General features: G+C 36.2%; 6 protein-coding genes across 6 annotated transcripts in view; 3 read left to right on the forward strand and 3 right to left on the reverse strand.

Moving 5' to 3' along the window:
- The first annotated feature begins 13,231 nt into the window (after positions 1–13,231).
- On the forward strand, positions 13,232–15,665 carry LOC147558795 (uncharacterized). The gene has a single exon (XM_086660467.1). The coding sequence runs from the start codon at positions 13,333–13,335 to the stop codon at positions 15,589–15,591; it is 2,259 nt and encodes a 752-aa protein (XP_086516593.1). The 5' UTR covers positions 13,232–13,332; the 3' UTR covers positions 15,592–15,665.
- A 19,141-nt stretch (positions 15,666–34,806) lies between these two features.
- On the forward strand, positions 34,807–37,546 carry LOC147558796 (uncharacterized). Its single transcript, XM_086660468.1, has 3 exons — positions 34,807–36,871; positions 36,990–37,155; positions 37,247–37,546. The coding sequence occupies exon 1, from the start codon at positions 35,007–35,009 to the stop codon at positions 36,708–36,710; it is 1,704 nt and encodes a 567-aa protein (XP_086516594.1). The 5' UTR covers positions 34,807–35,006; the 3' UTR covers positions 36,711–36,871; positions 36,990–37,155; positions 37,247–37,546.
- A 4,189-nt stretch (positions 37,547–41,735) lies between these two features.
- Positions 41,736–44,220, reverse strand: LOC147558797 (uncharacterized). Its single transcript, XM_086660469.1, has 2 exons — positions 43,029–44,220; positions 41,736–42,880 (listed from the first exon to the last, which is right to left on the reverse strand). Exons 1-2 carry the CDS (start codon positions 44,018–44,020, stop codon positions 42,865–42,867), a joined length of 1,008 nt encoding a protein of 335 aa, XP_086516595.1. The 5' UTR covers positions 44,021–44,220; the 3' UTR covers positions 41,736–42,864.
- A 4,812-nt stretch (positions 44,221–49,032) lies between these two features.
- Positions 49,033–52,292, forward strand: RLP46 (receptor like protein 46). Its single transcript, XM_086660478.1, has one exon. It carries the CDS (start codon positions 49,428–49,430, stop codon positions 51,912–51,914), a length of 2,487 nt encoding a protein of 828 aa, XP_086516604.1. The 5' UTR covers positions 49,033–49,427; the 3' UTR covers positions 51,915–52,292.
- A 1,910-nt stretch (positions 52,293–54,202) lies between these two features.
- LOC147558799 (phosphatidylinositol 4-phosphate 5-kinase 6-like) lies at positions 54,203–60,040 on the reverse strand. The gene is made up of 8 exons (XM_086660479.1): positions 57,617–60,040; positions 56,324–56,491; positions 56,062–56,227; positions 55,846–55,962; positions 55,560–55,753; positions 55,256–55,401; positions 55,066–55,132; positions 54,203–54,816 (listed from the first exon to the last, which is right to left on the reverse strand). The coding sequence occupies exons 1-8, from the start codon at positions 58,828–58,830 to the stop codon at positions 54,531–54,533; spliced, it is 2,358 nt and encodes a 785-aa protein (XP_086516605.1). The 5' UTR covers positions 58,831–60,040; the 3' UTR covers positions 54,203–54,530.
- A 4,382-nt stretch (positions 60,041–64,422) lies between these two features.
- The window catches only part of LOC147558800 (protein LATERAL ROOT PRIMORDIUM 1-like), a 4,475-nt gene continuing 2,165 nt past the window's right edge, over positions 64,423–66,732 (reverse strand). Inside the window, exons 3-4 of the mRNA XM_086660472.1 lie at positions 66,120–66,437; positions 64,423–65,090 (exon numbers count right to left, since the gene is read on the reverse strand). Coding sequence (XP_086516598.1) covers positions 65,050–65,090; positions 66,120–66,437 — 359 coding nt within the window. The 3' untranslated portion in view covers positions 64,423–65,049. The remainder of the gene's footprint in view (positions 65,091–66,119; positions 66,438–66,732) is intronic.

Genomic DNA, 66,732 nt, shown 5'->3' on the forward strand with positions numbered 1-66,732 from the left:
CTTTATCTTATGTTTTGATTGTTTGTCTATTTTTGTATGTCAAATTCATCTTATTTGTTGTTGATTTGTCAATTTTGACTAGGGTTTTACCTTAATCTTATGCATTGGTTACTTTGTTTAACAATGTTCACCGTGTGTTTGTTAATAGGCCTCAATTAGTTGAAGTATTGTTGAGGTTTGTTGAGGTTTTTCCTTACTATGGGATCACAAAATCACCTTACTATGAGAACACACAATGTTCGGGCAATTACTATGGATAATAAGGTTACCTTACGATGGAAGTCTTAACAACTTCAAGGTATAAGTTTAGAGATAATTAGTTGCATTGGTTGGTGATCATCGTTATTCTAGGACGTACTATTAGTGATATGTGGACCATCCATATGTCTTATTCACAAGTAAAAAAATCGGTTGAGAACATGAGCCCAGACTGTTGTTGCATGAGTCTAGATTGTTGTTGCACTATGTTATGTCTATTTTATTTTACTTAAGTTGTAATTGTTCAATTTGTATTGATTTTGTTTTATATACATTCTAGTAGTATTGTATCCTAACCAGAGAGTTATAGCTAGTGCTCGGCGAAGCAATCGTAGATCAGTACTTGAAATTCGATAGTTTTTACTTCCTAATGATATTGTCACCGTGGGTTTTCCTGGTTCACCTTCCTCAAATGATTTCATCTAAATTTTCACTTGATATTTTTTTTTTATGATTCTTTTGCAGAATAAAGATCTCCAAAGAATATATAATCACACGTTACCGATTGAGGTTGGGTTTGCATCCAAAACATAATAGATGTAACATCACCATCGAAATTGAGTACGTTCGAAGGTTGTTGAGTTGAGTCAAGTCTTGGGTGCAAAACAAGATATTTACACAAGAGGCTAAACCATGTGAATGATGTATTTGGAGACAAAACAATGAAGATGATTAATAGTTCCACAATTGTTGTACCTTACTATGGTGATTCATACTTATAACTAATGTAATAGTTTCAAAAACAATAATAAAGATAAGGGTTAATTCCATTTTGGCCCCCTAAAGATGACCAATTTATCAAAATATCCCCCTAAAGATGACCAGCTTCTAATTTGGCCCCCTTTTTCATTTTTGCGTCAGTCAACTGTTAGTCAACATTAATATCAGACTCTAATTTTCCTCTTTAACCCTTATATTTAAAATTAATAACCTCTTTGTCCTTAATCACTTTTTTCGTCGGGAATAGTTACCAGTGGATGGTCGGCCGACCACCTGCCTGCAATCCATCAACTCAAAGAAAAAAAAATTAACTGTTATATTCTTTTCCTTCCTTCTCACCACCACATCTTTCTCTCTTTTTTTTCTCAAAACAAGAGGATAACTCATGTTTTAATGAATGGAAAATTAATCTTTCACTTTCTTTCTCTCAAAGCTGAATGCTTAAGAACTTAATTGCAAAGGTAAATAAACCTCTCATTTTTCTCTCTCACAAATCCATAACCAAATCCCAGATCTGGGATTTCGCCCCATATCTTTTGAGGATTTGGTCGAATCCAATTTCAGTTGGGGATCCGGTTCAACAAAATCCTTCGTCTGGGATAGGGTTGAATCCAGACAACATAAACGAATCTCAGATCTGGTATAGAAAGAGACAGAATACCAGATTTGGGATAGAGAGAGAGAGAGAGAGATTTGGTTATTTCATTAGAGCCCAGATTTGGAGTACCTAGTTGTTCCTGATAGCTCAAATGGTAAACCATAAAAAAATATTGTTGCATTATCCATGAAAAGATGAGAACTTGGATTTAGGTGGTTGTTAAGCTGTAACGGGGGGGAGAAATTCTGAGTTATAATCCAAATGGGAATTGTTTTGGAAAGTGTTGTTACCCCACATGGCATGAAGGAGGGAAGAAAAGGTAATTTACTTGATGTTGTTTTGGTGGATAGTTTAGAATTAATTTTGAAATATGTAGGAGAGATTATTGTACCAGTCATCCATGAAGTTAGAGAGGGAATCTAATTCTTCAGTTTTTTCCATCCACCAAAAGAGTTCTTCTTTTACTTAATTGTTGTTTAAGAGATTCACATGCTACTATGAAGATATCTTTGAATGTTTTAATTCCCTGTTTTAAGTTATCTTCTCTCACTTTCTCTCCACCCTCTTCCTTTCTTTTTTTATCTCTAAAATTGAAGTTTTGCTTCTAGAGAAACCTAAAGCAAGTTTTATGTTGTTAATGTTGTGAGATTAATGGGGAAGGACAAGAGATCCAGAGAGTTAAAAGAGAGGGGGGAGATAACAGACGAGAAGGGGGTAAAGTAGTACAGGAAAAATGTGAAACCAACTAAAAAGAAGAGAGGGATGGGAAAATAAGAAGAGGAAGAAAAAAATTTGTTCTTCAGATGATGTGGTCGCTGGCGAGCTGCTCTGTGGCGCCGGCGACACCATTTCTAGCAAATAAATAAATAATGGGACAGAAAAGAATGTTTTATAAAATTAAGGGCAAAGAAGTAAAAGTTATATTGACTGTTAAAGTTGACTGACAGAAAAATGAAAAAGGAGGTCAAAATAGAAGTTAGTCATCTTTAGAGGGCCATTTTGGCGAGTTGGTCATCTTTAGGGGGCCAAAATGGAATTCACCCTAAAGATAAATAGTTGGTGTACTTGACTATATTATAGTATGTTGGAACAACATTACAACAATTTAACGTGAAACTCAATCACATATAGATACTTCTCGACAGAGTCCAGACAGAGTCTAGACATACCTGCTATCATTGTAAAATCAGTACTTAGGCAGAGATTTATTAAACTCGTAGAAAACCCCCAAAATTTTAGTGAGATAAAACCTAACAACCCCCAAAAATAAATGAAGAAATACCCTAATTGATTGCAAGAGAAAAACCTTATTCAAAGAGATTTGAAACTTTGTATTTAAAATGTAGAAAATCGAGGAAACCCTAATCAATCGGCGAAGAAAATCGATGAAACCCTAACTAAATGGTGAAGAAGAACTCCTAAATCTTTATATTTTCGATGTAGATCGAGAGGGAGGGAGCAACTCTGTTTTAGACTTGGGAGAGAAAAATTCTCAATCTAGATTTTCTAGACTCCGTTTTTATAAAGGGGCAATTATGGTATAAGATATAAAATAAGGTTATTTTTGCAATTATCTCAAAACTTAGGTCATTTGACCAAAGTAAGACTTGGGATGGGTCATTTTGTCAAATTTCCCTCCCAAGTGTGTTTATCTCTCTATCTCTGTAACAGTTGAGGAAGAGATATGGTGTTTATCTCCCCCCTCTCTCTATCCATTTGGGGAAGAGAACTCAATTTTCTAAACTCTCTCTCCCTCTTGGTCCATTTGGGAAGAGAACCTGGCTTTCTAGAGGCACCTAGAAAAGCCCCCTAAGTATAGAGATTTTAAAGGCATGTAAGATTTTTTTTTGTTGAACTTTCCTTTCATTAATTAGCATAAATGTTATTACAATATTTATCTACTAAAATACAAGGAATATTATTCCACTTCTTGCTTCTATTCTTTTTTCTTGCCTATTTTGCCCACTTGTCTGCATGCGAGTTGAGTTCTTTTCTAGTGTACTTGAATTGAATTATTTCGAATTCTCTTCTGGTTTCTCGGATTCTTCGAATATGGATCAGCGATTGCCAGTGCACCGTATGTCTCTTATTGTGGATATGCTTGATGAGATTTATGTTTTCGCTTTCTATAATTATTGATTTGTAATTCTGTTCTTTCGCCCATTCCATGCCATAAAAGATTGCCATAGCTTCACTTTCTTCACTATTTCTAGCCCTCGAAGTTTTCACTTGAGCTTCTATAAATTTGGATTCTGCGTTGTGTGAGATTAAGCTAATTCCAGTATTGGATGTTACATTAATAAAGGATGCATCAACATTAATTTTAATGAAGGGGTTTGTTGGCGGTTGCCATTTTTCATGGGATTTTTGTTTATTTTCCTCGATTTTTTTGTTAGATTATGGAAATTTTTTGATCATTCTAATGATTTTATTGAGATCATTAATCTCATGCTGGAAACAGTGGTCGCATCTTACTTTCCATATAATCCAAAGAATGCTCACAAAGTCGATATTATCACTAGTGTAATATTGATGTGCATTTCTTGCCACGAGAAGATCCAATCTGAAATAGATGTGATGTTCTCAGAAATAATATTAAAGTTGAACGAAACAGTTTTTTGCCATTGCACAGTGTAACAGAGCATGTTCAATGGATTCAATATTCATACAATTTGGACAAGTGATATTATTGTCAATGTATATTCCTATTCTTTCCCTCACCGGGAGAGCTTTAGTACAGATTTTTTAAATGAAAAATTTGATTCGCGGAATAGTTGGAAGAGACCAGATGAAATTCCAATTCGGATAATTAGGAGTCTGGGTGATGTTGGTAGTACTCAAGTTCTGGTACATAGATTTCACCGTGAAGTTGCCCGATTTGGTAAGCTTCCATTTGAGTTGATCTTTACCTTCGCTATTCACTGGGATGGCCTTGATCAGATTTTGAGTTGGAAGATCAAAATTGGCGTGGAGAATCTCATTGTTCCAGTTGTTATCCGTTATAAGCTGGGCCACCTTAATAAGAGTGGAATGATTATTGTTCGACACAACTCCATTAACTTCAGGGATCCAATTATCATCCCAAATGTTAATATTCTGACCCGAGTGCACTTCCCAAATGACGAGATCATCAATGAGATTGTAGTGCTTTCTGATCGTTTTCCAACTCCAAGAATGATGAGGCTTCGCTGGGCCAGATTTATCGGTGTGAGGGAAGTATTTAACTTTGAGGAGTTTAGCCCACAGAGCATCTAGATCGGTTTTGAGCCTCCAGGCAAGTTTAGTGAGGAAGGCGGTGTTGTCCAGTTCAGGAAGATGAATCCCTAGGCCTCCGAGATTCTTCGGCAGGCATGTAAGAGTTTCCTATAACAAAACCAAACAGTTTAATTAATTTGACTTTTTGATGTGAAAACAATTGTTATCTTTCCCATCAGAAAAATGTTGATTTTCTTATTCAGACATATCAATGTTTCAAACGGACCCTTAATAACAACTTTTATTGCAACTTCAAACATCTAATATTAAATTTGTTGTATCTATATTCGATCATGTGACTCATATTAAATAAGTTCTAACAAGCTCAAAAAAAAAAAAGTTCTAACGAAAATAATTATAATCTCGAATGAAGTATAATCTCCTAATCAGTAGATAGATATCGGCATTTTTTTATAAGTTCTGGTTTTCATCCTTCGCTAGGAATCGAAACTGTACTTTACGACATTCTCTGGACAGTGAGATACCTGTTGGGTTTTACACCCTTCTACTAGTGTTTATAGCGGAAATAAGACATCTAAGGTCTACACTAGTATTCCCAGGATCACATGCATAAGCCTATGATAATCATTAATTAATACTAGAAAGATAAATACCTTATTCGCTCGTTTTCCCTCGAACCTTTCCAATTGCTTATGAGAAGACCAAGAGCTTCAAGCGTAGCTCCTCTACTTGGGACACGCGCCATCAATTTGATCTCCCACCTTGTTGTATAGCTAGCACACTAATGGTGGTTGGAAGAAGAACTCCTTTCTTCTTGACTAGATAGATAGTTAATGGGAATTAGCTCACTTTCTCCTCTCTACTTGATGTGGTAGAGTAAGAAAGCTTAGAGAGAAATTTCACACCTTATTCTCTCCCCTAAGAGTGTTTATATAGAACCCTAATAAGAATCCACCTCCTTTTAGGTTTCCTAAAACATCCTTTAGAGTAAGATTTAGGGAAATTATCAAAAATAGCAACTAGTTGATATTTTCTCAATTCCCTAAGGAGATGACGTCCAAACCCAACCAAAATTGGCAGATTTAATGTTCATAACATAAAGAAACGTCCCTCCAAAAATCAGCCCAATCCGAGCCCTAAAAGTGTCCAAACCGGCCTAGGCCCAAAACCCCGTTTTTGGGCCTTTTGTACTATCTTTGCCTAATTCCTTTTTAGGCCTATAAGATATGTTTATGGGACACTCCCATGATTATATCTCACTCCCACTAGTCATATCCTAGATCAATTTGTCACTCTTATGTGTAACCCGTTGTAGGATCCGATCGAAGTTAGTCGCGAATTACTTCGTAATTTGACGATCGTAGTTGGTCTCTAGCTACAACTCTACGATCCCTAAATCAATCGGACTTGATGATCTTCCACATCAATTGTCCTATCCGACAAATTGTTCGCATTGTCACCTTGGTCGAAGGACATCTCTTTCAACTCCTTCAGACTCCCACTTGGACTTAGAACAAGTACAATGCTCGATTCTCATGTCACTTAGTATCCCATCTGATACGTCACGTCATTCAGACTTTCTTGATCTTGAGTACAACTGTCAAAACAAATGATTAACTTTTAATCCATTTGAGCACGGTCATGCATTTTCAGTTGTTGCTCGTCAAGTGGCCCGAGGACACTGCATCCTAACATGGTTAGGAGGACATAATCCATTCTTGCGCTCCCACTCAACTTCATGTCTATCCTGTCCTTCCCAGTATCCGTTTTTATAACCTCCTTTTACGGCGCGGCGTTTAACGGAATCAAAGTCAGACATTCCTTACATAAGATGAGCTGAGCACTCATGTTTTGAGGAATCTCTTCAATCTTGTCTTTATGAGAAGTTTGACGATTTCATCATTCTTTGGATGAACTTCTCATGTTGAGGGTTATTCCAGCATATAATCCTTATTATGCACTCACGTAGTCGAATCGAATACACTATTCCTATAGCCCATGAAACTGCGCTATCCCATCGACTCCCGTACTAGTCTTCGTGAGTCATTGTTGTCCATGCAATGACCTGGACTAGGGAATTGATAATGAATCACTCCAAGTTCACTTAGTAGGGTTTCATTCATCAGATCACGTATCTGACAAGCCTACTCGGAGCGTTTTCTTTATCGTGTGGACTGTCTCTTAAAATACCAAACCAAATTTTAAGGACAAAATAAAACTCCTTTTATTCTATTTATCGAATGTAAGTAATTAGGCACATAAACTCTTTTATGAATCCAAATTACATTTGTTGCCATTCCCCAATGCGCTTTATACCAATGTCCCTCATGTGTGAATCATGTTTGGGCTGAGGTAACGGTTTGGTCAACGGATCTGCAACGTTGTCATCCGTATGAACCTTGCAAATTACCACATCTTTTCTTTCTATGATTTCTCTAATCAAGTGGTACTTCCTTTGGATATGTTTGGATTTTTGGTGCGCTCTTGGTTCCTTGGCTTGGGCTATTGCTCCGTTGTTGTCACAATAGAGAGTTACGCCCTCTTCTATGCCAGGTACGACACCAAGTTCTATCATGAACTTCTTGATCCAAACTCCTTCCTTTGCAGCTTCCGAGGCCGCTAGGTATTCTGCTTCAGTGGTAGAGTCTGCAACTCTGCTCTGCTTGGAACTTTTCCAACATACCGCTCCTCCATTCAGACAGTAGACGAACCCAGATTGTGATTTGAAGTCGTCTCTATCCGTTTGAAAGCTTGCATCCACATGGCCTACAACCTTTAGTGTATCTTCCCCGCCATATACCAGGAAATGATCCTTAGTCCTTTTCAGGTACTTTAGGATATTCTTGGCGGCGTGCCAGTGCGCTTGGCCTGGATTTGATTGGTAACGGCTGCACATGCTCACAGCATATGAGACGTCTGGGCGAGTGCTGATCATGGCGTACATGATTGATCCTATTGCCGAAGCATAGGGTACCTTCATCATGTGTGCTAGCTCATCAGGGCTCTTAGGACATTGATTTTTGCTAAGCACCATACCATGTGACATGGGAAGGAATCCTCTTTTGGATCATCTTGAACCGTTGAAGAATCTTATCTATATAAGTTTCTTGACTAAGTCCGATCATCCTCCTTGATCTATCTCAATAGATCTTGATTCCTAATATGTATTCTGCCTCCCCTAGGTTTCATCATAGTCTATACCATGAATCTGTTTGTATCCTTTTGCCACGAGTCTAGCTTTGAAAACGCTAACGTTTCCATCCTTGTCAGTTTTTACTTTAAAAACCCATTTGCATCCGATTGGTGTTGCTCCATCGGGCAAATCGATCAAGTTCCATACTTGATTTTCTGACATGGAATCCATTCCCGATCTCATGGCCTTTAGCCATTTTTCGGAGTCGGGGCTCATCATAGCTTGGTTGTAGGTACTCGGCTCATTATCTTCTAACAGTAGGATATCTGTTTTCTGAGATAATTCCTGGAGCCTTTGAGATCTACGAGGGGCCTGAGCAACTTTTGGAGTGTTCTCAACTATTTGAGATGTCTCCTGCGAATTAAATTCGACTTGAGCGGGAGGTACTATCTCGACCTCATTCTCCTCTTCCATATTTGTGTATAGATAGGAGCTGCTAAACCTCTTGATATCTCTATATCTGTGTTTATTTGTTGCTCATATCGAATTTCATCGATATCTACATTTCTCCCACTTGTCTGCTTGGAAAGGAATTCCTTTTCAAGGAAGACACCATCTCGAGCAGCAAACACTTTGTTCTCAGATTCGTGGTAGAAGTAGTAACCCCTTGTCTCTTTTGGATAGCCCACAAAGAGATATTTGTCTGATTTAGGTGCGAGTTTATCTCCTTGTAAACGTTTTACATAAACTTCGCATCCCCAGACTTTGAGAAAAGACAGCTTTGGAACCTTTCCAAACCATAACTCATATGGCGTCTTTTCTACAGCTTTTGACGGAGCTCGGTTAAGTGTGAAAGCAGCCGTTTCTAGAGCATACCCCAAGAACGTGTTTGGAAGATTTGCTAAACTCATCATAGATCGAACCATGTCTAACAAGGTGCGATTTCTCCTTTAAGAAACACCATTCATCTGGGGTGTTCCTGGCGGAGTGAGTTGAGATACTATACCACAACTCCTAAGATGATCGTCAAATTCTTGACTCAAATATTCACCACCTCGATCGGATCGAATGACTTTTATTTTCTTGTCAAGTTGATTTTCTACTTCGTTCTGAAATTGTTTGAACATGTCAAACGATTCGGACTTATGCCTCATCAAGTATATGTAACCATAACGAGTGAAGTCATCCGTGAACGTGATGAAGTAGCCATAGTTACCTCTCGCCGGAGTACTCATTGGTCCGCATACATCCGTATGTATGAGTTCCAAGGGTTCTTTGGATCGGTCTCCTTTTCCTTTAAAAGAAGACCTCGTCATTTTACCCATTAAATATGATTCGCATGTGTCATATGATTCTAAATTACACGAACCTAGAAGTCCATGCTTATGGAGCTTCTTCATGCGTGTCATGTTAATGTGACCCAAACGACAATGCCAAAGGTAACTTGGATTTGAATAATCTGACCGTAGCCTTTTGGTTTCTATGTTAAAGACTTCGTTCTCAATATTCGTAATATAGAGACCGTTGTATAGCTTAGCACTGGTATAAAACATTTCACCTTTGTATAAAGAACAACGCTGGTTTTTTATTAATAGGTGATATCCCTCTTTGTCTAATTCTGAGACAGAGATAATGTTTCTAGAAATAGAGGGTACATAATAGCAATTATGAAGTTCTAAAACTAGACTAGTTTCTAAAGGTAGACTGAATGTTCCTACAGCTTTCGCAACAACCTTTGCTCTATTTACTACTCGTAGGACAAGCTCCCTTGCAGATAAATACTTGATTCCTTAAGGCCCTTCACATCAATAATGATATGAGCACCACATCCGGTATCGAATACCCAGGATTGAGAATCAAATGTATTTGCTAAGTTAACTTCGATAACATAGATACCTTGGTCGGAACCGTGAGTTCCTTCCTTCTTCCCTTTGTTTTTCTGAATCAGTTGAAGTTCTTTCTTTGATTCAGACATTCCAATGCCACTCCGGATTGCCTTGGAAGTCCCGTACTTCCTCAACCGTGATTTGTTTCGGGACATGTCCCTTAATCGACAGATGATTGTGTGCGCATCCATTTTCCTGAATCTCTTTTGAAGATTAGGCTCCATGGTGGCCAACATAAGGCAAGTTACTGAAATTGACTTCATCCGGATACTTTTGGCCTGCTTTTGTTCCTCAACCTTTGAGTTCGCAGTTATCCTTGGAATAGGGGTATCCAGTACGCTTTCTTTGTAGACTTGAGAACACTTCTCAATCTCTTTTCCCAATCAAGGAAGTTATCCATGTTCAATTTGTCCTCATCGAGGATTGAACATAGGTTAAAAAGATTGATTTTTGCCATAGTAAAACTACATGAAATAGAAAAAGGATTTTGCTAAGTATTACATTCGATAATTTTGCAAAAAGTCCTAAGTTTTTGCCACATTATTCAAGATAAAACGTGTCCCTAGATGAATAATGCGATTCCGAGATCCCATCTCTCAAGGATTAAGCGGACTAGGGCCCTGCCCTTAATTCCCATTGATTTAGGTGAGTGAACACTTTCACTGATCATACCATATGATTCTCGGTTGACGGATTACATGTTTAGTGTAAAATCCATCCTTTTGCCTCGAGTATCCAAGACTCTCTTGCTGATCTCGTTGAGTATAACCATTTAGACATGTAGGCCTCTTCTATAGGCCTACCCGCAATGTCCCAAGCTAGAGGAGGTACTCTGCGAAGGCCGACCCACCTTCCTCGAACAAGGGCACAAGGAGTGTCTTAATTTGGATAGGCACTATACTCAAAATTACTTTTAGGGACTTTTACGCTAGTCTGGCGTTCGTTTTAGTGAACTAATTAGCCTAACCAACATCCACGACATAAAGCGTAAAAAAAAAGTAAGTAAATGCGTGCGAGAAAGTAAATCAATCACATATAGATCCTAGTATGGCCCCTAACCTAGAAGATCTAATCTCCTTTGGTTTGCTTCTTGTTTTAGTTCGTCTAGATCTCCATCTTCGAACCTCCACTGATTTCTCCCACTCGCCTTTGGATTTCCTCCTTGAGTTTCTTCAATGGACTCATAAACCCTAAACTCTAATTACAAGACTCAAACGATTCGTAGATTGTGTAAACTTGAAATTAAAATTATTACAAAACATGCACCCATCTGTGCTTAAAACAAGAATAAGAAATAAATTATATGGTCATACTAGTTTCCGCATTCACATCACATGCAATCATATAATATATTTCAAGGCTATCAATTATATATGCATGTATATCCGGGAGATATTTTTGTCGACATCCATATGTCATGTACAGACCTTAAGTCTACATCAAAGGATTAGACTAATGGTGTGTCTTGGTTTGATTTTAAAATCTGATTTTAAAGAGAAATTCCGTTTGGGCCTTGAATGGCTCGGGTTAATTTCGGAAATATTTGGATTGGAATCGGGAGAAAATTTGGATAAAACTCCCACTCGAATAATGGTCCCTTTTCGTGGTCCGAAAAGCCTTGAAAAAGCCAGGGACAAGTCCTAAACAAGTCCCGACCCAAGCCCACAAAAGAGCTCGGACAAGGTCTGGACATGGCACGGCCCATAGGGCCGACATGTCCGGGCCGAGGCCAATAGGCCTGATCTCGTCCTGGTCGGAGCCAGGACGCTAGTCCAAGCACCCAGGACCCCAGACGCGTCTCCAAGACGCGTCTTGTGGTAGCTACTGGACGCGTCTGGTCGCGTCTCATGGACGCGTCTCAGACGCGTCCTGGTTAAGCTACTGGTCGCGTCTTCCAGATGCGACCTAGAGTAGCTGGACGCGTCTCCAGACGCGTCCACCAGCAGTCTGGGATGCGTCTCCCAGACGCGTCCTTCAGGCTACTGGTCCGGCCAGGAAGCTTCCTGGCCGGACCTAGTGAGTTTCTAAAACTCAATAGTTTCCGTTTTTTTTTTGGCAATTCTAAATTGCTATTTCCAAAATTTGAAACACTTCTAAAATATCTCAAATTCTTTTTAGACAATTCTAAAATATCCAAATTTTGTCTTTCACAAGTTTCCAAAAACTTAAAAACAACTCTTTTAATCAAACCAATTTGGATCAAAATTTTAGGTTTTGAAACTCTTTTCAAGAACAAATTTTGAAATCTTTTGACAAATACTTAAATCTTATTCAAAATTAATCAAAATTTTGTGTTCAAAACACTTTTAAACACAATAATCTATCTAGAAAAGCATGGAATTGGTCCAAAACTTAGATAAGTTAGGCTAATTGCAAGAGGCATGACGCCACTGTTGGGTTTTACACCCTTCTACTAGTGTTTATAGCGGAAATAAGACATCTAATGTCTACACTAGTATTCCCAGGATCACATGCATAAGCCTATGATAATCATTAATTAATACTAGAAAGATAAATACCTTATTCGCTAGTTTTCCCTCGAACCTTTCCAATTGCTTATGAGAAGACCAAGAGCTTCAAGCGTAGCTCCTCTACTTGGGACACGAGCAATCAATTTGATCTCCCACCTTGTTGTATAGCTAGCACACCAATGGTGGTTGGAAGAAGAACTCTTTTCTTCTTGACTAGATAGATAGTTAATGGGAATTAGCTCACTTTCTCCTCTCTACTTGATGTGGTAGAGTAAGAAGCTTAGAGAGAAATTTCACACCTTATTCTCTGCCCTAAGAGTATTTATATAGAACCCTAATAAGAATCCACCTCCTTTTAGGTTTCCTAAAACACCCTTTAGAATAAGATTTAGGGAAATTATCGAAAATAGCAACTAGTTGATATTTTCTCAATTCCCTAAGGAGATGACGTCTAAACCCAACCAAAATTGGCAGATTTAATGTTCATAACATAAGGAAACGTCCCTCCAAAAATCAACCCAATCCGAGCCCTAAAAGTGCCCGAATCGGCCTAGGCCCAAAACCCCGTTTTTGGGCCTTTTGTACTATCTTTGCCTCATTCCTTTTTAGGCCTATGAGATATGTTTATGGGACACTCCCATGATTATATCTTACTCCCACTAGTCATATCCTATATCAATTTGTCACTCTTATGTGTAACCCGTTGTAGGATCCGATCGAAGTTAGCCGCGAATTACTTCGTAATTCGACGATCGTAGTTGGTCTCTAGCTACAACTCTACGATCCCTAAATCAATCGGACTTGATGATCTTCCACATCAATTGTCCTATCTGACAAATTGTTCGCATTGTCACCTTGGTCGAAGGACAAATTATTCGCATTGTAAGTGACTTGGCAGAGAGAGGAAAGGAGGTGGAAAAGTGAGAGTAATGGACATTTAAAGACAACTTAAAAAAAAAAAAGCAACTTGTGTTTTTCTCACCACAAGGCAACTTCGTTCAATCATAGATTTAAGATGAAACTAAACAAATTTTCGTAAAAAGGGTCAAAATGAAAATCCTCTTTAAAAGACTAGTTGTAGTTTCTTCCTTCAATCATTCTCCAAAACCAGAAAAGATTTTGTCCAGTTATTCCCATTCTTCTTCTTCTTCAGCTAAAGCGAGTTCTACCAAATTTGCAAGTTATGTAATAAATCAATGCAAGTCTGGAAATATCAAGAATCTTCATAATGCCCTAGATTACTTTGATAAATTGGTTTCCATTAAACCAATTCCTTCTATCTCTACCTTTAATCAACTATTGAGTTCACTTGCCAAAATTAGATCCTACTCAGATGTGTTTACCCTCTATAAAAAGATGATCTTGGTTGGAATCCAAATTGATTTGTTCACAATTAGTATTTTGATCAACTGTTGCTGTCAATTAGGGCAGGTTAACTATGCATTCTCTGTTATGGGAAAATGTCTAAAGAGTGGTTATGAGCCTGATTTGATCACTTTCAATACACTTATTAAAGGGCTGTGTCTGCAGAAAAAGATCGACGCTGCCCTTCAAGTGTTTGATAAAATGACTGACTGTGGGATTCAACCCAGTATTGTTTCATGTGGAACTCTTATAACTGGCCTTTGTAGAATTGGTGAAGTGGGTCTTGCTATCGAATTCCAAATCAAGATGGTAAAGATATGGAGTTTGTCTCCTGATGTTGTTACATACAATGTGATAATAGATGCACTCTGCAAATTAAGCCAATTCAGTGAGGCAGTTAAACTTTTTGACGAGATGTCTGGTCAAGGAATTAAAGCTAATGTGGTCACTTTTAATTCACTAATCCGTGGTCTTTGCCAATGTGGACAGTTAAGTGAAGCAGTTAGTCTCTTTGACCAGATGCATAGTCGGGGAATTACAGCGAATGTGGTGACTTATAATACTCTAATCCATGGTTTTTGCCAATGTGGACAGTTAAGTGAAGCTGTTAGTCTCTTTGACCAGATGCATAGTCGGGGAATTACAGCGAATGTGGTGACTTATAATACTCTAATCCATGGTTTTTGCCAATGTGGACAGTTAAGTGAAGCTGTTAGTCTCTTTGACCAGATGCATAGTCGGGGAATTACAGCGAATGTGGTGACTTATAATACTCTAATCCATGGTTTTTGCCAATGTGGACAGTTAAGTGAAGCTGTTAGTCTCTTTGACCAGATGCATAGTCAAGGAATTACAGCGAATGTGGTGACTTATAATTCTCTAATTCATGGATTTTGCCAATGTGGACAGTGGAAGAAAGCAAGAACATTTTTCGATCAAATGGTGAAACATGGGATTTCACCCACCTTAGTGACGTTCAATATCATAGTAGATTCCATATGTAAAGAAGGGATGATGAAAGATGCTATGGAGTTATTTCAATTAATGGATAAATTGGGAGCACAACCTGATTTTCTTACATACAACACGATGATTAATGGGTTCTGTTTGACAGGTCAATTGGAGGAGGCAGTGAAAATGTTTGAGTCAATGGTAAATACAGGATTGGAACCCAATGTTGTCACGTACAGTACTTTGATAAATGGTTACTGTAAAAGTTGCAGGTTGGACGAAGCTATGCAACTTTTAGAAAAAATGAAACAGAAGGGATGTAAACCCACTGAATACACATACAATATACTAATATCTGGACATGGCAAGGGTGGAAGACTTGGAACTGCAAAGAAGTTGTTTATTGAGATGCAAACGTGCGGGCTAACTCCTGATCTAGTTACAATTGGCTCATTGTTTGATGGCCTTTGTAAGAACCAAGATATTGATACGGCAATGGAGGTACTTCAGTTAATGGAGGGTAGTGGCTTTAAAGTTGATATAGAAATTTATAGTACTCTAATTGATGGGTTGGTCAAGGCGGAAAAATATGAAAATGCAGAAAAATTATTTGATAAAATTTCAAACATAGGATTAGTGCCTGACATTGTAACATATACTACAATGGTTAAATGCCATTGCAAGAACGGGAGGTTGTCTGAGGCTTACAAATTGATCAGTGAAATGGAAGGGAAGGGTTGCTTACCCAATTGCATCACTTATGATACCATCATTCTGGGTTTGCTTAAAAAGCGTAAGATTGATGAGGCAATGCAAATGCTTCAGAAGATGCGTGAAAGAGAATTTTCCCCTGGCGATGGCGTTATTTCCTTGCTTGTAAATTTGCTTTCTGTGGAGGAGCTCAAAAATCTAAAACTGTCCGCTACTCCAGCAATTGATGGAGTCAAGCAAGATTATAAGTCGAGCTCCTCCATGGCTCCGTGTACTTTTTAAGTGAAACTTATTGTATTCCTCATATTTTAGTATTTGGTTTCATTATTCTTATAAAGTTGAAGTTGATATACTAATTAGTCTTAGACTATTTAGCTTTCATGGGAACTCTAACATCAAATATCTGAATGTAAACATTCTAGCACCAAACTAGCAGCATGAATTGAAGATGGTGAAGATCCACCAAAGTTCAATTATCAATGCTACCCGCATTGGTTGGCGGCAAAGACAATAGAGGCCAAATTGCTCGTCCCAAGCAATTAAAGGATGTCTTTGTATCATTTTCTAATACTTCCAACTTATGTTTGTGTTTACGGTTTTGCATCTATACGTTTATTAATCGAGAGACACAGGAGACTGCGAAAAGCTACGAGGCCTCATCTAAGTTCCCTCTCTTTTTCTTTCATCAAGTGCTTTCATCTTTTTCATTGATTTTTGTAGGTGGTGCAATTCGTTCGATGATTTGGATTCTGGTGCAGATCTAGCAACATCCAGGTTTCTTCTTTTCCTTTCCACTCTTCTCTGATCTTAATAGCTAATAGAACAAAATAATTCTCATACCAATACTGTTTTCATATAAACAGTTTTCAAAAGTCTCTTGTCCTATCCACCTAACTGGCTAGTTCTTTTCTTGATGAAGATCAATTTTGACTGTCATCTTTTATACCTATGGCTGAATTGCTTTGATCAACTTGGACTTCCCCTTCATCAAGTTTTCTTGCTGCTAGCATCTTTACGTCCAGAGTCTTGATTTTGTTGTTCTCAAAGGAAAAATTAAATCGAAAAACTCTAAGAGGTCCTTCGCTACTTTGCCCTATGTTCTTGATGAATTTGTGGCTTCATAACTACGGACCTTGTCACAATACTAAATTGCATTTAGTTTATTTTGTTTTGCTCCACAAATACATTGACTAATTAGTTTTTGAAATTTACAATAACGTTAGAGATATTGTGCGAAAAACTTTAAAAAGTCATTCACCATCTTTATCATGCTTCCCTATCAAAGTTTACATATTAGCAATTTTGGTAACTTTTCAACATTATCTTAGGGTACAAAGATATTAAGGGGAAAAGTTGTGAAAATGGTATGCAGTCGACAAATCGAATAAGATAACTGCATCAATGAAAATAGATGTTGATTGAACACTCTAGAGAAAACCTTTCACAAATACGTTGACTATAATTTTTGAAATTTACAATAACGTTAGAGATTGTGCCACGACTGTTGCTTTTATTTCTTATAGTTTATTTTGTTTGCCGAAATTTTATAAACTTCTTAAGAGTATTTCGGCTAATGGATGAGTATATTACAATGACAAATACAAATAAAGTTTGTCATTAGATTGTATCTCTTGCTTATTGTATGTGAAAAGAAAAGATTCTTCTTGATCTTCTTTGACATTCCACTACGAGTACCACCTAATAAATATACAACCAGATCTATAACTGGATTAAAGCCAGTGTTTGTATTCTAAATTCTGTCTGGTTGAAGTTTATCTTTTGATATTTTCCTCGGCTACCGTGCACCAGTTTTCGAATAGTGGGTCACTAATGTGAGATCAGCAATTGCTAATACCATGGATCTTCACCATCATCAAGTCCTGCTGCTGATAGCTTCTGCACTTCGAAAATGGTATACAGTCGACAATTCGAATAAGATAACAACATCAATGGAAAGAGATATTGATTTAACATTCCTAAACTCACCAATTTCAAAACCTAGCAAAGAGAAATCCTCCATTCATGAAGCTAATTAAAAGTGAAAAGGGATGGTGTTTAACTTGATGGGAGGAAGAGGAAGCAAGCCAACCCGTGACGAGTAATCATTGTAGCTGTTTTCATATCTTCTGTTTCTTCAAAGTAAGAAACCTTGGCTACAAAACATTATACACTTCGGTTGGAAGTAATAAATGTGATACAAGAATGTCTTCTGGTGAGTCCTTATTAACATTCTTATTGTTTCGGTTTTGTTATGAAGACTAGTAGCTTGTCCAAGTATGCCTGAGTAGGGTTCAGTTTCTGTTATTTTATCGTGTCTTCCTGTTTTTGAATGTTCGTAGTTTAACCTATGCTCGTACTATCCCGGTAATAGATGTGTACTCATGTAGCATCATTGTGTTCACCATCGTTACGAAAAAAAATTTCACTTGTCCTCTTCATAGTTCCTAATAAATCATGCCATGTCATTCTTTTGGTACAGTGTTCGTGACGAAATAACAAATATTTCACATCAGCATGAATTTGGATTTTTCCGCTAAACTTTTCTGTTCTGACTTGAAACAGATTCTTGAGGTTGACTACATTAATTGAGTCAAAGAATGATTGTAAGTCAACGCACTCTCCACTCAATCATATATTAGTCTCCCATTTTGTTGCTCTATATTATGAAAGTACTACTAGTCTAGTCTGTTTAGTTTCTAAAGTCAAGATTCTATTAAAATTTTACAATACGTGCACTAGTGTTAATTTCTTTAGTTACTTGAAGCAAGTTCTTGGGCTTGAAGTTGTGGTTGCGTAGGAGCTACCTTATTAGTTTCATTGTTGTTCCTTTTTTTCCGGTTGGCGCCTGACTCATATCACAAGACGAAAGCACCTGAGAGAGGTTTCTCTTCAGAGTGATTCTTGCAGCACTAGGCTCCAAGGTTATAAATTCTTCAATGAGAATCATCTCTAGTGATACTAGTTAAGATATAGGTTGAAATCAAATATAATTGTACCTGATTAGCTTATTTTGCAGTGAGGGAGATGAAAAGTTATAGATTTTAGTTTACCTTGGATGATCATGTTAAATTGGTCATTAGTTGTTTCGTAAATTTGGTTTGATTAACTTGAGACATTTTTACGGTTTTTTCGCTAAAATCTTGCATAGTAGAGTTGTTTGTTGGGTAGTCTTGGGCTTTCTCCCCAATGATGAACTTACCGCAGATTTATGACATGACCACTTGCCCTTTTACTAGGGATATTGGATTATCTCAACTATCATTCTTTTCACAAATTGGTTTTGACTTCAGTAGACTATTAGGTCGAAAATTTTTGCTTCTTCGTTAGTGTTGTGTCGTTTTGGGTTCTCTTACCCAAAAACTGGTTTAAAACGTGAGACATTCCGAACTGACTGCCTCTTCCACGACCCATGTGAGATTATCCCAACCGTTTGCTTAGTAATTGAATAAGAAATAAGATCATTGTTTAGAACTAATGTCACAAATTGTATATCAAAATAGTGAAAACAAAACCATAAAATGCAGAATGAATTGAATATACACCAAGTAGGAAAAAACAGTTTATATTGTTACTTTTGGTTGTTCTTCCTTTGCTGAAAACTATCAAGAAATTCATTTCTTCTCAATAGAACTTGTGAGAAGAGACTATTGACTTCTTCTTTAACATCTTCAACTAGCTTTCCTAATACCTTCAGTTTTCCTTTTAATTCATTTACTTCGTCATCAATCTGTTCTTCACTTCCCCTTCCTCCGGCACCAGCAACAGCCCAACGGATCCGGCCCACCGTTTCGTTTATGTCAGCCACCTCCTTTAACGCCCACATTTCCTCTCTCATCACTTTAGAAACACTACTTAGTTGTAGATTTACCAACGACGATGAAAAAGGTGGTAGTTCAATTTCCATACCCATTTGCACATTTCCACTAATACTAAACTCGACTACTCGAAAAACCCAATTGCAAACACTCTTCTTGATCATTAGAGCTTGATGAACAACAAATTCTTTTTCCGAGGAAAATCTCATTTCTACTTGTTTCTTCTCTGTTTGCTTTTCATAGTAGTGTTTCTTAGAACTAGTACAAGGCTGTCGTTTTATTGGTTTTAGACTTTCCGACAAAACCGAAGATGAAGAAGAAGATTCGACGAGGCTTAAGACATGAGAGAGTGTCATTAGAGCTTGATCAAGATTAGTAATGGAAGAAGTAATGGAATTCAAGAATTCCATAGACTTGAAGGTGTAATTTAGATACTCATCAATGAGAATCATCTCCCAATTAGTCATTGGGTAATCTATATCTGAAATAAGATTCATGAATGCTTTTTGTAAATTGGGTATTAAGATCTTCAAGCAATTGTGAATCCATGGAAATGTCAAGGTGGTGGTGGTGGTGGTTGGAGAAGAAGAGCTTTGATTAGAATTACCCAAAGAGAGAAGTAATTGAAATAGAGAATTGGATACCTCTGATTCAAAATTGAAGAGAGAAGTTGAAAGGGTAGTGGAAGAGAAGTGTTTTTGATGAAGATGATCTAGTTTGAGAGAACAGTTAATCAACAAACTTCCTAAGAAGAAAACCATGATTCAATAATTGAATAGATAGAGCTAAATGAAGAAGAAGATTGGTGAGGAGTTTGATGTGATTTGGGTAGTAGTCAAAAGGGTATATATATACCTAGAGAAAGAGATGAGAGAGATGTGGATGATTGGGCAGCAAAACAAGGAGCTATTCATGTTTCCTTGATACCCATTGGAAGGATAAAGAGAGGGTTGTTGTTTCATTAGGTATAGTGGTACAATGGTTGTGGTCAAATGTTGGTTATACTTTTCTCCTCTACACTCTTAGACCGTACGTCATAAAAACAAGTTCAAGTTGGGTACAACTTTTTCTCTTCTGGGCTAAGAAATCTCTTTTTTTTTTTCATTTAGGTTTGGCACACAATAATGATAAACCATAAACTAGTTCAAAAGTGATTGGATGTTCGAAACTATTCGTCCAAATTTGGCGGAATCCGGTGTGGACGACCTGATTTTGGTCCATGCTTTTCTTTCTAACATTGTTGGTGAAATCTAGTCGTATACTTCAAATTTCGGCTGGATTTCGCCCATGTTCTATCACCTGTGAAATTAGTTTTCGTTTCAATGCAGACAAAATAGAAGGGAGAAAGTCTGATGGTTTATATTTATAACTGAGAATTTGGGGTTGATATTTCTCCGTAAATCATTCTTTTTTCTCAAATAAGGACGGTTAGTAATCTTAGCTCCACATATTCAAGGTGGCCATTATTTCGTTGTCCGAGTCCGACTCATTTGAATCCGAATATCTGAATCAAACTTGTCTTAATTAGGGGCACAACAGTCACTTCAAGTTATTTCGGAATTTAGAATCTCATTCAAACGTATTGTACCTAATTTTAAGAGACAAAACTTCCAATAACTATTCAGACGCGTCAGACAGCAGGAGATAGCAAAGAAAAAACTCATATTATGATACTATACCATTTGGCAACTAAAAGATTCCATGTATCCCAACTTTTCAACCCATGAACTTTTAGAAATACATAATCTTAGCATTTAGATATACAAAGATGTAACTACTTATTATAGTTTGATTATACATCTCTTTCTTTAAGAAATGATATTTATTTCTTTTGAAGGAAACAATGTCCTTTTCATTACTATCAAGAAATTAGCTCGGTCGTATATTTTTACTATCATTGTTGTAAAACAAAGTTGAAAGACATATAGAGAGAGAGATGTCCTTTTCATTACTATCAAGAAATTAGCTCGGTCGTATATTTTTACAATCATTGTTGTAAAGCAAAGTTGAAAGACATATAGAGAGAGAGATAGAGAGAGGAGAGACAAGCAAGAATACCATGAATATCATATATATATAATAAAACTTTAAAACATGGCATAAAGGACTATGTGTTTGTTAATTTTCATCACTTGTGGTTAGATCCTAATAAACAAATTCACTCTTATTGGACAACTCACCCGCCACTTCCAACCAATAGTTGAATCCAATTTTATCCCTAGTCCCTACTACCTTTTGTCATAGCGAAACTATCACGTGAAGAAAATAAAGCTATGACTTGAAGTAACAATTCAAATCACACAACTCAATAGTAATACTAAGGAAATTAACATTCATCAAATTTTTTTCTTGTCTTTTCAACATATTCTGGACTCTATTTATAGACTCTACTATAACTACCCACTTCCTATCAAGACTCAACCACTACACCACCATTACATACACTACCCACTAATACATCCATTACTGCCACCAATACCCCCACTACTAACACTTACTGAAGTCTAGAAAATAATTAGTTAAGATAACAACATAATCAACTACTTGCTAAAAATCTGGAAACCACTAATAAGATGCACTAATTTTTGACACTCCCCCTTAGTGCATTCTTACGATCAATTATACCAAGAATAGTTCTGAACTCTTCAGACTTAGCTCTTGGAAGTGCTTTAGTAAAGACATCTGCCACTTGATCTTCACTTCGAATATTATGTAGTTTAATTTCTCCATCAAGTACTTTCTCACGGACAAAATGAAATTGAATCTCAATGTGTTTGCTGCGAGCATGAAATATAGGATTGGCTGCTAACTTCACTGCACTTTGATTGTCACATTTAATAGATATGGAATAATCCATCTTCGAGTTAATATCTTCCATCAATCGCTTCAGCCATATACATTCTTGTGTAGCCATAGTTGCCGCTATATATTCAGCTTCAGTACTAGAAAGTGCAACAGTACGCTGCTTTTTGCTGCACCATGAAATTGTGGCGGAACCTGTATAGAAACAATAACCAGTAGTTGAACGTCTGTCGTTCACATCACCAGCCCAATCTGCATCAACAAATCCACTTAAGTAGAATTTGGTACAATTTTTGTACATTAGCCCGAACTCCAGAGTTCCTTTCACATAACGTAAAATTTTCTTTGCTGCATTCCAGTGAGAAACACAAGGTTTCTCCATAAATTGAGAAACGATTCCTACAGAATATGCAATGTCAGGTCTTGTTACGGTTAAATAAATCAGATTACCGACAAGTTGTCGAAATAGTGTAGCATCACTTAGTGGCTTCCCTTCATCTTTCTTTAACTTGAGACATGGCTCCATAGGAGTCGTTACTGCATTTGACTCCCCCATACCAAAACGATCCAGCAGATTGCTAGCATAACCCTTTTGAGAAACAAAATAGCCATCTGATCTTTCCACTTCAAGGCCAAGAAAACATCCAAGTTCGCCCAGATTCTTCATTTCAAATCGAATAGATAAATCCTCTCTCAGACGTGTAATTTCAGCAAAATCATCTCCAGTGATTATCATATCATCCACATATAATAAAAGAATTGTACACAATGTGGAATTTATTTTCACAAATAAACTAGAATCTGAATTTGAAATTTTGAATCCACAAAAGGTAAGATATTGAGCAATCTTACCGTACCAAGCTCGTGGAGCTTGCTTTAGACCATACAAGGCCTTCTTGAGTCAACAAACATAATGGGGAGATTTCTTTGAGATGAAACCTTGGGGTTGCTCCATAAATATTTCACGATCCAACTCACCGTAAAGAAATGCATTCTTTACATCAAACTGCCATAAACTCCACGAATTGCATGCATCCAAAGAGATTATGGTTCTAACTGTCACCATCTTGGCGACTGGGCTGAAGGTCTCTTCATAATCTAACCCATAATTTTGTGAGAACCCTCGTGCAACCAGGCGTCCTTTGTACCTGTCCACAGTTCCATCTGCCTTCTTCTTCAATTTATAAACCCATCTACATGTCACTAACTCAGCGTCTTTTGGTTTTGGTACGAGCTCCCATGTGTTGTTCTTGTCCAAGGCTGAGATCTCATCTTGCATTGCGTCTTCCCATTCTGAAATTCCTTTTGCCTCATCATAGCATGAGGGCTCGTGACCAACCATAGCTCCTGAAAGAAAACAAGAAGTAATAGTACAAGGGTTTAATTGAACCTCATAATTATTTAAATAACCAGGTTGTTTTCTTTCCCTCATAGATGTCCTTCTCATTGACCTATCTTGGTGTGTTTTTTCAGTAGACTCACTCCCCTTTCTTCTACGATGGAGCCATCAGTAGCATCAAGTTGTATACTTGTCGAACTTTCTCCTTCTACAGCTGAAGATTCATTACTATCACCTCCCAATTCAGTAGGAGTGTTTGAAGATGAGTAATATGTTGATACCTCATCAAACACCACATCTCGTGATGTAACAACTTTCATTGTTTCTGGATCCATACATTTCCAACCTTTCCTGTGTGGGTCATAGCCAACAAAAACACATTTTCTTGCTCTTGGATCTAGTTTAGTTCTATTGATTTTAGGCACATGGACATAGCAAATAGAACCAAATACACGAAAATAGTTCACATTTGGTTTTCTATTAAATAATACTTCAAATGGAGATTTTTCCTTACCTGGCCAAGGTGGGAGGCGATTTATTACATGACAAGCACATGGTATAGCTTCTGCTCAAAGCTCTCTAGGAAGATATTTATCATGTAACCAAGATAAACTCATTGAGGTGAGATGTGCTAACTACCGTTCAGTTACCCCATTCTGTTGTGGGGTCTTTGGACAAGTCATTTGTCTACGAATACCATGTTCTCTGCAATAATTAAGAAATTCTTCGGACATATATTCACCTCCATTGTCGGTTCTTAAGCACTTAACTTTAGACCCAAATTCCTTCTCTTCATTGTTTCTGAACTCCACAAATTTAGAGAATGCCTCATTTTTACTCTTCATAAAATACACCCACGTATATCTTGAGCAGTCACCAAAAATGATCATTAAGTAGTGAAAACCACGATTACTTGGTGTTTTTGTTGGCCCCATCACATCTGAATGCACTAATTCAAACAACGTAGATGATCGATTAGATGAGTTATTAAAAGGAAGGCGATGAGATTTACCGTATTGACATCCTTGGCAAATTACGTCTTGATATATCTTCTCTAAGTTAGGAACACCATCCAATAATCTTCTGGAAGAAATTTGTTGTAACAGTTGATAACCAATATGGCCTAATCTGGCATGCCATAAAGATGCACCATCATTACGACTTGTATTTTCAACAAAAGCTTCACTTGCTGTCATGACAAATAATGACTCCTTCTTCTTTCCAGTGAGAAGAATATCAGCAACCAAGGTCTGCAAATTGTCAAGAACTTTCACATCATCTGGACCAAACAGAACATACTTTCCAAACTTAGTTATTTGTGAGACTGACAGGAGGTTCTTCTTCAATCCTGGCACATGATAAACATCAAAGCAGTCACCACACGTATTTTTAGCTATGAACTTCAGTTGTCCTTCATTGACCACTGGATGTATAGAGTTATCTGCTGTAATAATCGCCCGGTCTCCATTATGTTTACGGATAGAAGAAAGCAGTGATTGATTCTCGGTTGCGTGATGTGAGCAGCCAGAATCAATAATCCATTCTTTATCATAATCGATAGATATATTAGCTTCACTTAGGTTTTTATCACTTTGTCTTGCTGCAACCTCAACAGAAAAACATTGTTCCCACTTTGGTTGATCATTTTTTTCATCATGTACAGCATTTGCATTTTCATCCTCGAGCTCTACGCAACAATTTTGTTGGGTATGACCTCGTCTTCCACATCTATAACACTCAATGCAGTGTTCATATTTTACACGACAATTTCGCTTAATATGACCCACCTTTCCACACCTGTGACACTTGATTAATTTTCTTTTATGATCAGACTCCATCTCTGCACCTGAACTTGACGAAGAATTTGAAACGGCTTTATACTTTGACTGATTTTTGGTGAAAAGTACGTCATCTGTGTCGGGTTTATTTGACATTTGCTTCATCAAGGCTTCCTGATTAGATAACAAGTTCTCCAATTCAATAATAGATGGTTGAGTTACCCAACCTTGAATTGAAGAGATGAAAGGCATGAACTCCGTCCGTAAACCACGAACAAGGTAGCGACGCAGCCGTGCCTCGCTAATAGGTTCCTCCACATCTAGCTCTGAAATTTCTGCACATACATTTTTTATCTTCAAAAAATATTCTGAAATAGATGTACCTCCTTGAGTTAATGCCGCAAGCTCATTTTCTAGGAATTGCAGTCTTGTTGTATTCTTTTGAGTAAACAACCTTTGAAGAGTCTCCCACACTTGTTTAGGTGAATCCACATCACGAACATGGTCAATAATTTCTTTACTTATTGATGTTCTTAGAGCAAAAAGAGCTTTTCCGCACTTTATCTTCCACTTTCGTCGCAACTCGACATTCTCTTGAGTGTCATCCGGAATTAACGAATCGGTACAACAAACAAGATCCCATAAGTCTTGACCTTGTAAATAAGCTTCCATACACAGTCGCCAATACTTGTAGTTATTACCTACAAGTTTCTCCACACATACTTGAGAGATACCATTACGACCATTCATCGCAACAAGCAAAACCAGAAAACAAAGAAAATAACCAAACTTTTCTTGTTGGACTTTTATCAAACAGGTTGTACTCAACTTAAAAACTAGAACTTTTGAATACTAACACTCTCTCCAACCTAGCTCTGTTACCATGAAGAAAATAAAGCTATGACTTGAAGTAACAATTCAAATCACACAACTCAATAGTAATACTAAGGAAATTAACATTCATCAAATTTTTTTCTTGTCTTTTCAACATATTCTGGACTCTATTTATAGACTCTACTATAACTACCCACTTCCTATCAAGACTCGACCACTACACCACCATTACATACACTACCCACTAATACATCCATTACTGCTACCAATACCCCCACTACTAACACTTACTGAAGTCTAGAAAATAATTAGTTAAGATAACAACATAATCAACTACTTGCTAAAAACCTGGAAACCACTAATAAGATGCACTAATTTTTGACATCAAGAGCATATTCATTCAGTCCGTAACAAAATGAAAAGATCTTAGAAGAAGAAAATGTGTAAAGATAGAGATCAATCAGACAGAAGGAGAATTTGGAGATAGGAAAAACGATGTTAGTATGTTTGGACAGATGAAAGAGATGTCGAGTAAATTGGGGAGCCTAAGAGCTACCAGTCATAAGATTGTGAGTCATAAAAGCTCGAATAAAAATTTATATAATATTAATTTTGCATTTTTTCACAAAAAAAACCTTATTATATAATATTAATTTTTCATTTTTTTTTTGCATCTACATTTTTCACCTATTCAAACAAAATAACTTTGACACAAGAAATAGTGTGAGTCAACCACTGGAAAGAAATTTTAGTTCATGAAGAATAAATCTTCTCACCAGGCCAAATTCTTTACTTATCAAAGATTCACTACACAATGCACCCTATAACAATGTACTTATTTCTTTTTCATTCTCTTTTCAGTCTTTTAAACTTGATTCGAATGATTCTTCAATGTCTGGAAATGGAACACCTATCCCAATAAATGTCAATGTATCACATTTATTTCCAAAAGGCATGGTATGTAATTTGTGGAACACCTTGTTACTAATGTATGAATTGTTTCAAATCTTGCAAAACACATAATGTATTTTTTTATATGTCGCGGTTGTTTGATTCGAGGGATGAGGCGATAGTTTGGTGCACAGAAACTACTAAAGAAACTCTATTTGTTATTTTGTAAAAAAAGGGGGGGAGGTCAGTAAACAATGAAGGAAATGGGTCGTATACCTTGTTTCGGTGTAGTCGAAGCGGTGATAGATCTTCTCAAAAAATTTCCTTCTTTTAGACTCGTGAAGTCCAAGCTTGCTTAAACACTTCGAGATCTGTAGCCGACTGAGATCTTTGAAGATATTCTGAGATTAAGTCGGTAGGTTTCTAGTGCGCTTCTGCCTCCCCAGTTAAGGGCGTGAGACATCGACCGAACCTACGTGGACCCCCTTCATTCCTTTTGAGATCCCAGGGCTAATCTGTTCATGTCGGGGGTGAAACATGGCTGGTTCCTCTAACCGACCTCCCAGTTAGGGGAGTACGTAATGGTTAGTCAAGGATTCAGATGTCCTCTTGCCTTAAGCCGGGTTAACCCGATGGACTTCAGGTCTGATCTTGACTTGTCGACGTCACTCAACCTCAGGACATTTTATGCATCATCAATAGAGGTAAGTGAAATTTCCCGTTTTATTGTAAGTCAATTGCCATTTATTAGCTAATAAATCAAGGCATTGGGTCCTTTCGTAAAATTAAAAATAAAATAAAATAAAAAAGTAAGATGTGTAACAACTTAGAGGGTGTTTGATTTTTGCACTTATTAAGTGATTTTCACTTATTAAGTGTGGGCCGGCAATTTTAGGTCGTTTGTTTTTTCACTTACTAAGTGAAAATTACTTCTTCTTTAAAAAAAAAGTGAAAATTACTTATAAGTGATGGCAAAGTAAGTGTTAAAAGGGACATTTTTATCTTTCTCCTGTTATAATAAGGGTCCACGGGTTTTAGGCCCAAATTAAAATTCAAGAAGGGATTAAGGTCCAATCTTCCCAGAAAAAAGGATTTTAGTCATTCTCCCTTTCAGAAGAAACATTGTTGATACATAATGTGTTATGTATGACACATATAAAAAAAATGAAATAAAGTATGAAACTTTAACAATAAATAACATATTACTTATATAAACGGAAAAACATTGTAACTTTGGCATCTTGACATACTTTAACTATACTAAATGTGTTTTGTTGTAGAAATATACGTAATTGATACTAAATAGGGGGATTGGACAAATGACCCAAAATTGGGCCCAAAATAAGAGCCCAATCCATTAATGCCAAAAATGTAAAGTAGGTCCAAAGCGTCAGAAGAGGAGATGAAATTTCCGAAACACCCTTCTCTTTTTTGAAATTTACGAAATTGCCATCGAAAAATTCCCGGAAAACAAGAAATTTTCTGGAAAATAATCTGACAACCCTTCCATCAGATTTTGTACTTTCCACAAAATTACAGAATCACCACCGAAAAAATTTCGGAAAACGCGATTTTTAAAAAAAATAGTCTGACACACCTGCCATCAAACCATTTACTTCCCCCGAATTTACAGAATATCCATTACAAAAATTACCAACTTGCCATTTTCGTTTTTTCCCCAGATTTTTCTCCTTATCTTATTTTCTCCCACACATATTTCTCTCTCTAATCTCAACAAATTTATCTCTCAAATCTCAACAAATTTCGTTCTTTTTTCCAGATTAATTTCTTATCACTGTAGATTTAAATTTTCTTCATTTTTGGTAGTTTTCCATTGATTTGTACAAGGAAATCGTTTGATTTACTGGAAATTTTCTTGTGTACTAGACATTTCCGTACAGGAAATTTTCTTGTTTACCGGAAATTGTTTTATTTACTAAGAATTTTCTTGTGTACTAGACACTTTTGTACTGGGAAGTTTCTTACCGGAAATTATTTTATTTACTGAAAATTTTCTTGTGTACTAGACACTTTTGTACTGAGAATTTTCTTGTTTACCGGGAATTGTTTTGTGTACTAGCTATTTCGTTATGTACGAGACATTTTTGAAGTGGGAGTTTTCTTGTGTACCGGGAATTGTTTTATGTACCAGTTGTTTGGTTATGTAATAGACACTTTTTGGAAAGAAAGTATAGGAAAATTTGTTTCCAAATCTTTCGAGATGTATTTATTTAGATAAAGAGTTTTAATGAAAAAGATGGATTTTCAGAAGTCGATAATCTTTCAAAAGATAGAGAGGGTAAAAATATAACCGATTTCAAAATATTTGTCTAGAGAGAGGAGAAATTTAGAGAGAGGGAGAGAGATATTAAAAGTTGATAAGCTTTTAGAAAGAGAGAGAGGAAGAATTTCAAAAAAAAAATTAGAGAGAGAGAGAGAGAGGAAGATTAGTTTAGAGAGAGAGGAAGAAGATAATCAACCGTGGTTTTCTTAAGGTTTTAGAGAGAGAGAAAACGAGAATAAAGAGTTTGCCGGACGAGATCCCAAAATTTCGGCCAAAAATTTTGAATTTTCAAAAAAATATACTTTCTCGCGTCAGATTGTCAGAAAACGCCAGAATTTCCTGTCTGAGGTTAACGAGTGTGGCTGAGTGATTTCCGACGTATGGGCGGCGCCTCCTAATAAACGGTTACTTGATTTCATTTCTTCTTCAAAGTTTCTTCGTTAATCAGTCTCTGTATTGTTCAACCCTCGCCAGATCTGGCGAGGGTTTCATCTATTTTCCCTCTTTCTTTCTCTTCTATTGTTTTTTGGTTTTGGGGTGATGAGATTTGACTATGGAATGATCTGGTCGTGGTGGCGATGGTTTTATGGTGGTGTTTAGGGTTGCTGTCATGATGGTGGTTGCGGGGTTTAGTGGTAGGATAGTGGACGGATCTGGTGTGGGGATGATTAGAGGCGGTGTTGGGATGAGGATTGGTGGTGGTCTGGAATGATGGTGGTGATGTTCATGGTGGTGGTGTTCATGGTGGTGGTGTTTATGGTGGTGGTGTTATGGTGTTTATGGTGGGATAGTGGACGGATCTGGTGGAGGGGTGATTGGTGGCGGTGTTGGGATGAGGATTGGTGGTTCTCTGGGATAATGGTGGTGATGTTCATGGCAGTCGTGTTTATGGGGGTGTTGTTATGGCGTTTATGGTGGACAGTGGGTTGCGATAATGACGGTTTTCCGGCGACGGTGGCGGTTCTCTGGCGACAGTGGAGGTTTTCCGGCAACGTTGGTGGTTTCCGGTGAAAGAGGCGGTGTTTGTTTTAGTTTTTTTCAATCTTTGTCGACCTTTAGGGTCTTTTCATTCTTGACCTTTAGTGTCTTTAATTCTCGATCTTTAGGATCTTTTTTGTCGACCTTTAGGGTCTTTTTTGCGTCTGTGTCATGTCAATTTCTGTCCCTTCATGAGGCACTTTACATTTGAAAGTACTATTTACTTATCTTATGTAACTCTTATGAAGTTTTTTTTTTGATGAAGGGAACTCTTATGAAGTTGAGGAGAGAAATAAGAATTATGTACAATGTAACTTCGTGATCGTTATCACTTATTAATGAAAGTCTGGCTTGTACTCCGAAAAAAAAAACCATAAGCTTAATGAATTAATATGAGATATTTATATTTAAATATTTTAATGTTAAAATAGATACAGTAGTTACTCATTTTTTTTTGTTGAAATTGATAATATATTAAAACTAATAAATAAGGGTTCTATTACAATACATACTAGAAACTATATAAGGAACATTCTTCCATGACTGCGTCATATTCCTCTTCCTTGCCCATTTTGCCAACTTGTCTGCCACTTGATTGAATTTCCTGTTTGTATGAGAGAATTTAACTGTTTCCAGCCTTTGCTTGATGTCCTGTATTTTTTGGATATGAATTTTGGATTTCCATTGTATTTCATTTCTATTTTTTTGTAAATATTGTATAATATTGATATTATCGCTTTCTGTGATGATTTTACTATAGTTATGGGATTCAGCCCATAACATACCGTTTAGAATTGCGATTGCTTCACTTTCCTCAGCATTTCTGCTTCTAGTGGTTGTAACATGTGCTTCTAGAAATTTAGATTCATTGTTGTGTATGATAAAACTTGTACCTGCAACATTCTGAATGTCGATGAAGGAAGCACCAACATTAATTTTCACCAAAGACATTTCAGGTGGGTTCCATTTATCTTGTATTGTTTTGGTTTTGATTGTATTATTTTTCAGATATTTGGGGAAGGTAATAATCATAGATTTTATTTTTTCTAGCGTATTAATTTCATGTTGAAAGCAATGGTCGCAACGGGCTTTCCATATGTTCCAAAGTATTGTAGCATAATGTATATTATTGACAGTGATACTACTTTGTGATTTCTGTTCCCATGTGAACATCCAATCTGCCACAGAGGATATGTGTTCAGGAATAATATTGAAGTAAAACCATATATTTTTTGCCAGTGGACAGTGTAGCAGAGCATGATCTATGGATTCAATTTCATTGCAGTTTGGGCAATTCAAATTCTTATCAATGTATTTACCTATTCTTTCCCTCACTGGGAGAGCTTTGACACATATTTTTCATATAAAAATTTTAATTCTAGGGATGACTGGGATAGCCCATATGAAATTTCAGTTCGGTGATAATGGTAACGGCGAATTCATACTTATGCATAGATTTTGATATAAGGATTTGACCGAGAATTGGTCGGATTTAGTTAGGGTCCATTTTCTTTGATCCTCGTCATTTCCTGATATAGGGATCGACATTATTAAATTTCTTGTAGTGACATCGAATGTATTATTGAGAAGATCCTCGTTCCATTTATCTTGATCAATCAACTGCGAAACCTTAGATATAAGAGAGTTATTGTTATTACTAGGGGGTGGGAGAGTGTAGGAATCCAGTTATCCTTCCATATATCTATTTTTTCGCCGTTGTGTACTTCCCAAGTGGAGAACTTTTCAATGTTATTAAGTTGTTTGCTTATTTTTTTCCAATGCCAAGAGTGGTGTGGCTTCGCTATATCCGGATTATCCATATTATTATAATACTTAGCTTTTAGGAATTGAACCCAAATTGTTTTGGGTTCCGATTTGATCCTCCAAGCGAGCTTACTTTGCATCGCTTGGTTGTCCAGCTCTGGGGAATGAATTCCAAGACCTCCTAGCTTTTTTGGAAGGCAGATTGTGGACCAACTTTTGGTACAAATACCCTTAGACTTACCCCACTAGAACGACTTTTGCATAGTCGAAATGCTTTTGCATATGCCTTTGGGAAGGGCAAAGCATTGCATTTGGTATCGGGGTACGGTTGCCGCTATTGTCGAAATGACAATAGTGTGCCCTGCCTGTGAAAGGAAATTGTGATTCCATTTCTCCAATTTGTTTTTTATCTTCTGAAGAATATCATTGAAAACCTTCTTCTTTTGCGCCCCAATAAATAACTGGGCTCCAAGATATTTCTCTGAGGTTGTTGCATATTTAACTTTGAGCGTGCACATGATCAATCTTTTGAACTTAGGATGGGAATTTTTGGAGTAGAAAATGTTGGATTTACTGTAGTTAATCATCTGACCTGAAGCGTCGCAAAAGATTTTGAGGATGGTTTTGAGGGTATGAATATTGTCCACAGAGTTGCGACCAAAGATAATACAGTCATCCGCAAAAAGTAGGTGGGAAATATTCAGGTTCAGATTATTAGTGGGGAAACCCTGAAACTTATTCCCATCATGGTCTGCATTAATAAGCCGACTGAGGCTTTCCATGGCGATGGTGAAAAGGAAAGGAGAAAGCGGGTCACCTTGCCTAATACCTCTCGAGGGGTAGAAAGTGGGCCCAGGTCGACCATTGACTAGAACTGCCATGGAAGAGGTAGAAATACATTGAGTTATCATTTTGATCCATTGCTCCGAGTATCCTAATTTAGTCATGATATCCGTAAGAAAATTCCATTCGATTCTATCAAAAGCTTTGGACATATCTAGCTTAAACCCAAAGTATCCGGTAGCGCCTTTCATGGTTTTGAGAGAGTGTATAATTTCCTGACCAATGATCACATTATCAGTTATTTGTCTAAACCGGGATATAGGCTGCTTGGAATGGAGATATAAAGTTATGTAAGGAGTACTTAAGTCTATCAGCCAAAATTTTTGTGATGATCTTATACGTGGTATTGAGTAGGCTGATAGGTTTATAGTCCGCTGGGGTTTGAGGAGATGTGGTTTTGGGTATCAGACAAATATGAGTGTGATTAGTCTCTCGAGGGAGCTCGGCTGAGATGAAGAAATCTTGTACTAAACTGTGGATGTTGGGACTAACCGTGTTCCCGTTCGATTGAAAGAAAAAGGGAGGATAACCATCAGAACCAGGGGCAGCATCTTTTTTGAGACTCTTAATGGCCCTTTTTATTTTTTCTTGATCAGGAATATTGACTAGCTCTTGATTTTGTGTCGGGGTAATAGTGTTATGAAAGGGATTGAGAATGTTAGGATTAGGATTGTTATTGGTTGAAGTACTAATGGTGAGCAGGTGATTAGTGAAAGTTGATTGAATGCTTTCTAGCTCCTCAAGCCAATCTCCATTGTTGTTTTTAATCGCTGTAATTTCATTTCTTCTATTGTGTTGAATAGCTTGTGAGTGAAAAATATTTGGTGTTTTTGTCTCCTACCGAAAGAAATTTGTTTCTAGATTTTTCTTTCCATAAAGTTTCTTGATATTTGTACCACTCTTCCAGTTGGTAACTTAATTTATTATAATCTTCTTTATTTGTGGTGGTGTTTAATTTGTTAATGATACTTTTAATATTGTTTTCTATGTTACCAAAGACTCTTTTATTCCATTTTGTGAGATGTCTACTAAGGTCTTTGAGATTCACTTGGATGTTACTATTATTAGTCCACTTATCCGAAATAAAACCATGACAGTCGGGATGTGACATCCAAGTGCGGAGGAATTTAAAGGCTTTAGGTTTATTGTGACACTCTTTTGTGTCAGACAGTAAAATAGGAAGATGATCTGAGCCCACCGACTCTAAATGACTGATACTGTATTGTTGATTATTTTGAAGCCAGGGCTCTGTCCAGCCTCTCTTGGATAAAATTTTCCCCAAATTGTCTATTATTCCAAGTAAACGGGTATCCTTTAAATCCCATATCTAATAATTTCATCCTGTTGATGTAGGACAAACTTTGGTAATGAAAGAGTTAGTCGCTAAAGATCCTCCTTCTTTGTCAAGTTTGTCTAGAATAGTATTGAGGTCTCCTATTACTATCCACGGGGACTCACTATCTATATTGAGAGCTTCTAATGTTTTCCAAGGTTTAAGTTTGTTTTATGATGTGGGCAACCATAAAAACCAGTAATAATATTATGCGAATTATTGTTAGTATTAAAGATGTCCGCATGTATCATATTATTATCTGAATAAATAATTTTAAGGTTTATATTGTGTTTCCAATACATTACTAAACCGCCCGATTTATTGATTGGATCCACAAAGTGATGATTATAGTGTTTTATAATCTTAATATATTTATTGATATTTATCGATTTAGTTTTAGTCTCTGCCAGAAATATAATGTCCGGGTTATGCTTATTTATGAGGTACATAAGATGTTTTCTAATGCTAAAAGACGAAATTCTCCTCAAATTCCAACTAAGGATGGAGGGGCCATTGTTAGCAATAGAAGCCATTTAAGAAAAGTAAGAGAAATCTAAGGGCACCTAACTGTAAGGGTATAAAATTGGATCTATATAAAACTATGGGCCCTCAAAAGAAAGATTGGTCTGCCTCTGTAGACAACAGCAAACTGTTATAGGCTTCCTCTATCTAACTACTCCTATGAAGAAGAAGAATGACAATAACTTAACAAAATATTCGCAAATCTTAAATGAAAGTCCTCTCCAAAAGACTAGTTGCTGTAGTTTTTTCCTTTAATCATTCCCAATTTGAAAAGATTTTGTTAAGTTATTGTCATTCTTCTTCTTCTTCAGCTAAAGCAAACCCTACCCAATTTGAAAGTTATGTAATAGATCAATGTAAGTCTGGGAATATTAAGAATCTTCATAATGCCCTAGTTTACTTTGATAAATTGGTTTCCATTAAACCAATTCCTTCTACCTCTACCTTTAATCAACTACTGAGTTCACTTGCCAAAACTAGATCCTACTCAGATGTGTTTACCCTCTATAATAAGATGATCTTGGTTGGAATCCAAATTGATTTGTTCACATTTAGTATTTTGATCAACTGTTGCTGTCAATTAGGGCAGGTTAACTATGCATTCTGTGTTATGGGAAAATGTCTAAAGAGTGGTTATGAGCCTGATTTGATCACTTACAATACACTTATCAAAGGGCTGTGTCTGCAGAAAAAGATTGACGCTGCCCTTCAAGTGTTTGATAAAATGACTGACTATGGGATTCAACCCAGTATTGTAACATGTGGAACTCTTATAACTGGCCTTTGTAGAATTGGTGAAGTGGGTCTTGCTATCGAATTCCAAACCAAGATGGTAAAAATATGGAGTTTGTCTCCTGATGTTGTTACATACAATGTGATAATAGATGCACTATGCAAATTAAACCAATTCAGTGAAGCAGTTAAACTATTTGACGAGATGTCTGGTCGAGGAATTAAAGCTAATGTGGTCACTTATAGTTCACTAATCCACGGGCTTTGCCAATGTGGACAGTTAACTGAAGCAGTTATTCTCTTTAAAGAAATGTCTAGTCGAGGAATTACAGCGAACGTGGTAACCTATAGTTCACTAATCCATGGTCTTTGCCAATGTGGACAGTTAAGTGAAGCAGTTATCCTCTTTAAAGAAATGTCTAGTCGAGGAATTACAGCGAACGTGGTAACTTATAATTCACTAATCCATGGTTTTTGCCAATGTGGACAGTGGAAGAAAACAAGAACTTTTTTCGATCAAATGGTGGAACATGGGATTTCACCTGACGTAGTGACGTTCAATATCTTAGTAGATTCCATATGTAAAGAAGGAATGATGAAAGATGCTAGGGAGTTATTTCAATTAATGGATAAATTGGGAGCACAACCTGATTTACTTACATACAACACGATGATTAATGGGTTCTGTTTGACAGGTCAACTGGAGGAGGCAGTGAAATTGTTTGAGTCAATGGTAAATACAGGACTGGAACCCGATGTTGTCACGTACAATACTTTGATAAATGGTTACTGTAAAAGTTGCAGGTTGGACGAAGCTATGCAACTTTTAGAAAAAATGAAACAGAAAGGATGTAAACCCACTGAATACACATACAATATACTAATATCTGGACATGGCAAGGGTGGAAGACTTGGAACTGCAAAGAAGTTGTTTATTGAGATGCAAACGTGCGGGCTAACTCCTAATCTAGTTACAATTGGCTCATTGTTTGATGGCCTTTGTAAGAACCAAGATATTGATACGGCAATGGAGGTACTTCAGTTAATGGAGGGTAGTGGCTTTAAAGTTGATATAGAAATTTATAGTACTCTAATTGATGGGTTGGTCAAGGCGGAAAAATATGAAAATGCGGAAAAATTATTTGATAAAATTTCAAACATAGGATTAGTGCCTGACATTGTAACATATACTACAATGGTTAATTGCCATTGCAAGAACGGGAGGTTGTCTGAGGCTTACAAATTGATCAGTGAAATGGAAGGGAAGGGTTGCTTACCCAATTGCATCACTTATGATACCATCATTCTGTGTTTGCTTAAAAAGCGTAAGGTTGATGAGGCATTGCAAATGCTTCAGAAGATGCGTGAAAGAGAATTTTCCCCTAACGATGGCGTTATTTCCTTGCTTGTAAATTTGCTTTCTGTGGAGCAGCTCAAAAATCTAAAATTGTCCGCCACTCCAGGACTTGATGGAGTCAAGGAATGAGTAGAAGTCAAGCTCCTCCATGTAATTTTTAAGTGAAACTTATTGTATTCCTCATATATTAGTCTTAGACTGTTTAGCTTTCATGGGAACTCTGACATTAAATATCTGAAGTTGATATACCAAAATTCAATGATCCATACATCCTTTAAATCCAAAAAATGGTGAGTTTTTCTCTTTTGTGGTTGTATTGAGTTATTCTGTGAAAATAGTTAACTAATTCATTCATGTAAATGTTGGCTTCAATTAGTTACTAGTTGTTATATTAAGCATTTGAACCAGGTTAGCCAGATCGTCCACAAGAGATTTTCAAAGACTCTTGAGTGACCACAAATCAGGTTTGCTTGATATGGACTCGTATCAAGAATATGTATTATTCGGGCATAAGTGATCTTAGAAGATTCAGATATGTATTGGTGGGCAATCAGTACTCAAGGGAATCTTTCTGGTAACCTTTGTTTTTCGACATGGTCAAATTTTTTTCACTTATCCTCTCCATAATTCCTAATATATCATGCCGTGTCATTCTTTTGGTACAGTGTTCGCGAGGAAATAACAAATACATGAGCATGAATGTGACATTGAAAATGTCGGACGTTTCCACTAAAATTTTCTGTTGCGACATGAAATAAATTCTCGACGTTTACTACATTAATTTAGTTAAAGAATGATTGTAAGTCAACGTCCTCTCTACTCGATCATATACTAGTCTTCGCTTTTGTTGCTCTATATTATGGAAGTATTACTAGTCTACTCTGTTTGTTATTTAGAGTCAAGTTCATGCACTAGTGTTAATTTCTTTAGTTTCTTGAAACAAGTTCTTGTGATTTTAGTAAAAATGTTTGATATTTAAATCTCCGAGGGAAGAATATGTGAATATAAACATGTCAGCCAAGCGCGGACTTGAAGTTGTGGTTGCGTAGGAGCTACCTTAATTGTTTCAGGTTGGCGGCCTGACTCATTATACAAGACGAAAGCACCTAAGAGAGGCTCGTCTCCGAGTGATTCTGGCAGTCACTACGCTCCGAGGTGATAAATTCTTCAATGAGAATCATTTCTAATGATACTAGTTAAGATGTAGGTTGAAATCAAATATCAGACAGTTTCCAGGTTTCCAGGTTTCAGGTTGCCGCCTGACTCATTTTATCGAAAATTTTAGATCGTCCTTGAACAAAATTATCAAAATTGAGCTATAACTATACTTGATTAGCTTATTTTCCAGTGAGGGACATGAAAAATTATAGATATTAGTTTACCTTGGCAGATTCATGTCAAATTGGTGTTGTTTTCCTATTCTGCAATGATTTGAATACCTGAATTGCTCAACTTTGAAACCTAATATGTTCGGGTACAGTCGTTAGCTGTCTCGCCTTCACAAATTGGTTTTAACTTCGATAATGGTATGAGAGTCTAAGGTTCTCCCGCACATTCGTGACATGACTGCTTGCCCTTTTACAACCCATATTGGATTCCGTCAACAATCATTCCTTTCACACATTGGTTAATTTTGACTTGAATAGACTATTAGGTCGAAAATTATTGGGTCAACTTGATGTTAATGCTGGGTGGTTTTGGGGTTCTTACCCAAAAAGCTGGTTTAAGACGTGAGACCTTCCGAACTGACTGCCTCTTCCACAACCAATGTGAGATTATCCCAACCGTTTGCTTAGTAATTGAAAATTGAACAAGAAATAAGATCGTTGCTTAGAACTAATGTTACAAATTGTATATCAAAATAGTGAAAACAAAACCATAAAATGCAGACTGATATGAATATACACCAAGCAGAAAAAGCAGTTTATATCGTTACTTTTGGTTCTTCCTTTGCTGAAAACTATCAAGTAGTTCATTTCTTCTCAATAGAACTTCTGAGAAGACACTATTGACATCTTTTTAACATCTTTAACTAGCTTGCCTCATACCTTTAGCTTTCCTTTCAATTCATTTACTTCGTCATCAATCTGTTCTTCACTTGCCCTTCCGCCGGCAGTAGCAACAGCCCGACCGCGCCGGCCCACCGCTTTGTTTACGTCAGCCACCTCCTTTAACACCCCCATTTCCTCTCTCATCACTTTAGAAACACTTCTTAGTTGCAGATTTACCGATGACGATGAAAAAGGCGGTAGCTCATTTTCCATACCCATTTGCACATTTCCACTAATACTAGACTCGACTACTCGAAAAACCCAGTTGCAAACACTCTTCTTCATCATTAGAGCTTGATGAACAACAAATTCTTTCCCGGAGTAAAATTTCATTTCTACTTGTTTCTTTGTTCGTTTTTCATTATAGTTTTCCTAAAACTTGTACAAGTCTGTTGTTTTATTGGTTTTATAGGTTCCGACAAAACCGAAGATAAAGAAGAAGATTCGACGAGGCTTAAGGCATGAGAGAGTGTCATAAATAATTGAAGAAGTGATGGAATTCAAGAATTCCATAGACTTTCAAGGTGTAATTTAGATACTCATCAATGGAACTCATTTCCCAATTAGGCACTGGGTAATCCATATCTAAAATAAAGATTCTTGAATGCTTTTTGAATATTGGGTGTTAAGATCTTAAAACAATAATGAACCCATGGAAAGGTCAAGGTGGGGGTGGGGGTGGGGGTGGAAGAGGAAAAGCTTTGATCTGAATGACCCAATGAGAGAAGTAATTGGAACAGAGAATTGGATACTTGTGATTCAAAATTGAAGAGAGAAGTTGAAAGGGTAGTGGGAGAAAAGTGTTTTTGATGATGATCTAGTTTGAGGGAACAGTTAATTATCAAACTTCCTAAGAAGAAAACCATGATTCAATTATTTAATAGAGTTTGAAGAATAGAGCTAAAATAAGAAGAGGAAGATTGGTGAGTTATGTGATTTAGGTAGTAGTCAAAAGGGTATATATATATATATACCTCTATACATAGAGAGGGAGAAAGGGATGAGAGGTATGGTTGATTGGGCAGCAAAACAAGGATTAGTCATGTTTCCTTGATACCCATTAGAAGTATAAAGAAAGGATTGTTTGTTTTCTAATGGGTTTGTTTGATTAAGAGAGCTAAGATGAATTGGTGTTTCAGGTAACTATATTAGAAACATGTTGTTTACCAACGAGGTTGCAAATGGTCTCCCTCCTACGACAACTTTAAAGTATAATGTTAGACAAGATAAACATACATTGATAAAATTACAAAATTTAGTACTCACGTGACATTGAATAGAGTTGATTTCTCGTAATGGACATCTTTGTTGATGAAACCATGTTATCAATTTTGGAATTGTTGAACTGAAAATTGTGAGGTCAGTGGTTCTTGTACGTATTTATATTCTTACATGACCCGACTTATGCTTGAGGATTCATATAAAAAAATCTACCGAAAACCAAAATTACTTATTATAACTCTATTGGTTTTTCCTTTTGATCTAAAAAGCTTTAAAATAGATAAACTATGAATCTTAGTTGCAAATCTTTGGTTTGATTTTCATTGAAACAAATTTTAGCTTCACATACTCGAAGTGGTAATTGTTTTTCTTGGTGTCAGAGTCGAACTCAGTTGAATCAAATTTATCTTATTCAGTGGCACAACAATTACTGCAAATTAGTAGCTAAAGTAGCTTGTCTAAGCATCCCCAAGTAGGGTTCAGTTTCTTGTTTGTAGTTTAACCTTTGCTCGTGCTATCCCGGTAATAGATGTGTACTCCTGTAGCGTCATTACTTGTGTTGTTTCTTTAAACAGTTTTTTACGCTGAGTAACTGTGAGAATAGTCCCACATGGGAGAATGGGTAACTAGCAATCAAGAATATAAAGTATAGGTCCTCTCCACTCATTGCCAATTGGTTTTGAGTTGGATGGCCACAAACTTAACATGGTATCAGAGCTAGGCCCACACGTGATAGGCTTAAAAGCCACACGTGCTCCACGTCACCCGTAAAGAAAAAAAACACACGTGTTAGGCTCAAAGAACGCCACACGTGAGGGGGCGTGTGAGAATAGTCCCACATGGGAGAATGGGTAACTAGCAATCAAGAATATAAAGTATAGGTCCTCTCCACTCATTGCCAATTGGTTTTGAGTTGGATGGCCACAAACTTAACAGTAACTTTCATGTTCGACACTCTCATTTTCTTCTTAGTAACTTTCTAATATCTAAAAAAACACAATAACCTCCATGTATACAATAGCTAGGCCTCTGTCTCTGTCGTAGCCTTCTTTTGTAGTGTAGTTCTTAGTGTTGATATGGATTATTAAGTTATAAGTGATCTTAGAAGATTCTAATATTATTATGCTTGATCGATTCAAATATGTTTTGGTTTGCGATCAGTACTCAAGGGAATCTTTCTGGCAACCTTTGCTTTTCAACATGGTCAATTTTTTTCATTTATCGTCTCCATAGTTCCTAATATATCATGCCATGTCATTCTTTTGGTACAGTGTTCGTGACGAAAGAACAAATATTTCACATGAATGTGACATTGAAAATGTTGGATGTTTCCGCTAAACTTTTCTGTTGCGACTTGAAACAGATTCTCGAAGTTGACTAATCAACGTCCTCTCCACTTGGTCATATATTAGTCTCCGGTTTTGTTGCTCTATATTATGGAAGTACTTCTAGTCTAGTTTGTTTAGTTTCTTGAGTAAAATTTTACAATTCGTGCAGTAGTGCTGATTTCTTTAGTTACTTGAAGCAAGTTCTTGTGATTTTAGTAAAAATGTTTGCTATTTAAGTCTCCGAGGGGAACAATATCTGAATATAAACATGTCAGCCAAGGGTGGACTTGAAGTTGTGATTTTTTAAAAGCTACCTCGTTAGTTTCAGGTTGGCGCCTGACGGCCTGACTCATATTACAAGACGAGAGCACCTGAGAGGCTCGTTTTCAAGTGATTCTGGCAGTTACTAGGCTCCAAAGTGATAAATCAAATTTCAGACAATTTTCAGGTTTGGACCAGTTCTCTCTATAACATATAAAATTGTAGTTCGTCGTTAAACTAAATTATCAGAATGGAGCTATAGTTATACCTGATTAGCTTATTTTGCAGTGAGGGAGATGAAAAAATATAGATTTTAGTTTACCTTGAATGATTTGAACACCTGAATTGCTTAACTTTGGAACTTAATTTGTTGGGATATCGTTCATTAGTTGTTCCTGCAGATTGTTGTTCTGCAGGAACAACTAAGCTAATCTATACATAAATGATATATAAAATTACAAACATAGCTGCAAAACTATAGTAACATGCCTTTGCATAGGAGCAACATCTCCCCCTTCTCTTTCTTGAGATCTCTCTCTTGTAAGTGGGAAGTCCTTAATTTGGGATCAGCTTGGGATTGGCTGATCCACAATCCATAAATTACTCGGGTGGATCGGGCGATCCCAACTACAGAGGAACAAGAGGAATGCAAGTTGTTTTGTTGCATGTGCATTTCAAGACACTTGAAAAACCATACAAGTATACAACCTTGTTATAGAATTTTTGTTTCATGCATCTCTCTTACGAGTATTAGCTTATACACCAGTCTTTTTTATGCATCAAATTTTGGCGATGTATATTCTTCAAGGTATTGAGAAATCAAGCTTTAATTTCATTAAGTTTAAATCGAGAAGCAAGGGAAGGAGTTACTTGGAGCAGCCAAGACATGTGGTTGTTGCATAAAGAATACGGTCACAGGGTCTGAGTTCCTGTAACCAGCCATAATTTTAACTGCACCTTTGGCGAGTGACGTCATTAAAGCGAAGCACACGCCACTGGTAACCAAGGATTCCGAGTTCTTCATTGCTTTTATCCTCTAATTGTATCTTTCCATACCTTTGTTGAAGCCATTTCTCTGTTCCTGTCCATTGAACTGCATCCTAAGATAAATTATACCATGAATAGTTGAACTAAGTCCTAGACCATGATTCTTCACAGCTGATTATTCATTCTAATGACCCTTCCACAACAACTTCAATAGTGGTATTAGAGTCTAAGGTTTTTCCGCAGATTTATGACATGCCCACTTGCCCTTTTACAACCGATATTGGATTATCTCAACAATCATTCCTTTCACACATTAGGTCGAAATTTTTTGCTTCTCCGTTAATGTTGGGTGGTTTTGGGGTTCTCTTACCCAAAAAGCTGGTTTAAGATGTGAGACCTTCCGAAGTGACTGCCTCTTCCACAACCAATGTGAGATTATCCCAACCGTTTGCTTAGTAATTGAACATTGAACAAGAAATAAGATGGTTGCTTAGAACTAATGTTACAAATTGTATATGAAAATAGTGAAAACAAAACCATAAAATGCAGAATGAAATGAATATACACCAAGTAGGAAAAAGAATAGTTTATATTGTTACTTTTGGTTCTTCCTTTGCTGAAAACTATCAAGAAATTCATTTCTTCTCGATAGAACTTGTGAGAAGAGACTATTGACATCTTCTTTAACATCTTCAACTAGCTTTCCTAATACCTTCAGTTTTCCTTTTAATTCATTTACTTCGTCATCAATCTGTTCTTCACTTCCCCTTCCGCCGGCACCAGCAACAGCCCAACGGATCCGGCCCACCGTTTCGTTTACGTCAGCCACCTCCTTTAACACCCCCATTTCCTCTCTCATCACTTTAGAAACACTACTTAGTTGTAGATTTATCAACGACCATGAAAAAGGTGGTAGTTCAATTTCCATACCCATTTGCACATTTCCACTAATACTAAACTCGACTACTCGAAAAACCCAATTGCAAACACTCTTCTTGATCATTAGAGCTTGATGAACAACAAATTCTTTCTCGGAGGAAAATTTCATTTCTACTTGTTTCTCTGTTTGGTTTTCGTATTTCTTAGAACTAGTACAAGGCTGTCGTTTTATTGGTTTTAGACTTTCCGACAAAACCGAAGATGAAGAAGAAGATTCGACGAGGCTTAAGACATGAGAGAGTGTCATTAGAGCTTGATCAAGATTAGTAATTGAAGAAGTAATGGAATTCAAGAACTCCATAGACTTTAAGGTGTAATTTAGATACTCATCAATGAGAATCATCTCCCAATTAGTCATTGGGTAATCTATATCTGAAATAAGATTCATGAATGCTTTTTGTAAATTGGGTATTAAGATCTTCAAGCAATTGTGAATCCATGGAAATGTCAAGGTGGTGGTGGTGGTGGTGGTTGGAGAAGAAGAGCTTTGATTAGAATTACCCAAAGAGAGAAGTAATTGAAATAGAGAATTGGATACCTCTGATTCAAAATTGAAGAGAGAAGTCGAAAGGGTAGTGGAAGAGAAGTGTTTTTGATGATGATCTAGTTTGAGAGAACAGTTAATCAACAAACTTCCTAAGAAGAAAACCATGATTCAATAATTGAATAGATAGAGCTAAATGAAGAAGAAGATTGGTGAGGAGTTTGATGTGATTTGGGTAGTAGTCAAAAGGGTATATATATACCTAGAGAAAGAGATGTGGTTGATTGGGCAGCAAAACAAGGAGCTAATCATGTTTCCTTGATACCCATTGGAAGGATAAAGAGAGGGTTGTTGTTTCATTAGGTATAGTGGTACAATGGTTGTGGTCAAATGTTGGTTATACTTTTCTCCTATACACTCTTAGACCGTACGTCATAAAAACAAGTTCAAGTTGCGTACAACTTTTTCTCTTCTTGGCTAAGAAATCTCTTTTTTTTCATTTAGGTTTGGCACACAATAATGACAAACCGTAAACTAGTTCGAAAGTGATTGGATTCTGAAAATATTAGCCGAAATTTGACAGAATCCGGTGTGGACGACCAGATTTTGGCCCATGTTTTTCTTTCTAACATTGTTGGTGAAATCTAGTCGTATACTTCAAATTTCGGCTGGATTTCGCCCATGTTCTATCACCTGTGAAATTAGTTTTCGTTTCAATGCAGACAAAATAGAAAGAGAGAAAGTCTGATGGTTTATATTTATAACTGAGAATTTGGGGTTGATATTTCTCCTTAAGTCATTCTTTTTCTCAAATAAGGACGGTTAGTAAATGTTGTCTCACATTGTTATGGGACATTAAGAATTCCCACTACTTAAAATGACCCTCGGAAAAATTTTATGTTGTAATAAGCGCTCGAACAATAAGATATAATACAAATCAATAAGTGATTCTTACGTGTTGTTTGTACATATAGAGAACTACGCATTTAAATCTTTGCATGAGTAGTCAAGATTGATTCGGATATAAGGCGGGGACAAAATATTGTTTTGCGTATGAAAAAGGTTAATGGTCATTTACTTATTGTATTATTTTGATATCTACCATTCTAGGTTTGATGAACAGAAAAATAAATCAATTCTAAAATAACTCGAAATGGAAGAAAACAATGGATCAATTTATAATATTAGCCTAATTTCACTTATGAGTTACACAACAATGGAAGTTAGCTAGGTTTCTCAAAACGTTTTAAAAGTGAAAAACATTATCTATGCTACATTTAAACTAATACTTCTTGAAATGTATTAACCTTTAAGCCAAAGTTCGTTGCTTAAGGCTGGAATCGATCATAATAAAATGTGGAAACCATGTTCTTTTATTTGAAAAGTTATACTGTTTAAGAGAGCCAAGAAGGATTGATGTTTTACGAAATTATATCAGAAACGTATTGTTTATAAGTGGGTCTATCTAGCAGGTTGCAAACGGTCTCTCTCTTACGACAACTTTAAAGTATAATGTTAGACAAGATAAATACAAATTGATAAAATTACAAAATTTATTAGATTGATGTGGTATGGTATAGAGTTCCTCGTAGTCCACATCTTGATTAATGATATCTTGCAATCGATCTTGGAATCTTTGAAGAAAAAAAGGTAGGAGTGCTTGAATTGGAAATTTTGAGTCACTAGTAACTAGGTTTAGACACCAAGTCCAAACCTAGTAACAAATTCTCAAAAAAAAAAAAACTCCAAATCCTCCCATCTAATCCTCTCACCAACAAGAAACTCATCCTGAACCCCCAAAATAACCATTATTCATCTCCAACCAACCAACAACCCAAGCCAAGTTACCCCTAAAAAACCTCATCAGATTTGTTTCAACTGTATTTACTAAGTTGTCAGTATGTTTAATCCACCTTCTTGAGGCGTTAGACCAAGCATGCAATACTCGGAATAGACAGTGTAGCAAACAAATTAACCAGCTTTAGATGCAAGCATGCCCTAGAAAAAGTGCAGATCTACAAGAAGCGCCACTTATTCAAGGCAGTATCTAACCTCTTTGATTTGCTCCGTCTATACAGTTAATTGTAAGTTTCTTTTTAGTGTCTGATTTAGACTTCATTTCACTTTTAGTATCTGGTTTGTTTTCACTCCTTATCTATTAATTGAGACTGATTTTTAGACCTGGGCAGTTAGATCCCTAGAAATTTTCTGATAGGTGAAATCTTCTTTCGTTTGAGCTTCACTTTAGATTCATCTGATGAATCTGATAATTTGGTCTTTCATCACCTGTCTTCTATCTGATTTCATTTCAGTCGGTCCTCCGGTCATGCTTAACCTTTATGCATATTTAGTTCACAATACTAACCTTCGTTACAATATGTTAGCACATAGTCAATCTACTTGCGATCGTTTTGATCGGGTTTCCAAGTTAGTTTCATCAATCATTAACAGTAATCACTCTAGAATCACTAATCGAACAGTTGCTGGCCACTTTGGCCTCTGGATCAGCCGAATGACAAATAGAATACATCTCAACTTTCCTTTCGACCCCGGTCGACACCACATTTTGAATATCATTCTCCATTTAAGTCATGCAGCTTATATCGCTTATCTTCCAGCTCACTTTTTGTCAATAACTTTTGTCGTTGATTTTCAGATAGATTTAACTCTTAAACCAAGCTCTGTAACATGTTCACTTCCACCCTTAATCGCAATTTTATTGCGTGCATTTGTCGAAGTAGCGTGGTATTTATACTCGGGCTATGACGGGGATCCCAATTTCCAGGTATCTGACAGGTTTCTACTTTGTAGAATTCGAATAGATATGGTCTCTTTGTTTGGAGAATACTGGCGGGATACCCAGGAATCATTGTTTGATTCCATCTTGCAAACATCTCTATTTCTTCAAGAAATTTTAGATGTATGCTTAATCCATCTCAAGTGTTACAGGAAGCTAGGAAAAAGTTTCATCTTTAAATCATTCAGACGGAAGCTCAAGAACAAATATCATATCATACTAAAGAAGAGTTGCCAGCTTAGCAAGCTACAGAATGAAGACAGTTCGACAAATCGAAGATATTTTGTGCACTTCTTGAATTCTGTTATTTTGTTTTACTACTTTATATATTGTAATTTTAATTTTCTTCGTAGTTTGTTGTAAAACTCTATTTATATTAATGTATTACCCTTCAACAAAAAAAAAAAAAAAAAAAAAAAGTTGGGAGTTCATAGCACAAAAATCTATTAAAAAACAATGATTTATTATAACTCTATAGGTTATTCCTTTAGGGTTAAAAAGTTTTAAGTAAGCTATAAATCTTAGTTGTTTGTCTTTAATTTAATTTTTCTTTGGGAACAAATGTTAGATCCACATATTCAAGGTGGTAACCATTTTTTCGTTGTCGGGGTCCAACTCATTTGAATCTGAATATCTCAATCAAACTTATCTTAATTAAGGACACGAAAGTCACTTCACGTTATTTTGTAATTTAGACTCTCATTCAAATTTATTTTGTGCCTAATTGTAATACACCCAAAATTTCGAATAGTTATTCAAGACGAGTCACACATCATGAGATAGCAAATATAACTCATATTATGATACTATACCATTTGGCGACTAAAAGATTCCATGTATCCCACTTCACTTTTCAACCCATTAACTTTTAGAAATACCTAATCTTAGCATTTAGAAATATATAAAGATGTAACTACTCATTATAGTTTGATTATAAATCTCTTTCTTTAAAACTCTTATAATCGTCGTCAGAAATGATTTTTTTTTTCTTTTCAACGACCCAATGTCTTTTTCATTACTATCAAGTAATTAGCTCGGTCGTATTTATTTGACCATTATAGCTGTAAAGCAAAGTGATTGAAAGACATGTAGAGAGGGAGTGAGAGAGGAGACAATAAGCAAGAATACCATGAATATCAGATATAACAAAGCCTTAAAACATGGCATAAAGGACTATGTGTTTGTTAATTTGCATCACTCGTGGTTAGGTCCTAATGGACAAATTCACACTCTTACCGGAAAACTCACCTGCCACTCCCAACCAATAGATGAATTCAGTGTTATCCCTACTACTTTTTGTCAATAACAGTATATGATAGCGGAACTATCACGAACATATTCGTGCAGTACTTAACAAGATGAAAAGATTTGAGAAGAAAAAAATGTATAAAGGTGGAGAGAGATCAATTAGACGGAAGGAAAATTTGGAGAGGAAAATTGATTTTAGTATGTTTAGACATATGAAAGAGATGTCAAGTAAATTGGGAATAGTAAGAGCTATCAATCATAAGATTGTGAGTCATAAAATTTCGAATATTTTTTTTTTATATAATATGAATTTTACATTTTTTTTAGAAAAAAAAAATCTATTATAAGAACAATTCGAGTAGGTAACGTCCATCGTATCTACATTTTTCATCTATTCAAACAAAATAACTTTGACACAAGAAACATGGTGCATCGTCAAACTTGGTTGCCCAAGTGGTTAAAGTGTTGACATATACTCCAAAGGTCCCTAGAGGTACCCGGGTCCGATCCCCAGAAGAGGTGAGATCTCTGGATTATTGAATTTGAGATTATTAGGACATTAATAATGTAAATGGACTTTAGGCCATAGTTAGTTGGACTTTAGACCGTTGTTTAATTGGGCTTTAGGCTTGTTCTTGTTTAATTTGGTAGTTACCGTGCTTATTACATCTTTGATGTACATACGCCGTTGTAATGACTTTCGACCATTATGAATTTGGCATTAATAATGTAGATGGACTTTAGGCTATAGTTAGTTGGATTTTAGGTCATTGTCTAATTGAGCTTTAAGCTTGTTCTTGTTTAATTTGGCAGTTACCATGCTTATTACATCTTTGATGTACCTACTAATGACTTTCGTTCATCGAAGCCATATTTCAAAAAGAAAAAAAAAAAAAAAGAAACAGTGTGCATCAACCAATAGAAAAAAAATGTAGTTCATGAAAGAAATTATTTTCTCACCCCCATCAAATTCTTTACCAACCAAACAATGCACCCTCTAACATTTTAAAGTCAAAATAAATTGGTCAACCCGTACCGACAAACTAAAGAATTTTTTCGAGACCCATTTGACAAGTGAGTTAATAGCCAACTCTGGCATCTTTTTTTTTTTTTTTTTTTGAGAATAATAGCCAACTCTAGCATGGGACCTAAAAATCCATATGAATTTTTATCAATCAAAATCTCTTTGCCAAACTATACAAGCTTCTTCCAAACCATACGCCTTCACCTATATTTTATTGTTAAATTTTTTTCTTTTCTTGAAAGTTAAATCTTTAACAAAAATGAATTTCTACTTCCACCTATTATAAAAAAATAATTTGGAGGTTGAAACTTGAGACAATAGCAAGAGCCAAGAGGTGAAGTTTCCTACTTATTTCCCTCCAATACTAAAACAAACCCGTTGACTTTTATTCTCATTGACCAAACCTCTGTAAAAAAAAAATCTCCCCATCTTTTATCTTCTTCATCTATACTAAACCAACACAAAATCTAGAGAGAGAAACTAGTAAGTGAGTGAGAATCACTACCATGGAAAAATCACTCTTCCAATTATTTCCATACTTAATCTTCATTCTCACCTTCCTTTCTCTATCTAATAACCCATCTCTCTCTTGTCCTCAACAACACAAACAATCTCTCCTTCAATTCAAATCCTTTTTCAATCTAAATTCTTCATCAAATGAATTAATCTCTTCAAACCCAGGAATTGAATCATGGAATCTCACTTCAGATTGTTGTAAATGGCCTCTTGTTACTTGTAATCAAAGAATTCCTTCACATCCTGTTATCTCTCTTGATCTTTACTCTTTCATTCTCTCTCTATCTTTACCTCCAAACTCTTTCCTAAATTCATCAATTTTAGTACCAATTTTTCATATTAGAACTCTAATTAAGCTTGATTTGTCTTCAAATTACATTCAAGGTGAAATTCCTGAAAATGGGTTTTCTAATTTAACTCAATTAGTTCATCTTGATCTTAGTGAAAATCAATTCATGGGTTCAATTCCTCATGAAATTTTTCAGTTAAAATACTTAAATTATCTTGATTTGGGTACTAATTTCTTCACTGGGAATTTAAGTTCTGAAATTTCTTCTCTTCATAATCTTCAATTTCTTAACTTAGATGAGAATTTTCTTGGAAATGAAATTCCCATGGGAATTGGAAATCTCATCAAATTGAGACAATTATCACTTCGACAAAATCAATTCTCTGGTAAAATTCCTGATTCAATATTGAATTTGAAGGAATTGTTTTCCTTAGATTTGAGTAATAATTCACTTTCTTCTCAAATTCCAATTGAAATTGGGATAAAGTTATCCAATCTTTCTACTCTGGTTTTAAGCAAGAACAAATTGACTGGTGGAATCCCTAATTCAATTCAGAATTTGATCAATCTTGAAGAACTTCAACTGGGTAATAATTTTCTCTCTGGGTTTATTCCAATTTGGTTTCTTGATTTAAAGGGTTTGAAAATTTTGGATCTTGGTGGGAATTATCTTACTTGGAATAACAGTTTAAATTTGGAAAAACTGGTTCCAGAATTTCAATTATCCAAATTGAGTTTAAAATCCTGTAAACTTTCTGGTCCAATTCCATTCTGGGTTTCTACTCAAAATAGGAGTTTGAATTTCTTGGATTTAAGTGAGAACCAACTTAATGGAAATTTTCCAAATTGGCTTGGGGAATCCGAAATTGGAACCATTATTTTATCAGATAACAAGTTTTCTGGTTCTCTTCCATCTCAATTATTTGAATCTTTAAGTCTATCGGTTCTAGTTTTATCCCGGAACAATTTCTCCGGGCAGTTACCAGATAACATTGGAAATTCAAATGCACTTATGATTCTCACATTGGCTAACAACAATTTTTCTGGTTCGGTTCCAGAATCGATCTCAAAAATTTATCGTCTGTTGTTTCTGGATTTATCAAGGAACCAATTTTCAGGCAATGTGTTTCCAAAATTTGGTCCAGATTCTCTATTAGCTTATGTTGATGTGTCTAATAATAGATTATCTGGTGAGGTTCCAATCAACTTTGGAACCGGAACGAAAATATTATCGCTAGGTCAAAATCAATTCTATGGTAAATTACCATCAAATTTGAGCAATTTGAATCAACTAGAGCATTTGGATCTTCAAAACAACAAAATTACAGGTGACATACCTAAAAGTCTATCACAAATTTCAACTCTTGAAATTCTCAACATTCGAAACAATCTTCTTGAAGGTGTAATTCCTGACTCAATTACAAATATCAGTAGTCTTCGGATTCTCGATCTGTCTAATAATAAACTAACCGGAGCAATCCCTTCCAAATTCGGAAACTTCAGAGGTATGATTGAGATACAAGGCTCCGTATTGTTGCAGATGTCAGATATATTTACGTTTCCGATTGTATTTCATGACTTGTTTGTCACATGGAAAAGATCGGTTCTTGGATTATCAAGTAGAAATCTTGGAATATATTCTCTCATGGATTTATCTCGGAACCAATTATCAGGAACCATACCCGAATCATTGGGAGGTTTAAAAGGTCTGAAATTACTCAATATTTCGCGTAATAGTATGATTTCGGGTTCTATTCCTATGAGTTTTGGTGGTTTAGAAAGTATTGAAAGTTTAGATTTATCTTACAATAACCTTTCGGGTCAAATACCGAAAACATTTGCGGATCTTAACCAGTTAAGTATTTTGGATGTGAGTAATAATAAGTTGGTTGGCTCGATTCCTACTGGCGGGCAAATGGATACTTTGAACGACCCGAATTATTTTGCTAATAATAGTGGGCTTTGTGGAAAGCAAATTCAAGTACCATGTCCGGGTACAGAACCCGAACCTGTATTTTCGCCCGAGTCTGGGTCTGAATCGAATCAAATGTGGTTTTCGTGGCAAGGGGCGGGAATTGGATATCTGATGGGACTCCTTTCAGTAATTTTGGCAGCATATTTTTCCGGGTTTCTTCAAATTGCACCAAAGAAACGTAGACAAACTCGAACTCGATCAATAGCGCAATAAACAGAAAGGTATGAGAAATTGTTGGATCCATGTATGCAAGAGTTTGGGTTTAGGATTTAGGGTGTATATAGTTTTTCTGTAGGGTCCTTTGCCCCGAAGGGAAGCTTTACTCGCTTTGTCCCAAGAATGGCCCTGATAACTTAGAGATCCTCAAAATTACTACCTAGAATTTGAGGGTCCTCGTTTAGAATTACTTATTTATGTGTACTTTTATTATATTAGTGTAATATATATGTTAAAGGAATATGAGCCATGATCTCGATTTTGTGACTTAGCAAGTTAAATGTTGTATCCTTAACAAAAAAAAAATGTTGTTTGCCGCTTTGTCGGGGTGGATTCTCAAGGAAGGTAAGAGGCTTTTTCGAGAAGTATTTATCATTGTTATAAAGAAACATTATGATAATTCAGTGATTATAGATCACTAACCAGTACACTCAAACAACATACTCTTCTATATGTAGGGGTGAACATCGGTTGGATAATTGACTTTTTGAGTCTATCCATAATCCAATCCGAAGGGTTCGGTTATTCTAAATTTCAATCGAACAAATACAGGAATTTCAATTACTTCAACAAGTTTACATCGCATTTCGTCTTGCAGAACCTTACTATCTATTGAGCGTTTTGTACTTGTTATATTCGAGTCAATCAAACCGACCGGCTTGAATTGACGAGACAGGCCTAGAGGTGGACAATAGGAACAAATGGAACTGAACCTGGCCTCTTTTTCCAAGCTGCCTACGTACCCTTTCTTATGTTAAGGGATCAAGTCGCCCGTAGTTCTCTTCTCTATCATTTCTGCTCTTGAACCCTTGATTCCCTTGTGCCTTTAGTTGAAGTTCGAACCAGAAGTTATGTGGATTATTCAAGAATCGAAGTCGATTTGCCCAGCTACCGAAAGAGAGAGACTCAATCCGTTACCATGACTGATAGGATGATCAAGCGGGAGAGGCCCATTAGTAGGGGGCGCCCCTTACTTGACTCTCAAAGGCTCTCTGAGACCTTACTAATATAATATAGGGCGTTAACTTTAAAACTAGCTACAATTACACTTAGAAGGTGCTAAAAAATAGTACTATTATCTTACAAACCCTTAAGTCTACATGTACGTGATTAATTCGACATAGTTTATCAACATTCGAGGAAGAGAAAAAAAATGATAAACAATTGAATCATATATTCTCACATATATAATACTCCGTATATAGAAAGTAATAATAAATGGTTTGGTTTGGTTTCTTCGGTTATCCACAGACTGAACCAAACCACTTGGTTGTTATATTTTAGTATCCAAGCCAATCCAGATAACCGGCCAAGTCTGTTTGGATCGGATTGGTTTGGTTGGTTCGGATAGTAAATGTACACCCGTATCTATATGTTTACACCCAATGAGATGAATGATAAATTGCCCCGGACACCCGATCGTGAGGATGTTTTTTGAGTTGAATCGTGAAACAAACCCTTGTTCAGTAATTCCAACAGCAACGACATTTAGAAGGTTGATATCTTCTACAGGGAATTTCTTCTTATCGCTCACTTGTGCATGAGCAACGCCTCAATGGCTCAATCCGTAACAATTAACGATATTGTACCAACTTTTGGTACCTACTAAGCTTGAGCGCCACTTATAGTCCAGGTTACGGACACTCTCGCGAGCGATGTGGAACTATCACAATCCCCCACCCTCAGCGAAGAGCCGTCTGCGACTCTGCTACCACTTGTGACTCACCAAACCTTAACAGTTGTCGATATTGTCCCCGCTTTTACCACCTCTCACAGGTACGGAGTTTTGTTCTTGATAAAAGCTGCACGAGCCCCTCGAAAAGCCTCAGCAGTTAAAATTGTCATTTAATAATGGAATTGTATGCATATGTTTTGAACAAATTGTTTTTGTCCAAGAAAGGATTACAGGTTAATAGTATGTTCTTTTTTTGCAATTTACATTCTTTTACACTTGAAACGAGTCAGACAAAAACAAACATTCTGAAATCTGACTCAAGTCAATTTGGATCAAATTTCAGATCCGACTTTGGGAAAGAAAACACTGGTCTGTTCTGTAGACTAAATTCTGCATAGGAACCTTCTTGCTCATAGAAAAAACAGTAGAGAGATGAAGTAATACCGCCACGATCAGAAAAACATTTCAATCATATACTAAAATGATCTGAACCAATTCTGATTTTTCTCTGTACATCTTTATTCAAATTCAATGCCAAAAACCCAGAGATGATTCTCTATTCATCTTCAGAGACCAACAAAAAAAAATTAAATAACAATTAACAGGAATATTGGGTACAAAAAGAATAGATTTTGATACAGATTTACCCCAAGGTAAATTCATTTACAAAACGAATGCACTTGAGTGGTTAATGGTAATCGGGTTATATATTCATAAATTATATATAATGAGAGAGAGAAAGAGAAACAGAGAGTTTCCGCGTTCAACTTCGGAAGCCATAGCTTGTTCTGTCAAAGCTCATTTGCATCACGAACCAATGCTTTCAGCAAACTGCAAACCCACTTCTACCAGACTCGTAGAGGCGATTCTTGGCTCTACAAGCTGGTAATGGATGCACTGAGTTATCAAGATGGAGAAACAAAATGCAGACTGACTCTTTACGTGTCTTCTGTAAAAACTTTGTAAATGAAATCACGAAAGCGTTTTGAATATTGCTTCGGATCAACGGCTGAGATTGAAGTAGGATCATATTGGAAAGACTTGTAAGCATGTTCTAGTTTCTTGCTTATGTCGTAATCTTGAAGTATATCTATGATGCCGAAGAATAATACCACTTCGTAACACTCTCCTGTTGGTTCTCCAATCAATTGAGTTTCATCGTTTCTTCTTATAGTCTGTTCTACTCTTGCTGGCATATTTATACCCAATCTAATAGTTGCCCACCTGCAGTAAACAATATGAGATAATGTTTCGCAAACAAATTTGAATACTCTATAGGTACGAAGTATATCCATTATGAACTAATAAGTTGGGTTCCGGACTCGGGTCTGGCTGGGAGCTCAATCGACATCAAACTGTATCATGTCGACATCAAACTCACTCGGGATAGCTAGATTGTGAGCGACTATTTTAACATTCGACATCAAACTGTATCATGTCGTAGTAGAACAATAGATTATAGTACAAATGTACCTTGTGGGATCAAAAAGAAGTTGATCCATGTCCACTCGGGAAAGACGAACAGCTTCACTCTCAGAGCCTATAAGAAATAGACTTAACCATTTCAGTAACATGATTAAGATGAGACTGATAGAACACATAATGTGAGAAATTTTCTGCTCAAAAAAAATTCTAAGCATTATTAGGAAGGAGGAGATATAACCCTTTGGTGTTCGGACAGCAGAAGTACGGCCATCAGTCATAGGTATATCCCTATTATTGGATGCTTCCCTAAAATGAACACCCACCAACAGACTATAATCCATAATTCTTTCCTGCTCAAGAAGCTCACAGTCCCTATCGACTTGCCTGTCAGAACCAATGCGCTATTTTAGAAGGCACAAAAGGAAATAGAGAATCAAGATACATAATCCTCTTGTTCATATAAGTATCCTTGTAGAGAGGCGCACGCACACATATGTAAATCGGTGTCAAGGTGCTATGTGTCAAAATGAAAATGTATTTACCTTTGAAGCTCTTGAAACCATGCTCTCTGTAATCGAAATATAAAGTTAAGATCGAGGTCCTTAAGGGTTGTATTAGCATCAATTTCCGCGTCAGGCTTATCTGTTGTACGTCCATGTGATGACCCTTTCAAATCGAAGCGCCTATGGATGGTATATTCAGTACAAAACAAATTCCCCATTATGACGAACCGTACCTGGGTTCATTAGACGAACAACTCCTGCTTAGAATAGTTCGAAACCAAAATGCTGAAGTTAAACAAAAAGTTAACAGGTTTGAAATCCCTACCTTTTTCTGGGCGGCCCCAGTTAACTTTACACAGTGGAGACCATAAAATTTGGTCACAAGGGTATTCTCGAAGGCACGGACATGGTTATAATAAGCTGGTAACATCCTTAAAAGCACCTGGACCAATAGAGCAAAACAAACAAAACATAGACACTTAAGTCTTTAAGTAATCGACATTATTAAGATGCACGTAAGAAAAGAGAAGGAGAAACTCACTTTTACTTCGGACTTTTTCATTGTCTTTATCATGTAGCGATCATCATTTGTCAAGTAAAAGAAGCTTCCACTCTTTCCAGGAGATGAAAGTTCACGGAGTGCATCATTTCCACATATAGATATCATGTAATCAGCTGGATCCACCTTGAATAACTTCCTTAGAGTTCTGAAATTAGAACGGAAGTGAGAGTTAAGAAGAGCATGACGGAAATATGAAGGATTTAAAGTAACCGAACAAAAAATTCTAGAACCGAAGTCTGACCTGAAAACTAATGGGCAGTAATCCTTCCATCTGAAGTCACATGACTGGTGTGGTGGAGTATATTTACTACCTTCAGGAGGAAACTTTGTCCATATTTTTTCTTTGGGATCAAAAGCTGAGGACTTAAGATCAAGCGATGTAGATGGAGCTGGTCTACCTACCGAATGCCTGCACATATATTGCAGCATATATTGATGATAACAATAATGAGGGTATAAAATATATATGTGGGAAAAAACGAAAGAAAAAGCAGAAGGGTTTTATAATCGATATGAAAGTTACATTATTCAAGTTCAGTGGGTCAAATGGCTGCACATATATTGCAGCATATATTGATGATAACAATAATGAGGGTATAAAATGTATATGTGGGAAAAAACGAAAGAAAAAGCAGAAGGGTTTTATAATCGATATGAAAGTTACATTGTTCAAGTTCAATGGGTCAAATGGTTTCAAACTCAACTAGGTTTACAAGTACAAGACTTCCTTAAATAAAATTAAGAAATACTGACGACAAATATGAGGTAGAATAATGGGCTCAAACTTTAACCAGCTGAAATATCCACTGAACCCGATTACCAATAGAAGAATAAGTAGAGAATTAGGCAGGACTTTGAGAGACAATAAAGAAATATTTTTACAAATTCAAACTTCCTAACCGTGTTATTCTTGACTTAGTTCTTGATTATTTTGTTAAGATTCAATATGCTAACATAGATCATCGATTCTATTGTGGTCGCAACAGAAAAAGAAAACCCACAAAATTTAAGAACAAAAAAGTTCCTAGAACTAATTGCATTATGGACTATATTCTAATCTGTAGCTCGGATGGAAGAAAAGAACACGCAATAAATAACTAGCTGGGAAGAACATCGAACATCTTAATAGGAAGGTACCCCAATCATAAGTTTACTTCAATAACAACTTAGGAGCTTTTTGTTAGGTTTGAAACTAATACTATAAAGATTATATTTAACTAAGTGTGGAAATGACTTGAATAATTGACAAAAGAGTTGTTTGTTAACAAGGGGGGGTGAATCTAAGATTCAATTGGTATATGGGGTTCGCTCCTACCACATAGGACAATTTTATACGAAAACTACGAAGCAAAATCCTTATCTTGGAAGTACTTAAAACTATTCATCCGACCTACTCCAATCTACAATATTTGCTTCAAATTCAAAACGTCCCCACGAAGAAGTTAACCAAAAGAATGACGAATTTCAATCCAAAATCAATTATAAGAGATCATTCATATCACCAAAAAAGAGAAGTTATAATTTTTGTTTATACCTGATACCTAACTGCAGATTAAGCATGAGCTCATAGTTTTTATGTCCTTTAGAAATCGTCTCTCCTTGTCTCTTCATCGCTTTAGGCTGCATTTTTATAGGTTGTGGTTTGGGACCTCTAGAATCCGAGTCTTCAAGCTGAAGACTAACTAAACCATCATCTCCACCTACCATCGAATTCCCATCGACAATATCGCACGTAATATCTCCATCGGATTCCCAAATACAAATTTTCTCAAACCCTGGATTACTTACCCTACCATCAACTGATGTCCTTCTCAATCTCCCAGTTGAATCAACAATTTTCGACGATCTCCATATGCCAGGACTTTGCAAATAATCACCATCATTTCCAGACAAATTAAGCACTTTTTGTGAAGGCATAATTGAAACTTTCTCACCAGGACAAATCTTACAATCATTCAAATCAACTGAAAATACTTCTTGAGGATTCCAATCAAGATTACCAGTTGGAGAAGAACCAGAAGGATAATAAGTTCCATTTTGTTCTTTAGGATCTTTACTCCATGAACCCACATAAAAACTTCCATCTGCCCATCTAAATGTACCATTTCCTTTAGGTAATCCATCTTCCCAAAACCCATCATATCTATTCCCATTAGCCCAAATCAAAGTCCCATTTCCATTAATAACTCCATTTTTCCATTGACCAATATAATGATTCCCATTTTTCCATTGATACCTACCTTGTCCATCTTGAGCTCCTCTTCTCCATTCACCTTCATAACAATCACCATTAGAGTAATGTTTTATACCTTGTCCATGTTTCAAATTCATAACCCAAGTTCCTCGATACGTATCGCCACTAGAACCAGTATAAGTACCTTTACCATCCATAAAACCAGTTTTGAAATCACCTTCATAAGTAGCACCAGAAGGCCAACAAAATTTACCTTTACCCATTGTTTTACCTCTAACCCATTCACCTACATACATACAACCATCAGTCCAGAGATACTTACCATGGCCATGAGGGAGATGTTCAGACCATTGACCTGTATAAAAATCTCCATTAGAAAGAAGACGCTCAGCTTGATAAATATCAGGTCCACCAGTACCATTAATAACTTCTTCATCATCTACATGAGCTACTGACATTGTTGTAAATAAGCTATTCCCACGTCTCTTTATTGCTCCTTGTGTTTTTCTAACTGTTGTTTCCCAAGCTTTTGAACCCACTTGTTCTTTACTCATTCTCTCTAAAACTAAACTTCTTATCTCTCCTTATAAACCCATCTTCCTCACCTCCTTCCTCTTCCTCCACCACCAACAACAACAACAACTTGATCAATCTGGTTTTTGTGTTAAAAATCATCAGAAAATGTATAAACCCAAAAAATAAAACCTACCCAAATCAAACAAAGACCTATTCTATCTTGGGTTTAGCTTTGATTTTGAGTTTGGGTTTTTTTTTTCTCTTTTTGATTGATTTAAGGCTTTGGGTACCCTATTTTTCACTCTCTCTCTCTCTCTCTTTATGTTCTATAATAATGTTGGTTGGTGTTAAAGAGGGTTTGATGAAGTTGAAAGGTTGGATTAATGGAGAAAGCAAAAGGGTAGGGGAATGAAACCAAGGACTGGCTTTTACTTTTTTTTTCTAAACCACACCACCAAAGGGGACAAACCCAAAACGTTTTTTGTTTCTATTTTATCTTTCTCTTTTCTTTTTCCTCAGTTTTGGGTAGTTTTTCTTCTTCTTCTTCCCTAAATTTGTGAAGGAGTAGTATTTTCTTTTCTTTTTTCTTAGGAGTTTGAAATTGAAGAGAGAAAGAAGGAGGAAGAAGAAGAATGAGTTGTGAATCCATCTCCTAAAAATAAGATGAAACCAAACATTTGTAAGGAAGAGAGACTTTGTTGTGATGTTGCCATTTTTATGATCAAAGTAGAGATAGAAAGACTTGAGAATGGAGCATTTAGAAATGGGGGGGTTTCTTTGAGACAAAAACAGTTGCCGACTCCTACCACCATTACCGGTTTACCACCCACTTTCTCTCTCTAAAATTCAGTCCTTTTTTTTAATCAACTGTCAACCCGCGTCTCTCGGTCTGGTCGTGCTTTCCCCTCTCTCTCTCTCTCTCTCTCTCTCTCTCTCTCTCTCTAAATTTTGGGGTCTTGTGGGAAGAAGGCTTGACTTTGTCTCGATTGAGAGAATTTGACAACTCTTGTTAGAGTTTTCCAACCAAATCCAATTACCCAACCCAAATGAAGCTTTAACCGAAAAAAGAAATACCCAAATGAAAACATTTTGACATGTTTTGATTTTATAAGAAAATTTTAGTCCATATAAGTTTACGAAGAAAATAGATTTATATGCAAAACTAATTTGTGGTGGGTATACCACAAGTCGCTATAGGTTTCCGAAGAAGAGAGATTTATGACACTGTTAAATTGAGCTTCTATTTACATTGTGATTCAATGGGTATAGTGTAAAAATATCACTGTTAGGTCACGGGCTTTGAAGAATTAGAAGTTTCAATATGACGTAATTATAGTTCTATATAATTCCTCAATTTCGTCATATATAAGACAACAGTCAAAATAGCGATATCAATTAGCTTTGTAGTATAGTTCTAAAGTAAATAAATCTTGAACAATATTTTCTTGCGGACATTTTAACAAAAAAAAAAAACTAATAGGGTTTCTTGAGACACGCCCTAGACACTAAAATTTTCTCAACTGTCCTACAATGTTGTCTCGTCAAAGTGACATAAGCATCTAAATCTTGACCTATAAGCATCTAAATCTTGACCTCATGTATATTAGGACATGGGAGACATTAGGTTAATAAGAAGGAGCATTGGCCATGAGAATGTGACCCACAGGAGGATGAGTCATTTGGACCATATGGTTACTTCCAATTTGGTCCCTATGTTGGTACCAACTCGTTTTATTTTGTCCCGGTGTTTTGGCTAGTAACCTATTTAGCCCTATCTTAACCGATTTCTAACAGGAATTGTTGCAACAACAAAAAAATGAAGGAATTATTTAGAGAATATTTCCAATAAATCATAGCACATATTCTTGTAAAAGAACCAAAAGCAAATGCTTAGGCATTTTATTTATTTAGGAATCTATACATGTAACCAAATTGACCATATTCTTAGCAATCAATTATTATCCCTAGAGGAACAATAGATATCAAGTCAATTTATTTTTCTTTAATTCATTCATAGTGTAGGAATTAAAAAGAGTTTTTGCAAGTATAGATGCAATTTTGCTCCAAGGTTCTCTTGATCGGATGTACACGTGTCGTGCCCTCCTTATCAATTCATGTGAATGAAATTCTTCTTCAATTTAATAAGTTTTAGAAAGAAAAAGAAGTCAACTTTTGATGCTAGCTAGGTACTAAATATACCACGACAGATCCATCATAAGAATGAGCTAGTTAGAGCACTACAATATCAATGTTCAATATCCATTATTTTCATTCTGTGTTGTGTTTTAATTTTCTAGTTGTTCTATTTATCTTAGTTTTTACCTTTCACAACTTGTCATGGGTACCTGCACAACAATGAGACCCTAGAAATTATAATTATTGTAAGAAGTGCGACAATCATTTAAGATTGGATTCAGTGTCTTGCCAATATGCGGATTGAGCAATCTATACTCTTAAATTTAAATTATTAAAATTTAAAAGATAGTATTTGATTTTGTTATAAATTTATAGTTAAAAAGATGCCACATAAGTTCTTGAGTCATGTTTTAGCTCAAATCATGATTTGCTAAGTAATGGTTCCACCTTGCAACAATAATTTGTGGTGGGTATACCACAAGTCTTGCTCCAACCTATTTCATTTCATATTGATGGATAGTAATAGATCTAGGTTGAACTCCATCCTCCATTAATCTTTATTCTGCCTTATTGCTAGAAGTGCATGCAACCCACTAACACTAAATTTGATATATATTGTGTTGACATTGTATTTAAATTTTCATTGCCTTTTAGATATTGAGATTAATTTAATGATATAATTTTTTAAATGAAGTTGTTTTTATCAATGTTAATCCTTTTAAAAATGAGTTTAAAGAAACTAAACCCAAGAACAAGATGAGTGATTTAATCACTTGAGTTGACTCCTTGCCTCCTTGGCATATGAATTTTACCCAAAACAAAGAACTCTTTTGTGTAAGATTGAAAGAGTACTTCTCTTAGCATTATGGTCATGTCATTCTATTTTTCTTTTTCAATTTCAAGTTTTCAACCGACATCCATTAATATACACCAAATGCGAAATAACTACTTTCTTCTCTGCTCTCAAATCATGAAAGGGCGAAAATGTCTTTCTTCATCGTAAAAGATGAAGAAAGAATAGAGAAGACACCGACTGAGAGAGTTAAGAGTTGTCTCGGAAATGAATTTTTCTTTTCTCTTTTTTCGCCTATTAAACCTAATAAGAGTAGAACTTGGAAGACAAAAAGGATACCTAATGATTCAAGGATGAAACCATTAATCTAACAAGTTCAAATAGTTCTTTAGACAAACTATGGGCCAAAAGATCATATGGGCATTTTAAAATTTGTCCTAAAAAATGGTCCCAAATCTCTTAAACCTAACTAACTTAACCTAACCCCACCAAAAAATTAAAACTTAAGAAAGAGAGAGAGAGAGAGAGAGTAAAGAGGGAACAGTTGGGGCCCAACCTTACCTTGCCTAGTACAACAGAAACACATAAAGCCCACATTACAAGGAGGAAAAGAGGGCTAGAGAGAAATCAGAGTAGCTCTTGTTTTCTGCCTTTGGTCTACTTCATGCTTCCCCATTTCCCCACATACCTTGATTCCTACTTTTTGTATTACCACTTTAATTACTTTTAATTTCTGTCCTTTTCCTATTAACATCCCTCATTCATCTTGGCCGTCCATCCGTTCAACAAAAAAAAAGAAAAAAACTTGGCCGTCCATCTTTATTTTTGAAAACTCAAAACAAGGTATGGGTATTCACCCAAAATGTGAGAGAAGGACAAGAAAAGTTACACCTTCCCTTAAGGTAATTTTACTGATTATTATTTTTTCTGATGAAAAACAACTTCTCTTCTGAAATATAAAAAGAGTAACATAATTGCTCTGTTATTGAAAAAATTGTATTTCTTCGTATTTGAAGGTTTAGAACATCTCCGCACGGGTATAAATTTATAGAGAAATCAATGTCACAATCTCGTAGTTGCGAAATATGTGTTACACCAACACCACTAAGATATTTTTGTTTTTCATACAGAACTAAACATCTGAATAGGAAGTATCTAAAGTCACTTTGACAGCATGACGTCTAAAAATTATTATATAGTGATTTTTTTTCACATATTTGAAAACTTTGAACAAAATTAATAAGAAAGGAACCTAGTGTAAAAAAAGAGTGAAGTAAACACAAGACAAAGGAATATCTTAATGTCATAAACTTAAGCCTAAATCTAATCAAAGATTCAAGGCTGCTATAAGTAACCAGACTCAAAAATCTTTCTCTAACATTTGGAGATAAACACCATGTTAAAAAAGCAAACGTCCCATTTAAACTTTGAGTTTTCTCATCTTTTTAGAACTAATCAAAGCTGTCACCTTCACCACACATCTCACGTGCCAAAAACGAAAGCTCTACCTACATATACTCTCTCTTGTTCGACAAATGGTTAAAAGGGTATTCAAATTTCAAGGTTAATTCTTCTCTATGGCTCTCATTTGGTATTCTTCTCTATGGCTCTCATTTGTGACCAACAAGTCATTTTAGCTCCTATAAGTGTCGGACGATACATTTTGGCATCAAAGGGTCAGAAAATTTCGTTTTCTTCTTTCTCGGATTACCTTTACGACGTATTTGTAAGTAATTCATTTTCTTTTTCTTTTTTATATGCTTCATCTTTCTTCACCTTTTTTTTTTCTCCAGTAACATCGCTAGTAGAAAGTCGTCCCTCTACAACCTTCATGTAAAGATATATTATTTCTTCTTCTTCCTCTTCCCACCACCACCTGGCCACCATCATATTTTTCCCTCCTCTCTCTCTCTCTCTCTCCCACATATCTTATTTTTCCCTCCTCTCTCTCTCTCTCTCTCTCTCTCCCACATATCTATTTCGGCGAAGGGGAGCCAGATAAATTTTCCTCTTGGAGATTTCCATATCCAGACGAAGTATCTTCGTCTAGAAACCCAAGTCAGGAGGATTTCTTGGTATGAGTTTTTTCAGACGAAGACATGTTCCAAATAACGAGATCTCTTCGTCTAGATATGGAAACCTATATAAAGACTATTGGCGAAGGGAGTTATCTTTCAGAGAGGGTGGGAGGGAGAGAGAGAGAGATAGAGAGAGAGAGAGAGAGAGAGAGATAGAGAGAAAGAGAGAGAGAATTTGATCTATGGACAACATCGTTCTGATAAAGTCGCAATGCAAGAGGTATCATTACCACAAGCCACAGAGGGAGGTCGTAAGCGTCTACAATTTTTTTTTCATTTGGGCCCCGTGCCGAGGTCCATTAGGTGGGGGCGCCTCTTTCAGTTGAAAACAACCAAATTAACAAACGATGATTCTCGGGCCCGAAGTCCAAGGCTTTACGTCTATAGACGAATTGGGGCTGAATATAGAATAATGAAATTTTGACATATTAGAGTCAGGTCTGCTCCAAATTTCTGCACTTAGAAAACCTAGTTCCCAGATACACCAAGACAAATAACTAGGTAAGTTAGTTGAAGCTGTAAAAATTCAGCTAGGCCTAGGTCATACATGGAAAAGAATGTCCAGATCAATAATAGCATGGCAAATGCTGGTTTTGAGTAGATCAAGCAAACGCATCTAGATATGGTAGCATACTAGCAGTCAGACATTATGCTAAAATAACAGTATATACAATAAGTTATATCGATATATTTCAATTACGGTTTTTGGTATAGTTGGAACTGCATATTCTTTTACCTGGTCCCTGGTATCAGTTTCAAATGCGACCGGACACCCTAGACGTATAAGGTGTAAGATGGGTGTAAGAAGTATAAGGATGCAGAATACTCCTACATTTCTTACACCAATCTTCAACTCATCAGGATGAACCTGTTGATAGAAACGCCATCCATCAATTTCGTGTGGCTTGCTTCTTTTCTTTTTACCTCCACAGACAACTGGTAGTAAGAAAACTAGGGCTGTCTCAGTTTGCCTCATCAACCCGAACACATCAGCGCAAACATATCTTAACATTCTCTTGGCCGAATATCTTTCACTTCCTCTCAACCGAATATTTCTCATTTCCTCTCGACCCGATAATTTCTCTTTTGTTTGTAAGACTTCTCGACGCTCTGTACCGAAGTTTAGAAGTCCAAATCATCATATCCATAATTTATTAACATGAAACATAAAGGACGAAACTTTCTCAATCCTTTATATTCATGTCGTGAGATATTCGTCGAGAAAACATAGATTTATGTAGTTGTGCGCTTCACTGGATATGTAGATGGCTGAAAAATGAGGACTTCAGATCTGAAACAAAAGAAACATAAAAAAGGATATAGATCAATTAGCAAAATATCAAATAAATCATTCACTACAATACTTCATTCTGATTTTATTTAATTTTTTGGATTATAAAAGCGTTAACCGAAACAAATATAAAAACAAGCTAAACAAATATAAGAACAACGTAAGTTATCGATGTTGATAGTTAATCAATGTCACAAAATTTATACATTTTGGACATATCATTTATCAATGTCATTATAATGCTCATAAAAAGTAAGCGAAAGGAAAATAGATCCAACAAGTAGATTAATATTGTTACTGAAGCATGAAAAGTTAACCAAACGAGTCTTGTTCGTCTGTTAAGTCCAGATGCAATTATGCAAAATGTCTGCATCAATGGAAACATCGTAGAAGGAAAGATTAGGTAAAAGAAGACATTCACATAATAGTTCTTTTATTACTTTGTCAATAAAATGACAGTGACTTTATAACTACATATTTTTGTCCTCGTACTATTGAAATCATCCACAATAACTTGCAATTTATGACTACGGCTAAAACTAGTTGTCTTAAGGACTAGTTGGGGAGTAAAACAAAAGCATAATAATCAAAGAAAAGGAATTAAACGTCGAGAAGAAATGACAAAGACAAAGTACCAAACTAAAATCAGGATGACTATAAAATATGTGGGTTTTCGTTTAGAAATCATATCATATCTCTAGTTACACTAGTACGGATTAAAATGTAAGTATAAACTAGTAAATTAGTAACATACCAACATCTACGGGTCTTTAGAGAGATACCAGCTATATAGAGAAATGAATAGCGGATATTCGAAGAATCATGAGGCTAAAATCTTATTATAAATCTACGGAAGGAAGAAAGATACATGTTTTACAAGAACGTTTATTCGAGTTTATATTCATTATAAGCTAACAGAAAATATAATGTGACACTTCAATCCCCTTGCTATCATTAAAATCATCTCACAAATCAACTACATACCCAAACATTATATTCATCAATTTATTGTATTTACGGAATTTATACCTCCAGATCCAAGCAGCCCACTTCCACTAGTGGCATATACATTGGAAGGATCGACCATTAGGGACGAAGATGAAGCCCAATTCCTCCCACCACCATCACCACCCTCACCACTCAAATGCAACTTAGCTATATCAGGGAGACCCTTGTCTAAATTAAGTCCTTTATTATATAGAAATCCTTTGAAAACATGGCCACCGATCTTTACAATCGCTTGGTAAGCTATCTCATCTTCCCCATCGCTAATCGAAGTAACACGAACACACTTGAAAGATGCAGGTGCTAGTACTTGCCTCGGCAATGCCTCCCGGAAACTTGCATCTATAGATCATCATTCAAACTCACATTTAATTCAAATACCATCTATATCTATACGCACACACACACACACATTTATATAGCTCAGACAAATATATCTAGTAAAATTTTCCATTGGATTACTGCCTTATCGACACGACCACCGTCTATAAACACAACCATGGCATAGTTTACCGAGGTAAACCCACACATGGTGTGATTCATACTTGAGCTTGTTATGTGTTCATCGTTGCATTGGCACGACAGTATTGACCGCGCCCGGGCCTAATATACCATATATATATATATAGTGAGAGAG

This window comes from Eschscholzia californica, unplaced genomic scaffold (assembly GCF_041429995.1).
Source record: "Eschscholzia californica isolate CP2 unplaced genomic scaffold, dmEscCali1.0.p SCAF_2, whole genome shotgun sequence".
Lineage (NCBI taxonomy): Eukaryota > Viridiplantae > Streptophyta > Magnoliopsida > Ranunculales > Papaveraceae > Eschscholzia > Eschscholzia californica.

What these genes read in the sequence shown, in the direction of transcription:
- LOC147558795 (XM_086660467.1), top strand. Translation starts at nt 13,333, where the DNA reads ATGAAAATCCTCTTTAAAAGACTAGTTGTAGTTTCTTCCTTCAATCAT.
- LOC147558796 (XM_086660468.1), top strand. Translation starts at nt 35,007, where the DNA reads ATGATCTTGGTTGGAATCCAAATTGATTTGTTCACATTTAGTATTTTG.
- LOC147558799 (XM_086660479.1), bottom strand. Translation starts at nt 58,830, where the DNA reads ATGAGTAAAGAACAAGTGGGTTCAAAAGCTTGGGAAACAACAGTTAGA. An exon ending in TGAAAAAGTCCGAAGTAAAA is followed by an intron (nt 55,963 to 56,061) that starts GTGAGTTTCTCC and finishes CTATTGGTCCAG; the next exon opens with GTGCTTTTAAGGATGTTACC. An exon ending in CTGGGGCCGCCCAGAAAAAG is followed by an intron (nt 55,754 to 55,845) that starts GTAGGGATTTCA and finishes TAATGAACCCAG; the next exon opens with GTACGGTTCGTCATAATGGG.
- LOC147558797 (XM_086660469.1), bottom strand. Translation starts at nt 44,020, where the DNA reads ATGGTTTTCTTCTTAGGAAGTTTGTTGATTAACTGTTCTCTCAAACTA.
- RLP46 (XM_086660478.1), top strand. Translation starts at nt 49,428, where the DNA reads ATGGAAAAATCACTCTTCCAATTATTTCCATACTTAATCTTCATTCTC.